This window comes from Amblyomma mixtum, chromosome 1, assembly GCF_055824585.1.
Source record: "Amblyomma mixtum isolate Tamu chromosome 1, ASM5582458v1, whole genome shotgun sequence".
In the NCBI taxonomy this organism is placed as follows: domain Eukaryota; kingdom Metazoa; phylum Arthropoda; class Arachnida; order Ixodida; family Ixodidae; genus Amblyomma; species Amblyomma mixtum.
Window position 1 is genome coordinate 254,827,224 of NC_143012.1, and position 71,400 is coordinate 254,898,623.

Sequence of the window (71,400 nt, forward strand, 5' to 3'; positions counted from 1 at the left end):
CGATTTGACACGCACCGCAGGCTTCACGCTAAACTTGCAGGACACTCCAGATGTACTGTATAAACTGTATAAGAGTATATGGTCGGGGTGCAGACGTTATCAATATTTACTTTTCTTTCTTTTTGTTTTTTAAACCTTGTTTAGCTAAAGTTGAATTGTATTTCTTTAATTAACATTTTTTTTTAGCTCGGATGCCTAGAGTACATTTGTGAAGCGGGCAGGGTGTAACTTGTTTCACTCTGCGAGGGTTTGAACACACTCAGCCCCAAAACAACTTTCAGTCCCTTAAGCCTGCGAACCGGCAGTAAAAACGTCTTAGCAGCGCCAAGAGATTTCAAAAGCAAAAGCTTTGTAAACCATATGGTGGCCTTTTCAAATCTGACACCTCACATGACGCCCACCCTTGAGTTGCCATTGAAGTTGTCACTGAAAAAGGAGCGTCTACTCAGAAATTTCTATTTTTGTTTTCTTGCTCATGTGGGCGTGAAAACGCAGGCGCCGAAAATAGCTCAGCGTTATTACAACATCAACAGGGCTGTTACTTAAAGGAAGGCGCATGGCAAGAAAGCCCAAGGAGCATGCCCTCGGACTTGTCATCATGTCTTGCTTACCTATGGTTGTATGCAAGGAGGCTTCATGCAACAAAGAAACAAACAACGAAAACATATTTATTGTGCATCTTAATTTGCTAGCGGTGTAAATATAATAATGATTGCGTGCATGCTTATTGCCCTCTGGTCTGACGCGCTAGCTTTAAAAAATAAATTCACAATTTAATTTACGATAAAAATAAAAATAATCTGTTTTCTGTGGGCTCACTATAAAAGCAGCCGTGCATAAAATGACTTGACTGACAAATCACGGCAAGATTTTCCTGCTTTTGGTTTGTCGCTGGTGCGCGGGGCGGCGGGCTGTTCTTGCGTGTGTTTCTGTAGCATGTCTTATTAGTTGCTGTTCCCGGATGGCTCTTCCTCCGTCAGTCTTTCTGGTTTCTGAAAAATTAAAAGTAGTACGAGTTGTCAGCCTGTATGCCAAACACCCTATGAAATCATCAAGCTCAGCACAAGGCGCAGATAAAAAAAAAGTGTTGCAAGTTGCAAACAGCTTAGAGAATTGCAACAGGTAGCCCATCAACCGCCTTTGAACTGTCAATTTTTTTTTCTCTTTCTTTGGTCTTCAGCCAATTCCGCACCTAAGCCAAACAATTCTTCAGTTGTAAAGTGCAGACGAGTTTTCTGGCTTCTTAATCCACTAGATTCCGACTGCCGCCACTTTTGTGTTAAAGATACTATGTAGTAAATATTGAAGCACCACCAGTGAAATGCTAAGTTTGAGTAATCTTTATCGAAAGATTATTGACCTCAATGTGGTCGAAGTCGGGTTTATAGCCTTGTTAAAACGCAGGGCCCTTCAATGGACTCGTGTTCGATTAAGCATTGTGTTGCTTCATCGAGCCCTTAATATAGTATGGACATTTAAAAAAAAATGACAGGCGATTACGATAGCCTGTAATGCGAAATCTGAGCGCAGCTCTTCATGGCTGGCAGGTGTCGTGTTGCGCTGCTAGCCACCTCCGAGATCTTCCCGTGACAGCCACCTTCCAGGTGGCGTTTCGATCTGCTACTTGGACAGCCGGTCACACCGACGACTACGCCGACAAAGCCGACAACTAGATCTACAACACCGGCGACAACAGCGCAGAAGCCAGGAACGGGCGCATAAGAGCCGCGCTCTAAAAATTACGCCACGTTTACGACATGTCGTGTAATGCGCTAAACTCAGGAAGGGGCTGTGCTCTTTGCGGGTGCTGTATATCTTTTCTCAGCTTCGCATGGCATTTGATAGCGCCATCTATGTTAGAATCAAGACAACACAGCTGAGCCCTCCGCTGTCACCTTCCACCGTGCTTTCCCTCACCAGCCCTCTGCTCAACGTTATGTTACCGTTACCCGCACTCGTTTTTCCTCGCCCACGGATAGCCGCTGGGCGCGTATACCAGGTGTCCCAGCTAAATGAAACCAAGCTTTTAAAAAACGCGGGGTGTCCTAGCCGTATGAAACGAAATGAGGGTTGATTAGAGTCGCGTGACCTAGTCTGCAGTATTTTTTTCGTTTCTCAAGGTTGACTAATTAGTTAAGCTTAATTAACTAACTTTTTAATTATTGACTTGAGGAACAAAGTGTCAATGGACAAAGTGTCAAGTTGTAGATCGCTTTGAGAAACAGCTTACTGAGACATTTGCAGCAAAGTAATATTTACGTAAAGTAGTTTTTTTTACCGGCCTTTAACCACAACCCGCACAATAAGAAAAAGCTTCCACATGACCACCGTGCCACTTCAACGTCCCAAGAAGAATAAAATTCAATTTTTCTGAAGTCCTCTCTTCGATTAGACATTGGGGCAGAGAAGTGAGCGAGCAGCTGGTCACGTCACAACTTTCTTTTAAGGCCAATAAATAAAGATACGTAAATCGTAACTTGACGAAAACGGCACTACTAGCGGTTTTTCGAGGTGATCTAAAACTTTTGCATTGACACTTTCTTCCTGAAGTCAATAATTAAAAAGTTAGCGAATTAAACTTAGCTAATTAATTAACTTTGAAGAGCGAAAAAATACTCAAGACTAGGCCACGCGACTATGAACCACCCTCAGTTGGTTTCACTGGACTAGGACACTTCGCCTTTTTTAAAAGTTTGGTTACATTTAGCTGGGACACCCGGTATATAACACATACAACATATAGAACATGCGTCGCAGGAAAGAGACTTAAGCCAAACTCACCCGAACAACGGCTATTTCGCACAAGCAGGGATGACAGCCTGAGGAAGCACCTCTGTTCAGGATGGCGTGTGCGCAGCCTGGATTGCATGGCTTGCAGTTCTCAAGCCGAGGGGAACCTGGAGTGTCGAAAATTGTTCAAATGTATAACTGTTACTTTCAATGTAACTACAACAGAACGTAACAACACATTCCGTTATATTTGTTAGGAGTCTTTGGTTCCATGCGTGCCTTCAAGGACTGACCTACGCTAAAAGAAAAAAATTAAAAACTGAAACCTGGAACATCGCTGGCTTTTCGTGAAGATCTTCCGGCGGTGGTAGGATTTATCCAGTTCAAATTGCTAAATGTCGCATATTTTATTGGGTTCTTGCTGATGGGAGTAGTGGGCGCGTGTAGTGGTAGTTCCTGACTAAACAATGTAGTAGCTGTTTTCATGGGGACGACGTCTATCGCCTTCAGGTAGACCACGCAAACACCTTCGCTGCTGTTCGGTAAAAGCTATTCATAGCTTTAGGGCTTCATTTTATTTCTGTCGCAGCTCCTTAAACAACACGGTAGAAGCACTCATCAAAATAACTGGAAACACAAATTGGTGGAACAGAAAAAAAGAAAAAAGAGCTTACATGACGGCTTGAGGGAGCAGTCTTCTGATGTGCACTGGGGCTGCTCCAGAGTGCATTCTTTGCCTTCGGGACATTCCAGACCCTACGAGTATAGTTTGTACAGGTGAGAATTTGCCACTTGCCGAGTCACCGCAAGTGATTAGATCCGCCGAATGCTGCGGACGCTCTTATACAAGGTAAAGAATACGTGAGAATCACTCGGTTTTGCTGTAGTTTGTTAGCTCGTAAACTTGAAAACGGGGACAAAACAAAATGGCTATTACAGATGGAGCACGGGAGGGAAAAGAAGAGTGACGCGTGCAGATTAAAAATGAAAGGAACGCTGAAGAGATCTGTGAAAGAAAAGCTAGGAAAGTAACAACTAAAGCGAGAGGAAATAAGAGCTCTGGCCTTCTTGCATGAGGTGAGCACAGAGAATGATCTGGACTAGCACTAGTCGCATCACGCGACTAGTGCTAACACTCTAGCAATGTATAGACAGTATGGGGCATACATTGATGGCCGAGAATCATAAGTATTTTACGCGCTAATTGAGACTACGTGGGTTCATTTCTGGTAGCTGGAGGGATAAGGGTGACAGCGTCGCCTCCTCAGCAAGGTAGTGCTCGCCTCCATTCAAAAACACAAGAAGCCTATGGGGCCAAGGTACTTAAACAGGCTCTGATTCAACTCTACGTCTATCCATACTAGCGCCTTAGAGGTAGCAGGGCTCCTTGCGAGCGATGCCTTCCCAGAAGACTTCTTCTCAAACGCGCCAGAGAAGTGCAGAAAATTACTGCCCGATATTTAGCTTTTCCCGCTTCCCTAACCTCGGATTCTCCCTCCTTCGTTTCCCGTCGACTTATACACCGCCGGGAGCGTCGCCCTGCTTAACAAGGCAGCAGCGGGAGCCGTTGCCCTTGGCAACTACTCTGAGCCCTCAAATAGCCCATCTTGCTCCGCTAGCCGGGTTGTCGCGGGCGCTGACCGCTCCAGAGGTGGCTTATGGCTTAGTCGAGCACTGAGTAAACAGTCATCCATCAAGAATCGCTACTTATAAACCACCAGAGCGCAATAATTTATTCATGCCAAGATTCTAATGGAATATCGCTTAAGCTTCTGAGGCCGTACAACCCACTGCGGTCGATAGCCGCAGAACCTTACAAGACAAGAGCAGAAATCGTACGACGACCGCAACGTATATATTATTGTGGCTGGCACCAGACGCGAAAATGCGCCGAATGTGTCCGCTCAGTGAACACTGGGAACGAAGCGGTGAGATGTATCTATGCTTTAATACAGCGTAATCAACGCCGAATGGAGCTACAGCTAGCTTGTGACGTCGCGTTAGGCGCCTGTCTTGAGGTAAACCCAATATTGAAAGCGCCTCAACAGAAAAAGATAAAAAAATCCATTGCGTTCTGCTCCTAGCAAAGGCGCGCCTATTATTACAAGCAGAAAAACGAAAGCTGAAGGGTCGGTGTGTCAATGTCCGTTGAAATTTAATCTCGCCACGTTTTGTGGTAGATGGGGAAAGCAGGTCTCGTAACCGCGAGTGAAATAATTATGTGCCAATTGCGCCCAAGCGCGAATTGGACATCGAAATTGTTCCTGGGAAACAGAGGTGGGTCGAACTAGGTCGATGTCCCACGCCCGCTTAAAGACAACCAAAAATATAGCACAACCACTTTAATATGAAAAAAAATGGATAGCAGATCATGAAATGACAACGAAAAAGCGATGTTGTTAATAGAGTTGAAATAAAATGAAAAGCATCTTCAAAAGCCAGTATTCGAAGAACTTTTCAACCGCAATAACCTCAGAGAACCAATCCCAGAAACTTGGAGCAGGCCGCAGACACTCATCTCATAGAGAAGACCTGCAGCGATGTGAGGTTCTCTCTCTCTCGTTTTTATTTGCTGGGCACAACCCAACCCCTGAGAAATCAGGATGCCGCCTGAAGTGGATTACAACATACGTAAGGGACCAGTCACCTTCTACGGTTACTTTCAGCGTACGTCTATTGGGAGCGCACGCAAGAATAAAAAATTGGAGTTGTAAAAAGGCGGATTCGGTCTGCTAAAAAGGGAAGACAGCCCGTATTATTCCATTCTTAATTAAGCCTGCTGTAATCACATATGTTAGCCGCAAATTCATAACTAGCTTGTGTTAGGATAAACGAACAATTCAAAAGACGTTTATTCGTCTTTTCGTTACAAAGGAGCTCTGGGTTAACAAGAGGCCGTGTTGCTTCTTTCGTGTCCAACACCTGAGTCTGTTGTTCTTCAAGCGCCGCGCGAGCGCTCGTCCTCCTCATCCTCTCCTCACATCACTCTCTCCTCCCACGGCTGCTCGGGTTGCTCGGACTCAAAGTTCGGGTTGCTCGCCCTCCGGCGAAGGATCTCCGTCGGCGGGGATGAGCTGGCGCTTACACTTGTGTGTAAAGTTAATGTCGTGTGTGCTGCTATAGATTTTCATTATACCCACAGCATACTGCGGAGAGCTTCGTAGAAGCTTCGCTCGCGAGCCTGTCCGTACTACGCGAGCCTACGGCTCATTTATGAGCTGCGGGCGTGCACTGCACCAAAGGAGACGGATTATGCGCCGGTTGTCACTAGCCGAAGCAAACATTAAATGTTACGCAAATTAAATCCACATCCTTTACAGCTTTCATTTGCAGTCACTTAAAATCTAGAGAATAAGAATTTGCTTCCGATGCATAAAAATAGATGAGATTAATTGTGGACTGTCATTTTCAGAGGATACTGTAAGGGGAAAATAATAGACATCTTTAGTATAATGTGTACCGTACAGTTATCGAAGCACCGGGAGCCCGCCCACCGCCGCTGAGCATGCGCTGATTGGTCCCGATGCTGCAGGAGCGCGCGCAGCATCCGGGTACCTGGCGCCATCTGGCGCCGTCAAAATGATTTGCGCATGGGCATTGGCTGCGCGTTCTTCTGTTACGCTCTGTTACGCTCGACGCCGGCCGCAAGGTCACCTGAGGAGCGAAAATGAGCGGTTCCTCGAGGCGGCGTTGGTACATGGAAGAACGTTCACCCTTTGTTCAGCAAGGGACGTTGCGGCGACGCGCGCTCACGTGAACGAACTGCAGCGGCGACGTTCAGAGAGGGGCCACTGCCCGGACGGCACTGCACAAGAAGAGCCATCTGCACCTGGTGGCGGCAAGTGGACAGTGGCGGGTCGTCGCTGGGGACAAAAGGGATAGTGTTGGTGTCGCGCAGTTCGGTAAACCCCCCTCCCTCCGCGTGCCGGAAGGGGACGCGGATCGGAGCTTCTTCACGCGCGGAGGCCGCTGGCTTGGCGGATGTCTCTCTCCCGGATGGCAGCGAGTTCAGCGAAGCCAACAACACCGATGTCCTTCGAAGGTGCGGTACACAAAGGTGCGCAGAAAACCTTAGTGGAGGCGTCAACGGGGCCCACGGCGCTGATGAGAGCAGCCACGACACGAGGAATGCTTCCAAGAATTGAAGAATTGGAGGACGCGCAGTTCAGGCCCACATGCCACGGTGGGCGGTTTTCTCACTTGATGCCGCAAGGTCAAGTGATCTAGGTTGCCCACCTGCCTCGTAGGTTGATCTCAAGGGACCATCTGCCGGAGCCACACTGGTGATTTTTCGCTCACAACTCCGACAACACCGGCTCCGGATTTTCTGCGGAAATGTGCCTTTAACGCTGTCGCGTTAATAACGATGAGTTATACTGCATCCAACAGGGTACTGTTTCACAAAACAGACTTTTGGGCGGTGATCGTGCGCTGTATCTAAAGGAGCACCTTCTTTGGCTTGCTTAATTTAGCACATGGCCACTCAGCGACGCTGACCGCTTCATTATTCCTCTCTTGTTGTCTTCGATGAAGAAAAAGTAAGAAATATCTCTTTTCAAAGTTCAACAACCGCATGGTTCATAGGCGTCATGGGATCCCTGCCCACAAACGTAACAAAATAAGGAGAACAAATCGTTCCGCTGAGCCCGTGCCTGACGAGAAAAGTTTTAAAAATACTCTCAGGCTGTTAGCCAGATCGCTCGTGATTAGCGTGCTTACCTCAGGACTGAACAGCGCACACAGGACGAGGACACAGAGAAGAAGCGACAAGACACAGGCGCTGAAGTGTCTTGAGTTTTGAGTTGAGTTGAGTTTGCAAGCGCTCGTGTCTTGTCGCTTCTTCTCTGTGTCCTCGTCCTTTGTGCGCTGTTCAGTCCTGCTATGCACCAACTAGCTCAACTCTCCGTACTTCTAAAGTGCTTACCTCACACAGCCACGCCGCTGATACCAAGATCTTGTTGTCATCGGCAGTCTGTGCGCTCGTGATGGTCACTGCGGGTAAGAAATATGGTCATGCTGTCAGAATATTATCATCGTTTGCACCATTACGCAGTTTAAGTATAGCACCCGAAAACATGCGCAAAATGAAAGCGTGCTCTAAAAAATAGCTTGTTTCGTAGTGTGCATCCGCCAAACGCTATTTAAAGTCTAGCGTTGTCATACGCTCTCGTTAAGCGCGCTACTTTGCGAGTTTAACGTGCGTGGTTGTCGCGTACGCTAAAACATCGTCTGGTCTCATCATGGTTACTTTTAGTAGCGCAAGGAAAAAAGAGTGCCGTGGCTCAAGGCATTTTTCATGTGCACAAGGTGCGGTCGAAGAGTCATTTTCTAAGCTTTTCACCCCAGGCAAGCCGAGCATCAAGTCGGAGGAAAGGTTTGGTTTGGTTTGGTTTAATGGGGTTTAACGTCCCGAAGCAACTTAGGCTATGAGGGACGCCGTAGTGAAGGGCTCCGGAAATTTCTACCACCGGGGGTTCTTTAACGTGCACTGACATCGCACAGCACACGGGCCTCTAGAATTTCGCCTCCATCGAAATTGAGCCGCCGCGGCCGGGATCGAGCGTGCCAGCAGCCGAGCGCCGTAACCACTGAGCCACCGCGACGGGGCAGGTCGGAGGAAAGCTTGTACCCATTGGAAAACATGATTGTGCCCTGCGGCACTGGAAATCGAACCCCGCACCGCCTGCATACAAGGCGAATGCTCGAAGCTCTACGTCACCGCTACGGTGAAATAGTAAAAGGAGAGCAGATCACCGCTGTAAGGAGAGTGAGCACGACCGTTGCCACTTGACAGTGGGGCTCACAATTTCTTGTCATTTAATTCAAAATCAGGTTAGATCAAACTGTCGATTGAGTTTAAATATGGTGGTGAAGATCCACGTGCCCTAACTGAGAGTTCAAATTGCCTTCAACGAAGCGTCACGTCCAGAAATAGTACTCAAAAGAGAGGTTTCCGGCCATCTTTCACAGCTTCCTCCGACCAATGTGGCCAAGCGTAAAACGACCACAAGCCTTCCACGCCTGCTTCCAGAGCGCACGCCACAGTGAAAGCTCACACGCTTAGAAGGCTTGCGAGGAGAGATAGGACATTTAAACCCCGCTCCATATATCGACCATGGCGTGCTCAAGGCCCAAGTCGTAAAATGAGATCAGCGCTTTCAAAGTTGTATATAGCGTTATAACAATTAAGGTAGCAGAACTGTGTGAACGCGCCTCTGCAATGTGCATCGTACATGGAAAGCGAACAGTGTATGATAATATAAGCGATATGAGTGTCTGTAAGCTAGTGCTGACCACAGCGTCAGGAAAGCGATGCCTGGCAATTATAGATATAGTAAAGCTTCCTCCAAGGTCTAACTCCAGCACGATCCGTGCCAAGAGCGTAGTTTCCGCAAATAAAGAGAATAATAATAACCATAATAACCAAAGAAAAGACTGGATCAAGGCCTAATATGACGGTGAGCGCTCTCAGTCTGGTCTTCTAACTCAGTTAGCAGAGAACTGCTGCCTGCACCAAGTGCTGCAAGACGATTGCGACATCCTTTACGCCGGGTGGAATTCGTTGTTTACGTTGAGTTTGTACCGAGACGGCACTGCGTTTTCGGCGTTTCTTTTATTTTATTATTTTGTTATCTGTGCATTACAGCTGCGAAGTGTACCAGCCAGAAAGGAAAGAAACTAACAATAGTAAGCTGTGAGAATTCCTCACCCTGCACTGGCACATAAAAGCACTGGCGACAGCCGAGCAAACGTATTTCAACATCGTGTTTATCAGAATGCGTTTGCTGTGTGCGCACGTGTCAGATATAAGAAAACAGTGAGAGCACATTTTGCAAGTATAATGTGAATGAATATTCCCGGGTGCTACGAAGCGATGCAATGCGCTCCTTGTGCGGCAGCGCATTGTTCATCTATATGCTTCACACGGCTCTGCCGTTGTGGTTCGGTATGAGTTTACGCAATTCAACTTCGTCTCCAGCACAGCGAACACGCTTTGACGGACGCGTCCTGCTCACTGATTTTTTCCAACTCGAGCAGCGTTTTTTTTTTTTTTTTATTAATCAATCATGCTCCTCGGCTGCTTTTCATTGCTGTCGCGGCGCGTCGGCTTGCCACAACAACCGTCTTTTCTACTTTGACTTTAGTCCCTGTCACCAGCGAAAGCTAACTTTGGCAAAACTAAGGAGCTGTTTCGCAAGTTCTGAATGTAGAGCGTGCGTAGCTACGTCATTATTTGTAAACGTATGCGGACGCGTTAAAGCGCCTGTGTGATCACGAGGAAAAAATTCAGCGAAAAGACGGTCAAAAATATGGCGCATTTAATTAACACCCATGAGGCACTGCGTCTGCAACTATCAAATACAGCCAAGTGGCTAAACACGATGTCGGTAACCCTGCAACCCCAAACCTCACTCTGTGCAAATGTTGGCGCTAATTACATCAAAGTTCTCACAGCAGGGCAAATGGGAGCTGTTAAAACACGCTTAAAATGTCTTTTTATTGCATTTTAAATTGCCAGTCCGCCGGCTAATTCCTTCCATAGCTGCCACATCAGAGTTGTCTATTTTAATGAAAATTTGCTGCATCGGATTCTCCACTACCAGAACTTCTAAGTTATGGTCAAATGTTTAGGGGAATCCCTGAAGGTGGAGTAGATTTGTAGCAAGGGAGTAATTACTCATTGACATCCACCCAAACGCAGCCATACGGCTACAAAGGCAAGCTAAACAGCTTTCTCAGAATATTCGCCGTTAAAGAAAACATTTGACCAACACTGTTCCCACTTTGTGTTATTGATCAATTCGCTCTCGCCCTACCATAAGCTTGCCGTCCCGGTTAGGTCAATTGGTAGAGCGACTGCTCCGCTGAAGCGGTGGTCCCGGGTTCGCACCCCGGATCAGGACGAATTTTTCTTTAACTGCGAAGTTTCTCATACAGCTGTATAGCTTTCCTTTGTAGCCGTATGGCTGCGCTTGGGTGGATCTCAATGAGTAATTACTCCCTTATTATAACTTCTAAGTTATGCGTGATTAAACACAAAAAGAAGGCTTTTTGTTACCGCTTTGGTCACTGCGACCTTCCAGCGCGTCCAGCTGATCTCGTAACACACCGAAACAGCGCCACAAGTCACAGCTCCAGCCACACTGCCCCCGGCGGCACAAGTGACAGGACCTCGACGGACACTCAGGGTGCGGCGCATCACTCAGAGAGCGGTAACTGAGACACTTCACCTGATTTGCATTTTCCATTAGCCCCACGGTACGCGAAGGTCGAGGGAGCGGCTCCCAGGTGTGCGCAGCTTGGGCAACCCTTTCGTCGTAACACTCGAACTCACACCCGCGCGAAGTGTCTTTCATATTTTCCCTCCCTTCATCTGTCGTGGCCTTCGGGCACCCGGGCAGCGAGAGTCTACAGCGCGTGCAGACCGGCACTGGATGGCTGTTTGGCTAAGTAAGTCGTACCTCGGTGGTAAACCCCGCACCAGCGCCCAGTTCAGTTTCAACAGTAGGCGTTATTCACGTCGCATATGACGACACTCAGGCAAGCGTATGCTTTCAAAACCCATACAGGTGCCGTTGCGCATACAAGTTCTCCGGCAAAGTACATCCCACTCATTGCCGTCGTCATACTCAGGTTGGGTCTTCTTGGTTGGTTCAAGAAAAAATTGAGAAGTGTTGTTTGCATGAACGGTCTTACGTGTCAAAATGCAAACTGCGTCGTTGGCACCTTTCGTTTGCCAGCCTAGACAGGCCCTGAGGGCTAGCAGTATAGCGCACGGAAGGCGTGGCGGCACTCGACTCGGTGGACGTTGCCTGCCGCCTGCCACTCCCTAGGCTTTCAGAGCGAAGGTCGACTCATTAGCGGCGCCCGTCCATGCCAAATATCCCCAGCCGGACTGCGAGCGGAGATACGCGATACGGTTTGCGCCTGAGGGCACCGTGCCAGGCCTCAGTTAGCTCATCTCGCTTCATGAACTTTTCTGTGCGTGCATTACGCTGTGTAAGCTGGAATTCCGAGCTTTTATTACAAATATGAGCAAAAATGTACCCCATACAGAACTGAGCTATGCCTTTAATAAGCGTTACAGGTCACATGACCACTCTGTCCAGCCATAGATTACAAAGTCGCGTAATACATTTGAATGAATTTAACACTCATGTAAACCAAAGGAAGCACAAGATATTTACACAAAAACGGCCTTCAGCAAGCACTCAATACCGATGAATTGCTTTGGTCTAAAGCAGCAGCCGTCATTAGTTATCATTCCGTGCAGTTTACAGCGCATTTTGTGCGTCGAAAATTAATGGAGGGGGGATCTACGCAATGTGCATGTATATGTCCCTTGGCCAGGGATATTCTAAGCCATGCTGTACGGCGCACTATAGTCTTTAATAAAGTTATTTAGTACTACATCGCAATGCTTCAAATCTGTTGAAGGTAAGAAGGACTCTTTTCCTGGCCTTTCCGAAACTAAGGCTTACGCAAACCTTTTGAGCTCTTTCCTTCTAACAAGCACTTTACCTTTTAAGTTGTCTAGACTGCTTTGAATGCCCGAACGTCATATTTCTCTTTTTGCTGTAGTTCGAGCTGAAATAGGCCAAAAATGTCTATTTGGAGCTTTGACATGAAATATTTCTCCAACTTTCTCGCTACGCGAAAGAGCTACAACAAAACACCACTTGAGTACTCTTTGTATTTCTATGATTCCGTGTTGCAACGCACCTCTGGTGCTTGAGATCGCTGAAGGGTATGCAGAGCCTATCTGCCTTATCTTTGCATTCTTAGTGGCGGCTATCTTGAGCAAATGCATCGTTATTCTTGTGGTTCCCTGGGTATGCACTTGGATGTCCACAATTCTAGAACAGCAGAATATACAAAGAGTACATTCATCAAATAATGGACGAACACTTGCCCTTTTGTTTTCTTCGCCTCCGCTCGCTATTTGCCGAACCCCGCTCTAGTGGTGAGCCCCTATTTGAGAGATCCACCCACTGGCTTGTATGTTTTCACTTATCGTGGCTTTCCTGCAGAGCACGCCGTGAGTTCCGAGCAAGAGCGAGGGAGATAAAGGAGCTGGATTTAGGGCTTCCCGGTGCGTGGCTCAAGTTCACTTTCTCAAGCAAACACGGCAATGCTATTTTAAAGGAAGCGAGGAAGTGCTCGTCTAGACGGGCGCGCATTGCGTTGCTTTTAGCCATTGTTTCTTTCGGCTCTGATCATTTGAAAAGGAGGCGTCACCGCCACGCGCCTCAGGGACCATATAGAAACGACACGACGGCCGGCAGGCGTCTCGGCGCATTCCATTTCACTGCCAACTTTCCGTGATGCTCCCCTTGAGTGACTTTATGGTTCTTGGCCATTTTTCCTCGCAGACCTTCTTTTATAGCTGCACCAGACTAGGCCGGCAGTTCCGTGAAGGACAAAGGTGATGACCACGCGCGCGCCCCAGTATTTCTCTTTTTTTCTGCCACTGCCGCAAGACGATGGCTTAGCGACGCCGGGGAAACACCGCGAGCGTATTTGCCGCAAACGACGCTCGGGACGGAGGACAATGCGGCGCTAGGTCAACTCCGAGTCCTTGGCACTGGGACGTTGTTTTTTCGTGCGTGACAAACAAAGGCAGCGCCTTACATTCCAACTATTCGCTGCACTGTCACTCTGAGCTATAAACCCGGTTTCTGAAAAATCTTTGGTTATTCAGTGCACCTCAAGAACCGTTCGCATTTTGACCGACTACGCGTGCTCTGAATATAGTGATCTAGTTGACACTACTAAGCAATGCAAGGCAGCTAATAAGGCAGATAAGAAGGTTTTTGGTGTCTGGATAAGAAATAAGAGATCTGTTTATTGGCATAATGATCAGGTTAAGATGATTCTTGCTTTGGGCGAGGATAAAGACTACATTAAAACCTCCTATTATGTTTTAGTATATATTGCACACGTGCATTTCTGGACAGTGGCTGCAATAGTATCTGAAAGTCATTATCTGAAAGTCGTTATCCGAAAGCATCATCTCAAAGTCAGAGCCCATCCGTGCGTTTGCGTAAATCTAAATTTTCTTTTTATTTCATTTTCCCACGAATATGGTCATGTCACATCCTATAGTGCGCACTCTCTTTGCTTGCGTAATTTCTGTAATATTTAAGCGCAAAGGGCTCACCGCCCGCCTTCGTGGAATTTGTCGGCTGATAGCAACGCAGAAATGTCGCAGAAGGCCAGCACATAGCCTCTGCCGATCAAATTTCAGCGGTGTTTGCACTGAGCACCTCTTGACATTTAACGCGACGCGAATTGCGGCGGTACAGCACAGCACAGGGCGCGTAGACTGCCGTCCATGCTGACATTAGCAAAGACCGTACACGCACAAAAAGAGCCGACGACTCGGGGCACATGTGCAGGGCGTGGAGGAATGGAAAAAGTTTCAGTGGTTACGACAGAGAATTGGCAAAGTGCATGCCAGAGATTTCGAATGAGTTTTTTCTCGGAGGAATCAAATGCTCCAGAGGTTGTCTCTGCACGGACTGAGTATTGTATTAGTAGATAAAGGCACGTCATGCTAACGCCTATTCCCAGTGTCGGAGTAAGCCAACATGATTCTGAGCACAACACGCTGAGAGCTGTAGCCAACCATGTTTGATGCAAACTGTCTCCGGCTCTGACAGATTTTCACAATTCGCACAAGGTCACTGGCTTCTAACTGGACATAACATGTAATAAATATCAGAAAACCATGCACCGTTGCTCGAGCTGGCAGGCGAGTCGTCAATTCCTGAATTCCCTGACCGCGGAGCACCTGAGACCACCAGCGGAAACATGCATTCGGGTGGGAAAAGGTTAGCCCGATAGCGGAGAGAGAGCTTAGTGGCACTTCTGAGGATGGTAACAATGCTCAAAATTTGGAGTGAAACCGACGGCGACAAAAGAAGTCAGCCTGCATGGCAACAACACATTCGTTTCAGATCTCCGCTGAAACCTCCAGCCGCTTCACGTTCGGTTCTCGCGCGGATTATCGATGGGAATAAAGGCGTACCATGGAAGAAGGAGGAGTGGCCGTAGATAGGGTTTCAACGTTCAGCAGACTTGATTCCAGCCTTCGAACGGAGCGTTTCGGTGTCGGAAACATTTTCTACTGCCTTCAGGGCCCGACAGAGCACGTTGAAGGATAACAAATAAATCATATTGAATATTTAAAAGCGCATGCATGATAGGATGTTGTTAAGGGCCTTATAAATGGCCTGAATCTATGCAGAAGCTTTCTGTTCGCACAATCTTGACTACTTGACTATCGTGTGCAACTATGAAGAGCTACGAAACGCACAAATCTTTTCGTCTTTCACTGTTGCAGCAAAAAAATAAATAAAAAGCAGCCCGTCTCTTTTCAACTTACTGGCGCATAACCCCAGGGCCTACCAGCCCGACAGCAGTCCTTTTAAACGAGGGTACATTTCACGAGATTGTTTCGTATTCTTCCCCGTGAAACCGGATTTTAAGAAAGCAGGCGTTTTGCACCCGAAGTGTTCGAACTTGCAGCCACTAAGGTTGACGCAGTTTCGCCTAATCATTTGAACTATGACCTCTTCTCAACGCTCAGGTGCTTTGTGGAACAAGCGCTGCAAACAAAGTATGTGCACAAGTCGGGAAATAGATACGACGTCGGCAAGTAGTTCAAGACAATGTCACAAACGTGTAGCAAATAAGTGCGTCATAAGGAATGCACTAAAGTGGTAGCTGACGGCTGACAGGTTTTACATAAGTACCATGAATCCATCAGCTATAAAAAGAGAGACGGTGGGGTATAGCCAGCCATAGAGGACAAAGAGGAAGACGGGTCAACTGCCATGCTTACTGAGGTGAAGAAGAAGAAGAGTAAGAAGAACGAGGAGGAGAAGAAGACGAATACGAAGAAGAAAAAGAAGAAGGAGGACGAAATGGGTGAGGCAATTAATAAAGTTCACTTTGACGAACAGCGTTTTATGGAAGAAGACAGAACATCCGGAGGTGATGGTGGCAGTTAAAGAGGCATCGGAGCAGTGAGGATGGCAATCGCATAGGTGAAGTTGCTGAACGTTTAAGAGTGGGAAATAACAATGCAAGCAAGAAAAAATTAATTTTCGGGTGATGAACTTGAAGGGACAAGAATCAGTTATAAGCGAAATGCTTTAGAATACATACAGTCCGATTTTCTCCCGGCTGCGTAAACCAACGAGCGTATAGCTTTCTGCTATTGGGGCATTCGCGTGGAATACTTATCCCTCATAGCCTGAGCCTCTTTGGGACATTAAACCCCCATAAGCCATAAGCAATTTATATCGAACCACGTATTTTCTGTTTGCATAGATGCATCAGAATGCATTCTATGACATTAGTGCACGGGGGTGTTTCTTTACGTCTCTGCTAAACTCCTCCGAGCCATTCTCGCATTACGCCGCGCCTGAATGTTTCGATGGAGAATTTCTGTTTTTCTCTCTGTCCCTTTTACTTTAGTAGCCATGATTTTTACTTCGGGAGGTTGCCGCGGCCTTGACATTAGCTCTGCGAGTTCTTTGCGTATTAGTTTTAGCTTAGCATTAAATGGTTGTAACATTAATTTCCCGAGCTTTTACTACAGGTATTATATACTGTTTTGTTGCAAGTTTCACTCATTTGTTTCCTGCGATTAAAAAATGAAGCAATACTTCCGTTTCCTCACTCCTATCTTTGCCTATAAAGATAAAGGCAGCTGGGAAATGGGTTAACGTTTACGGCCTGACTGGGGCCGTATCACAAAAGCTACAACACAGCCTTCAGAAAAAAAAAAAGAATGACAAGTAGAAAGCTGCACGACTTCCGGCCAAAGCGAAAAACCCATAAATACTTGCGTATCGGTCGACCCGTCTTGGCTGCGGTAACGATTTGAAAACGAGCAGCCCATTTTCGTTCAAATCACCGAAGTAAATAAAGACCTTGAAGTTCTTTACGGCGAGAAATCTGAGGCATTATGAATGTTGAGTAGGGTTGGAGTCACCTTTCTGGAATTAACACTGCAAAGGCGCGCCCACAACGAAAGACCAGCAAGCGTCTACGACGCTTGTCGAGAGAATCATTACCTTAAAACTTCTATTGCAGCCATGTGTCACGCTTACTAACACGTTTCTAAACTTAAAAGGAAGAAAAGAAGAGTTTGCGCATCGAGAGCGTAAATTCCAAGCGCGCATAGGCTCTGTGAGAGATAAACCCTGTGATAAAAAAAAAATGAATTTAGCAGGCATTCAAAAGTCGCTGGCATGCTACTGTGCGTGAGGAAGGAAATTTTCGAGATAAAGGTGGAAGGAGAGAGGTGCAGAAAAGGTAAAATAAAAGAAATAGAGAGGGGAGAAGATAAAATGCAACCATTAAATTCCTACTAAAGTGAAGCTACCAATAGCTACAGCAGTCAGCGAAGCTACTGTCACTGATTTATTGTATAGCCTGCTGCCCTTTGTAAAAAGTAAGTAGGTTATGTTAATATAGTTTCTGCCTCTAGCTTTCCGTACACCAAAAGCGTTGAACTTATTCAAGCATGCATTGCCTGTTACGAACAAGCGTCGTAACAGCCGCCTTCTATAACGTTCCTTTACGATCCAGCCACCACCCACGACATCAGTTGCCTCGGTAGCTCCAAAAAGCTATATTGAAAGCCACACCCTTTTCCTATCGACAACGGTGTACTTTTCTTTGCACTCAACTCTATGCTGCCCGAACAGTTAACCTGCGTCATAACCTTTACCAACGAAGATGTCCGCAATAATCATTCAACTCGGAGCACGGTAAAGGCGGCCAAATCTCGCTTCACGACCATAAGTCCTACAAAGGCGTAATTACATATGCGGCATTGCTCAAGGAGATACTGCAGGAGGTAACTTTGACCACGCACTAGCACATTTCTAATGCGTGCTGTCACTTAAAGATGTTCGGCTGTAGTGCAGAAGCTGGCATGGCAAGAGGGCAAAGTAAAAGCAAAGACAGATCGATGCTTTTGCGCAAAAGCAGAGTTGTTTGGTAATCGCGTCTGAATCTAGTTTATCCTCCTCCGAACTCTGCGCTAAGAAAAGAGAATGTTACGCAATGTCCCGCAATCCGATCCAGATACGCAAGCAGCTCTACTCCGACAGAAGGCTGCCTAGAGAACACGCGTCTACGTAAGCCGTTGCAGAACGCAGTGCAGGCGGCCTTTCAAAAGGAAAACCGCCAGCAATAGTCCGCGGACATCAGCCCTCTTCTCCATTCGGCCCGCCTGATCTCACGCGCGTTCGCAGTTCGGAGCCTGAAGTAGCACCACACGCGAGACCTCTGTGGTGGTCGTTGAGATTAGAGGCAATGCTATGCCTTCCATTGGAGGAAGGGCGCTAAGATAAGAGCAGCTTCATGGCATACTGTGTTGCGTAATGCCCTTTCGTTCATTTCAAAGTTTTTCTTCAACTTGTCCCTTGGTGAGATTGAGCTGGCGCGGATCGTAAGATAATTGGACAGTACGAGGAGCAATAAGAAAGGTTACGTGTGCGAATAAAACGTTTGCATCATAAAAAGTACGACAAAAACGCACCGTTACAGTAGCCCGAACGAAGTTATTATCGGAAAACGGTTTTACTCCCAAGACCAATATACTAGAACTTTTCGATACTGCTTGAACGGTGGCATTGACCCTCACTCAAATGTGTGGAAGCGCTGAGAGGTAAGCGCAGCGCGCCAGAAAAATAAAAAGGAAAGTCAAAAGAATGCAGTTAGAACACGCTCAGGTAACGCACCAACTTCGTTCAGAAACGTGCTCGTTGGCTTGGACTCGGTCAATAGAACAAAAACAAATTTTGACCTAGAAAAAATGTAGTGACTGCATAGGCGAGTTCTGTATGAGGAACCCAGGGGACGGTCACGTTTTCCTTTGTGTCTTCGCCCTTCCTTCTCAGCTGAAGTAACTACGTCTATCCACGTGATCTGTGTTGGTGTAAAAAATTTCTGCCCGAGTCAGTATTACGCGTCGTCAGTCTGCAACATCCTGTGGATAGTTAATGAAAATCACTCAACACGTGTGATAACTTTTCTTTGTGTACCATCTTTACCAACACACTTGCCTTTCCAACAGACCGCGAAAAACAAATTTTCGTGCAATAACACAACAACAATGCTAGTGAAAGACCTTTTGTTTTTCATTCAGTATCGCGAGTTTTCTTCCAAGGAAGAAGACCGCACCAACTCACCTGTAATTTTTTTGCCTGTTGAAGCTTTACAAGAAAACTTTCAGTTAGTCAGTAATCATTCGGAATGTAATTCAGTTTCACTGTTACGTCCAACGTCCTAATGCCACTTCAGCGCCAATAATTTCTGGCTAGCTAATATCTTGCTTCGCAAGCACTTGTCACGACACCCAGAGCATCCTTCTCGCCTCTATGGTTAGAAAGACCACTGACTTTAGTATACAGTCATTGACTGAAGCTTGTTGTCACGTCGGGCTAAGGGCGCACAACTGACTTTGATATCCAGTTCTGTAGTCTAGGCATATGCACTTGACAACGTCCGAGACCAATCGAGACGACACCTCCAGAGTCTGAAGTAACGAAACAGCCTAGCTTTCTTGTCCGGCGGTCAATTTCGCTTCGCCACGCTCCGCGCGGAACAGCGTGGGTTGAAGGTGCGAACGTGCGACCACTTCTCGGTGTACGCGTACTCACCGATCGCTGCGGCCGTGGCTGCGAGCAACAGAAAGCAGAGCGGGGTCGGGCGCTGCGTCATGGTCGCTGGTGTACGCTCGTCTGCTGGCGGTCCCGCTAGAGCGTCGTCGTCGTACCGGCGGCAACCTTGCGTCGGGAGTCTAGGCTAACTGGGTTGGGCCTCCCCTATATAGCACTGGCCGCCCATTCTCTGCAAACTGCCAAACAGGTCGCCCGCCGCCTTTTTTGTTTGTTTTTTTGTCTTTCCCCACTCTTGAGAGAACTCTCTTTCTCTGAACTCTTTCCACGACGTCACACCACTCACCCCTTTCGGCAGCGGCCACGTCGTTGCAGGCGGGCGCCTGGACAGGGAGCGCAGATGTGCGCGCGAAGAGCGACTGATCGCCGGAGAAAGAGAAATCACCGTAGCGCACCCTTTCTCTTGGTTTTCTCTTTCGTCTTCCACTTCATCCATTTCTGTTCTTCACTCGCTCTCCTCTTTCTTCGTCGTGGAGAGCGGTGATGATGACGCCTGGCCACTACGCATCACCGGGGCGTGGGCTCCTCCCGGCGCCAGGTCTTGATGACCGGCCGTTTCAACGCGATTAATTGTAGGTGTATAGTGCCCGCTAACGGATGGGGCCATAGGTGCTGTCAGGCAGAAGACTCCCTCCCTTCCGCCCCCCTTCCTGCCCCCCTCTCATCTTCCTGCCTGCCCCCTCCACGACCCTTCCACGTGGTGGTAGTTCACTTCTTCCTTTCCCTTTCTCTGCCGGAAGTCTTCATCGTAAGCTTTGGAGCCAGTGGGCCGCCTTTCGAGAAGTCGGCTTTCGCGTGGCGTATGCAATTGTTCGAGCGGCGTCTCCCTGTTTTGGGCGAAGTCGGCATTCGCGGAAAGCGCGTTTGGAGACAACGCATCTACAGCCAACCTACAGCTAGGGTGAGGTTGCTGCGTCGTCTAGTAGTGGGAGCCCAGAACGAATGTCGTTGGAAGAAGATTATATGCATTTCTGAACTCGCAATCCTTGGACTGATTCTTTTTCGTTATGTGTGCAGTTTCGAGAGCAGAGAAGAGACGCCTCTTGACTGCTGAGCTTGCGATGTGCTACTTTCAAGAAGCACAACTGGTTCAAATCAGTGAGGAGCCTTTCACTACGTGGGTAGGCCAGACTTAACGATGAAACACAGTACTGTCCTGCCTGCTTCTCTACGTCCGAGTGTCATCGTTCAGTCTGGCTATACCAGACGGAATCGAGCAAACTAGCCCGGAAATGTGCCATTCTGCTCTACTTTTCTAGTTCCGTGGGCGCTTCTACATTCATATTTCTTCTAGCAATGTGCCCCGTCGTTCAAGCTGGCGTACGTCCCCAAATAAAATCGCATGAACTAGGATGGAAGCATGCCATTCTGTCATTCACTGCGGCCTGTTTCAAGCCTGCATCTCTACTCTGGCACGCAAAAAAACCGATTAGCCACATTAAAACTTGCGCCGGCACCTCGGATAAAAAGGCTAGCTATCAAAACTCGGAACAAGCATTAACTTCAGCATGCTGAGCTTGAGCCTGCAAGTCTCTTTGCGGAACACCAGCCCATCTTAGAAGCAAAGCTTTTACGTAGTTTTGTAAATGACTCATGAACTACATTAGTACATCCAGGCTCTCGTTACCCCAGCTGTCCTTCAACTTTGCTAAACAACGACGGTAGATTGCTTTGATGCCTACAAATGAAGACAGTGGTTGCGAGACTCCTCTTTGATGGGCCTGGTTAATGAGGCAACTTCATCACCAATTCTGACAAATAACCTTGGCAGCCATTTCTTAACGAGACCTAATGGAGCACCATAAAACGCGTGAATATCGCAGAGTAACGACCACACTATATTCTAAGGCGCATTGCGAAATATCAGGATGCTGTATGATCGTGACTAGCTGCGTAGAAATATCAACGTGCAAGGTGTGGTTTCGTACTTCACCCTTTCCCCTCCCCGTATCGTTTGCGTGAATAAAAAAGAAAGACCAGAATAATGGAGACTTGCTGTAAATTTTGGACCTGGGGGAAAAAAAAGCAGTGCTTCAGGTACATTTCCAATGGGAGGTCTCACTGGGAAACACCGGTAGCTTTCAACTATATAACACAGCTTTGCGATGGGGTAAAAGTAAAAAAATGCCTGCATATTTCACCAAAAAATTTAGGTGCTACTTTACTTTTCTTCTTTCTTTTCACGAGTGAAAAAGCAATATTTCTTTGCTTACACGGGTGCCTTGACAATTCACGAACTTCCTTAAATTTAAAAAGAACGCAAGCCTTTTCTGCGAGAGCCTCCTCGAGGTGGAGTACATTACGCAGGCCCGTATGCAGGTCCATGCCGTCACTCCAGCGGGCCTCCAGTGAACGGTGACAAACGAGCAAGACAACAGTAAACAACGACGTCGTCGCTCGCCCGAGTGCGAAAGGATTTGTCAGGCAGCAAATGGTTCTGTCATGATCCGAGCCCGCATCCCGGTTCTGTATAAGCCCCCTACTCTAACATCTTTTCGCGACTCCGTGCAAAGCCTTTCGATACAAACTCGGGAATAAAGGGGGCAACAACCTCTCAGCGCGCCATTAGCATTTTTTTTTTTTTTTAGCGTATTGTGAGCGCAGTATTTGCGCGCGCGCGCGCACTCACCAGCGTGCACGTAAGAGCGCTTGCCGTATAGCCGGCATCAGCTTGCCTTCTCTGGCAGTAAGGATGTTTCTCATTCGTCTCACTTTTCCAGATGGCGCTCCTTCTTCTGTGAACGAAGAAATTCGGTCCGTGCGCTGTTTCTGGGATTTCCAGAGAACAATGCTGTACCTCTGCGCAAAAACTCTGTAGCGACCCTGAAAAGAAATGCAAGTTGACTTAGATTGATGGATCACCACTCTCGAATGAAAAATAGGCTACATTCACACGAAGCAGAGCTGTTATCAGCCAGAATAGTGAAAAAAAAAAAATTAAACGAAGGTATCGGCACCAGCGGCAATTTCCTCGATTACACTACAGGGAATTTGAGAATGTTTTTGCGGCAATTTCCTCGGTTACACTACAGGGAGTTTAGATGAGAATGTTTTTAGACCGAAGGCTCTACTTCACGACCAGAGCTTCAAACGCCCGGCCATTGCTGAAGCCATGACCTTGACCTTGAATAAATAAATATTGCCGCGACAGGCATTCCAACCCGCCGCGGCCACTGCCCGAGAACACTATGCTGTCGCCGCAACCGATCACGCCTCGTGTTTAACTGCAACATATTCTCGTGCTGTGCATCGCCCATCGTCGTCTTCATCGACTTCCAAATGCGACACAAACAAATCAGATCAGCTTAACCTCGATCAGAGCTTGACCAGAGTCTAATATCGTCGCCGTACGTGCCGACGACCCAGCAAAGCAAAACCATGAACCAATCAAGCTAAACACATCCTTTCGCACGTGCACTCGGTGTAACTACTTTAAAACCCTACCATTATTTTCACATGGGAGATAAAGCGGAATGCTACGCACCAGAACACTGAGGAGGTTGTAGTGACGCTATAGATAACGCGGTTTTATTGCATAAAGACGAAATTAAAAAGACGGGAAATTAAGCGAAGCAAGCCTGCGTCACTCGACGTCATCTCCAGCGTCGCGACGTCATCTCACGACGTCATCCCCAGCGTCACTACGGGGTTGCTTCATAGCCATTAGGCGATGACAATGGTCAGGATGAGTTCCTCGCCTTGCTATTAATTGCTTCTTAGTCCTAGTAGTAGTCATGCATTTTCTGGAGGGTTCTCCTCGTGGCAGCGAACTCCCGGCCTTTCTCTCCTCTCTCCTAGAAGTTTAGAGAACGGATTCTCTCTGTCAACTTTGCGCCTATCAACCGTGGGAGGTGGTAAGTGGCTCAGGACAGCTGTGAAAGGCGGAAAGTTGAAGGTGGAACGTGTACAGACCAGTACGTCGGACACCTTTTTTTTTTTTTTTCACAATGGGACTTGGTCAAATGTGTAGGGGAACGTATGGCGGAGCTTGTGTGGATGCCAGGGAGTAATTACTCCCTCTAAGATATGTCCTACCTCTCCACTGAGTAAGTTTGGGTTTACAAATAATTCCATTTGCTCCGTAACGGTCAACTACATCCGAAAAGTGTTCCTTTAGCGTGTTGTTGCGTGTCTATGCAGTGTATACTGTGCGGAATGTGTTGCTGTTTATCTGTTATCAGATGTTGATTTCTTACAGTTACTTTTAATTAGTTGTTCATTTGTGAATGGCCCTCGAGTGTGCGTATTGTAAGGGGCCAGGAGTGCGGATCATTGTGTTTTTTTTTTTACGCAACGTCTGCTTTATTTCTTTTTTCTGAAAGGGGGGGGGGGGGGGGGGTTGCCAATTTTTCTTTCCGCCCAACTGCTACAGAAGCAACATAAGGGTCGGGACCTTTGTCAAGCCGCAGTTGTGCCTTTTTCTTTCCTCCTCTTCAGCCACATACTTGACTCAAAAATTAACCTTGAACCTTATTACAATATAACTTCTATTGCTAACGCATTAAAACGTGGTAGTAATTGTTTGCCAGAAGCCAGCTAGGTATTGTAGTCGGCGCAGGTGGCTGGCAGGTGCTCCTCTTCATAATCCAACTGGCTATGTGTCGCCTGTTTAAATTCATGAGTACAGTGAGCACAAATTTCCCAACGAATCTGCGCCCCATATGCGCAATATGCGGCTGGCAAAAAGCACTAGGTACATCTGGAAACTTCGACTCGCTGAAGTGCACCTTTACTGCACGAAGATAAAGGAAAAAAAAGTTTAGCGTGGTCCTTCAAGTCTATTCTTTAAGTAGACGTCTTGTCTGGGCCGTATAGAAATGCTTTGATGCTTCGAGTGAATGTTCCATGGATTCTGCTTAAACACTGTCCGTTCCATATTATAAAAACAGCTTGTTTTAAGAGTTCCATGAAAATTTAGCTGTTAACAAACTATTGTTGAGTTAAATTCAACTTAGATTAAGTTGCCTTCTATTCAGTAGGCTTCCTGTTAACTGAAAGCACTAAAGGAAGTTTCGAATCTAAAAAGAAATACAAAAAGAACGCAATAAAATGTGCGTTCATTTGTGGTGTCCGAAAAACACTTAAATAAAAGCCATATCAAGTATGAATAGTAAAACGGAAAAACTGAATCGAATACCAACTGAATATTTTTACGAATATTCCATACTTTTGCGAATACTCGTTTAAAACGAATAATCGTGATAAACATCGAATCACTCGCGCCTGCACAGTGGTGCTGCGCTATAGCCTGTAGCTTCATCATAGGAGGATGATCTTAATTCGAGGACTCAACACGAAGTCAGTATATTAACTTTATAACCTTCATTTTGTACACACAGGAAAAATATTTTCTGCTACTGGTAACAGTAGCGAATAAGCCAGCTTATTATCAGCAGATCAGAGGGGCGAGTGCTAAGTGCGAGCCATTGCCTCTGAGATCAGGATCGGGAATCGAGGACGTAGTTACTTGAGCCATTATAATCATCATCGTCATCATTATCATCAGCCTGACTACGCCCACCGCAGGGCAAAGACCTCTCCCATGTCTCTCCAATTAGCCCTGTCCTTTGCCAGCTGCGGCCACCGCAGCTCGGCAAACTTCTGAATCTAATCCGCCCAACTAACTTTCTGCCGCCCCCTGCTACGATCTTCTCTTGGAATCCACTCCGTTACCTCTAAGGAGCAGCGCTCGTAAGGACTGCTCTTATAACAATTAATTTTTTCATTTACAGGCTGATTGTGAGAAAAATTGCACTATTTATGCACTTTTTGTGCTGATATAAAATACGCCCATGTATTTTCTAAAAGTTATTTAGTTTTTAGGCATTAAGCATTTTATGTTCTTTGTTTAGAGCTGACCTGCCTCTAAATATACCAATTTTACAGTGAAAACTGAGCTATACATATAAAATATTCTTGAAACAGAGAATGCAGCAACACAGAGCTAAATGTCATGATCCGATTTTAATCTAAGTTAAACGGCCGTGCCCCTGGTTTCGGTACCTTAAATTCGTCTGGGGCAAAAAATATGGCGTATTTCTGCATCTAAATTCGCAGATGGCTATGCGAACGTGTCAGAATCGGGAAAAAAGGGGTTGAAAATTCGATATTTAGGTCGATTTTCGATCTCAAAGACCCGTGTCACCCCTTTAGCGGGGTAACGAAAGTTAGAATAAATAACGCTTTCTTCTTGTTTTCTTTGCACATACCAGCAGCTATGTGTATATCAAGAATCCCAGTGCTTTTATACTTGCTTCATAATAAGCCACAAATACTTGCACTTATACGCTTCGTCCAGAACGGGAAAATGCTTATAACGCTCCCAATAAAGCAACACCAGCACCTATGAATAGCGCGGGCACTATAAAACTTGAACTTTTGTTCCGTCTTGCGTCATAAGGACTTAACACTTCCCACGCTTTCTCCGAGAATGATGAAATTCCTCTGAACTTCGCAAAAATGTAGCAGGAGCGGTGAACGCTGACTGGCGGCGCCCTCAATGAAAGAATTGAGCACCAGATACTTTCGCTTACAGCTCTTTGTCCGGCTTACTAGACAAGAAGAACTCCTTGGCTTTAGGCCACCAACTCAAAGTCTCTTTCACGCTCCCCGTAAGGATCTATCATGGTTTAAGTGCTAGCCCATGTACCTTGTTTTAGCCGCAGTTTTGCATCATCTTTGAGTCTTTCTCCGAAGGGCGACTGGAACAGTAGCGTTCATAAAATACTCATGATAAGCGCTATTTTTGCTTGGTTTTACTTCCATCAAAAGCAGAAGCTCTTGAGATGACATTTTTGGCAGCCATTCACCCCCAAACGATCGGAAAGCCGTGTGCTTTCGTTTTGTCTTTTTCTTTGTCACAAATGAAAGGCGCGAGGAAAGAGAGAAAACACATTAAAGGGGATAACAAGCTGTAAACTCATTCTTTGTTATCTGCAGCTACGTGTGGCTTCAAGGTGAAAGACCGAAAAGAATGACAACAGTACTAGCGAAGAAGATAACTTTCACATTAATGAATACAATGTCGCTTTTGTATGCCTTTTTTGTGTCCGGAGAGGGAACTTTTTAAACTAATTAAAACCAGAAAAAAATGAAGTCCTATAGGATGCTTCTGTCACCGGCAGCCCACGATAGAGTTAAGGTGGTCATTAACGTGCAAGAACAGTTATCTTCAAGCGAAGAGTTAATGCTGCTCATACAAGCATGAGCTAATTTTCTTCGGTTTATCGCGAGGTAAGAGGAATTCCCAAACAAATAGTGCGCACTTGCAATCAAAACAGAAAAAAAAAATCCTTTTGTGGTACTGTCTGCGTCAAATGAAATGCGTGTGTCTCACGAGCAGTTAACGCCGAGTCAACGATCACCAACCTTAACTTGGAGTCGGCCGGTAGAAGGCGGTGGTTTTCAATGAGCGCTAAAGCCGATGGTAATCGACTCACTGGATGTTCATTTCATTTAATTTTCATTTCATTTCATTTTATTCCTACTCTTGCCATACAAATTATCAAAACACTGACTGAACCCATTGTCAGAGGCTAGCGTGGGGTTCAGAAACAAAATACATGATGACAGTGACATAGCACTTGTGTAAAATGAAAAGCACAAAATCACGGCGAAAGACCGAAATACAGCATACAATGAGGAGAAATTAAAATATTGTGCATTTTACAGCAGAGTGAATAAAAATCTGTCATGAACAACACGATATAACAAAGACGAACCGAAAACGACTGTCACTTAGGCAAATAAGGCTCATAAAGTATGTTCTTAATGTTTTATTTGTTTCTTGGGACTGTTTTGTTTCTGTGGGTAAAGCATTCCATACCTTGGCTCCAGAAATCTGCACCAATCTTTCGAGAATCGTGATTGGAGCTTTCTGTCCCTCTCGCTAGTTGCGCACAAGAAAAAAAACAAGAACAAACAAGATGTAGATTCTGAAATCAAAGAGAAATGAATATTTTTGTATGATCAATATAAAGTAAAGCCTAGCTAATTCGATCCCCGTTAATTCGGAAACGTTGATCATTCGGACACACCGTAGAGTTTCGTCAAACGTATGCATTATTGTATGGCGTGAAAGCCTCTTTGATTAACAGGCATTCGGCCACCCGTCGGTCAATTCGGAGAGGTTGCTGAGCTTGCGTGTCCACTGGCCACCGGGGATAGTGTGATGATGGTAGTGAGTGAGCGAATCAGGAGTCAGGCCACTTTAGAAGGAATAGCACTGGTGTCCAACGGCAACGTTAAATAATGGCCCGTATTTAGGTATCGCTGTAATCATCAACTGAGAACGTTTGACGAGATATGTGTTTTTTTATGTGTTTTTGTTGAGATCCACCACTTATTTCTTTGTTTTCGTTGAGTGAGCATCGCAGGCCGTTCTATTAGCGTTCTTTGTATTACCGTCAGGCCTATAATCGTCTAACATGACGTCATGCGCGCATGCCTAACAATTCTGAACAAAAGTACTTTTGAACGGGAAAGAGTTTATGAACGCAATTTTTTCATGTATTGTATGATTTCACTACAACAATCAATATATCCGCAGATCACCCTCCGACAGGAGTGTATTTTTTTGCCATTAACATTTTTGCTGTCGTCAAAAGCGCTTCCCATTGATTTTCAAGCTGTACTTCTTTCTCGGGAGCTTTTCAGTACCCCATATGACATTTGGGTTAGTTCTTCCGACGGCCGGCGCGCACTATACTATTCGGCGGCACTGTTTAGATAAATAGTTATTCCCGCGGACATTTCTTGCGCGAAGCAATCAATGATTGGTAATTTTTTTCAAGAAATGAAGATACGTTCATGGCAGACATATTGTCGTCGTTTTTTTTTTTCTATCCCACAATAATTCGACATTTGGTCAATTCGTACAATTTCTCAGCCCCGGAAATCCGAATTATCGGGGTTTTCCTGTACTGGAAAACACGTTACTCATTAAAAAAATAATGTTTGGTCCGTGGTCAGAATGACAGGCTCGCGATACTCAGGAGGAAACCATACCGAAGCCATTTTTGTTCTGCGCCGTGTACCTGCCTTGCAATCGTTTTCACATGAGCGCACCTTGCAATGACAGTTAAGCAGAACTGCCACACCAGCGCCGAGGACAGGACAGAAACGGTAACTTACCTGTAGCACTTTCGCCGGCGTAAAATGAATGCTCCTGAAAAGAAGCGCGCAGTACGCAGAAATTCTCCCGCTAGATGGTCCAGCGCCATCTGTCGGCTCACATACACACTGAAATTTGCCTCATGCTAGCGGCGGGTGTGTTTGGCTTTCGAATAATTCATGACTATTACCTCAATTGTCATTCAGATCACGAGTGATACATTGGTAATATGCACAATATATAGAAAAATGCGGCGCAAAGCTGCCGATGCACCTGCCGAGTTGGCAGGCCTTGCAGACACCGATGGAGAGGCAGCAACTATAGAGCACCCCCTTGTAAATGCATGGCCTATTTTGTGAGAAATGTGTGTCGTATCAGCAATGTAGCGGCGCAAGCGTGATCCTGCCTGTCTGAGCAGGAGTCCATCCGCATAATTACGCACTCGAACGACTGACTACTTATTTACTTTAAGCATGCCAGCGACCAAACCTATTGTTAGTCCCAGCGGCACACGTCGAGCCTATTTTATGCGTATAACATTATTACTCAATCAGTATTAGTTGCGGCGTCCAAGAAAGTAACATAGAGCAAGTAATAAAGCAGCGCAGAACTTTTCAACGATCCTCCAAAGCAAAAGCAGTACAGCATTCCTTTTAGTCCGCTCCGGACGCTTCTCCAAAGGAGCGTGTCTTTATCTGGACAGCAGCTGTCGTCTTTGGTGGGTTAACGCACTTCGATCGGGTGTGGAAATCCGAGACTGCTTTTAATCGCAGCGTGGTATTGATGGAAAAGAAGGAAGGCTTTGGTAAATCTGTCTCCGGTGAAAAGCTGATTCTCTCTCTCTCTCTCTTTTGATAGAGGGTCATTCTTATTATTTTTGTTGCGGCTATGAGCCCCCGATTGAACTTCAGCCTTCTGTGCGATAAGTGCGGTACTTAAATTATATTCGCAGACTTCGTTTGGGCAGAAAGACTTTATAGACCCGAACTTGTTCTTTTTAGAGCAGTGGTACGTCTCCTTTCACTATATTAAATTTTCAGTCCTCATTCATTACACCCAGAGAGAATGAGTAGCTGCGTCCGGAGGAGGATGCATTCATCTCCTTAAATCACATAAGAAAAAAAACTTTGTGCCTGAAATACTGCACCAAATGAAAACTGATTTGCATTCTTTGACAATTGCAACGGACGGACGGACGGACGGACTTCAACGGCACCATATGTATCTTGCATAAAAAGTGCTTATAACTTTATCGACATGCTATAATACTGTTTTTAGAAAAAAGTTTGTTCGTCGTAGTTACAAGCGAAACAACAAAACAAAGGTATAAGATCAGATGCAACGACGCTGTCCCCCGCCATCTTGTTTGTTGCCGAAATTCTGAATGGTCGTGGCTGGTCTTGGCTTTTCTTCTATTTCAATTTTATTTTTCATCGTTAAACACTGTTGAACCTCGTGATTAACGCGAGTGACATTCTCATTCAGCTGGTACATGCTGCTTGCACATAACCGTCTGATGAAAATCCCCTTTCTCTGTCGACCTTTGGGCAACCCGGCGCATTTATATATTAATTGTATTGCGGTTGATCCTGTAGACTAGCGCTGCTGGGTCAGGTGAGAGAATTAACCAAAATGGAGGCCGTGCTTGAAGTGTAGGTTCCTGCACATGTTTAAGGACACGGAAGTGATGAAAAAAAAAACTGAATTTTTTTTCTGCTGGAGATGCGAACTGCATCCAGAATTGCAGTGCATAGGTTCGACGTACCGGACAGTGCAGAACATGCCATTCACCCAATAGCTACATGTTTACACCAGCAAGGGATAAGTTTTTCACGTGTTCCGTGTTTAGAAAAATTCACCGCGCGCCTGTGTATGAAGATTCCTTCTTTTCTACTTAATCGTAAATTGCAACGCGCCGTACCCCGCACCGACGGTCGATGATGAAATGCATCCTTGGACACGCTTCACCTGAAACAAGGTTGGCTGACGTGTTCAATCCCGCGTACCCGCGCCATGCCTAGAATACGCTTGACCATACGCTTTACTGCCAAACACGGCAAGGTGCATGTAACCGATCTAGCGAAGTGAAAGCTTCCACGGCGAAGCAAATGGCGTGACGTGCGCTAGATTCGTACCTCTCAGCCTTCAATTAAACACAAAATCCAGGTCTGCCCTGCTGCAATCTGGCACATTATATGAATTGAGGCTCGCTATTTCTATATATTTATTAATTCTACCTCATTATGTTTACATGTTTTCAAGAATAAGCTGAAGGTGTTTCTGTTTCAAAAAGGACGTTTTTCGTTTGTTTTGTGTAGTTTTAGTGCCAACGTAATTATGAAACTTGCATCTCTGCGTGTTGTTACTCATATCCTGCTTCTTGTTTGTTTTAACCAATCCGCTGATTTTGCTGTTATTTTTTTATTTTGTAATGGTCTGTCGAGGTTTCCTGTAGTCGTATCACTCTGAGACCACCGCCTCTATAGTTCACATGTTGGAGCAATACTGAATTCAATGAACCTTGGTTTGATTTGAGGGGGTTAGTGAATAATATGGCCATATTGTTGTCTACCAACCTCGGCGCACGTGCATCGTAATTATTATGTTGGCGCGCACGTAGGCCGAAGCAACGTTGCTAGAACTAGGGCCAAACAGCGTTATACCCTCCTCCAGGCAGCCATGTTCCTTTTTGTCGCGCCACCTATAGGCCGTAAACATTGCTAATAAAAAGCTTGAGATGGGCCGGATGTAGGTGTGACGGTGGTCCTTCATACTAATCAAGTGCGTCGGTGGGTGTCCGTCTCCTCTGGGCTTAGGACTCAGCGACCCGCTCTGTGGTGATCCGCGGGCCTCGACATTCCGGACCACATTCCCGGAATGACCCCTCAGCGCTCAAAGTAGCTCATTCGTAACAGTGGGGTCACCGTGGCCTGCGGTGTATCACGCTGGCTTCGGAGCCTCATCGCTGCTCTCGCGAAGTAAGGGACGTTTTGTACGATCGCTTTTTTAGCGTTCCGCAAGGCGTGCGGACAACGCCCGGCCGAGCCGGCGTCCGTTGAAAAGTTGAACCAACTTCGACTTTTGTGCGGATTAGTGCGGATCACCGGACCCGCATGACAGACAGGTTTAAGCTATTGGCTGATTTTTTTTTATGTGACGTCTCAGGCCCCTCCTCCTTGCTTTGGCGGGGCAGAGATGGACGTCCGTGGATCAAACTGGTTTAGATTGGTTTCGTGTGGTTTAACGTTCCAAAGCGACCCCGGCTATGAGGGACGCCGTAGTGGAGGGCTACGGAAATTTCGACCACCTGGGGTTCTATAACGAGCACTGACATCGCTCAGTACACGGGCCTCTAACATTTCTCCTCCGTCAAAATGCGACTGCCGCGGCCGGGTTCAAACCCCCGACTTTCGGGTCAGCAGCCGAGCACCATAACCACTGAGCCACCGCGGCGACGGATCGAACTGAGGAGCGTGGCCCAGGTGACGGTGTCTATGCCGCGAAATGTATTACATGTATTGCTCCACAGAAGCATGCGGATTAGGAAAACAGGCAAGTTTAATCCTAACTTAAACTTGGCCCACCTTAAACTTAGTATTTTAGAAGTTTGTGATACCTTCTAATGTATCAGTTAATTCATTTCCTTGAAAACCAGACTGACGGTGAAATAAGGTATATTTTGCTGAAGATGTTGGTAACCAGCAACTTAAAACATACTCCTAAGTTTATAAACACATCAAGTGGCACCAGCGTGAGTTGACAGTTAACAATGCTCACTTTTGCTTGCTGCGTTGAGAACTTGTCGCCGTTAAAATCACTCATGCTATATAGTACTGATCAGAGAAAATAGTTCTTTATAAAAGTTGCCGTAAGGCTAGGCTCTAGGCTGCTAGGTTGCTAGGTTCTGAAGGTCACAGCGTCAAACTGACGCTAAATCAGAAGTTCTACTTCATGTAGTAGAGCTTTCGCTCTGAAATAAATCGGTATTCTTGCGTTGCCACTGTTCAGTGAAATTCTGAACTGCTGCAGCTACAACTTATTTTGGACTTTCGAAATGGTTGGAAAAGTCATAATTTTTGCATGCGTATTTGGATTAGTATTTGACTGCAATGTGCTAAAATGTGACTGCTTCATGCATGCATAATTCAGGCACACACACCTTATATACCGGGTGTCCCAGCTTAATGTAACCAAGCTTGTAAAAAAGAGGATGTTGCCTAGCCCCAATGAGACTAACTGAGGGTTGTTGAAAGTCGCCTGTCCTAGCCTGCGGTAGTTTTTCATTATACAAAAGTAATTAATTAGCAGTGACTAATTAGCTAACTTTTTAATTTTTGTCTTCAGGAAGAAAGTGTCAGTGCAGGAATTGTAGATCCCATAAAAAATAACCTTTTGCCATGTTTGCAATCAAGTACCACTGATCAAGTACTGTTCTATTTGCCTGAAAAGAAAGCCCGCGAAATACAGAAAGAACCACGTGATAGGGAAGCAGTTTCAGCGCTCCCAAACGACCGGTCAAGCACCGACATCCGCTTATGTTTGCAACGCTGTCCCGAACAGGGTTCAGCGTTTTGAGGTGGTGGCGAGATATGCGCCAGGCGTCATGGAAAGTAAGCGGACGCTGCTTTTCAAGGAAGTGAAGAGCGGCTTGCATGGAGCGCTTTTTCACGCGAAACGTCGCCTCGAGTGATGGGCACGTGGCCGTGCCGCCGAACTTGCACCGTCACGCGCTGAAGAAGCGGTCGCCCTGGCGCCCATGCGAGAGTTGCTGGCGTATGTCTCGCAACCATGGCAATACGCCGAACCCCGTTCGGGACAACTTTGCAAAGATAAGCGAATGTCGTTGCTTGACCGGCGTGGAACTGCTTCCTTATCACATGGTTCTTTTTGTATTTCACGGGCTTTCTTTTAAGGCAAATAAAAGAAGCTGTATCAGTGGTACTTGGTTGCAAACACGGCAACCGGCTATTTTTCTATGGGATCTACAATTCCTGCATTGTCACTTTCTTCCTAAAGGCAATAATTAAAAAGTTATCTAATTAGACTCTGATAATTTATTACGTTTGCATAATAAAAAAATACTGCAGACTATAGGACGCGCGACTGGCAACAACCCTCATTTGGTCTCACTGGGCTGGGGCACTTCATCTTTTCTAAAACCTTGGTTACATTTAGCTGGGACACCCTGTATATCACTGAATATATAAGCCTTTGTCTATAGCAATAACGGCCAGTAGGGAGCCACAAAAGAGGCCTGTTTACATTGCAGTGACAACTACTGAGCATGGCTTGGGAAAGGCTGCCTGGGCAATAACTTCTTTCTCGGTAATCAATGTGAACACACTACTTAATCTCGGCTTTTTTGAAAGTATGATTATCCCGGTTGTAATCGCTGGTGGTGCAAGCAGCCTGTACTTTTAACCTGGCCGATGTGCTCTGGTCAATGTGGCCTGGTAATGTTCTTGACCACGAGAGTGCGCAATAAGAATAGCACCGTCATTATGATATCTTTATTGCACGTTTGTGGACAACGTAGTTTTCAGTGGAGTCGTCCGTATGGTATTTCGGGGCAGAAATCGGGAGGTCATTTTGAGAACGGCTGTAGCGATTGAACGATAAGATGTACGCGATCTCCATGTGAAGCGTTTTTCAGTTTCTGGAATAGAAATTCTTTAATGTTCCCCGTTTCCCACGGCATACCTTGAATGTTAAGGCTCACCTCGCCTAGACGCTGCAAAGTTTGTTGCATTGGTTCGCGGCTGTGAGGGCCAGCCGCTCCGAGATTCATGGCCATCACAAGCGACCACGATTTCACATTAGACGAAAAATACCGCAGCGAAAAAACGTTGACGCATTGGATGTTTCGAGTCAACCACAATTATTTCGGGTGATTTTTACCGCTAGGTATCTGCGTGTCTTACTACAAATACATGCCTGTGCAGCCGCACGCTATTAGGCGGAAGGCACTGTCTAGGGCGAGCCAATCAGAACGCTGGAACCGTCCGTTACACCCGCAAGCAGCAAAATGATCGTGTACAAAGCTCTACCCTGTCCTTTCTCGCTGTCGCTCCCCTCTATACTTCTCCTCACTATCCTCTCCCTTTCCCTTTCGTTTCCGCCAGCTGCAGCTCGGGTGCTTAAGATATTAGATAGCAATTGCCGCGGCCGGCAACACTCTTTTGCTTCACTTTTTATTTTTTTTAAATAAACCACTACCACCACCACACCTCTCCTGCTGCATGCCAGCGTGCGGTCCGCACGCTTGCGGACTAGGTCGAAAAACGATTTCACAACGGTCTTAAATACCTCGACCTTGAAGACCCTATCATAGAAAAGCCCGCTTAAAGGGCCACTGACCAGGGTCCGGACATTTTTGAAAAACAAGCCCACTGCATAGATGAGGCATCGAAGATAACCTCTGCAAAATACTAGAGCCATGCGCGCCCCGAAAAGCTGCGAAAATTCAAATCAAAGCCCGTTCGTTCTTTCCTTCCTTCAAAAACGGGCCCGGCCCACTACTCTGCACCCCGCTGACGTCAGGGGGGGCTACTTTCGCTAAAGGCACTCCATTGGTGCATCGTTCTGACTGACGGGAGAAGGTTGGGCGTAGCCTTGGCGTCGCGTCGTCTGCACAACGCTTTCCGCAGCGCCTTCTGTTCTGGCTCATGCCTACAAACCCGCATGAAGGAACAAAAAAAAAAACTGCGGAGGGAGCGTGCGGCGACAGCCTTGAACCCTAGCCATAAAAAGTAAAAAAACAGTAAAACTGAGGGAGTTGGCTCGCCTCCCCCCCCCCCCCCCCTCGCCGTGATCCCGTCACGAGACGCTCTGCGTGCGCGCTCCCTTCTCAGTTTCTTTTCTTCTATGCGAGCCCCCCAAAACAAGGTTTTAATTAGTAGTGCAGCAGAGCCTTTCCCTCGCTCGCCCACTTTACCGCTCCGCACACATACCGCTTATCTTTCGTGCATCTTGCGTACGCCTTGACTCCAATGAATGACATATGCTTTGGAGCGGAGAAAAGACACAAACACACAGAACACAAACACGCATGGAGAAAAGCAAACGGGCGGTTGTCGGGTCCGCGCTTCGCCGTGTGTTTCGAACACAACCGACTTCCGCCCCTCCGCTCGTGAAACGGTGGGGAGGCCTAAAAGAAAATGAAAAGGTGGCTCGTTAACTGGGAATGACAAACAGATGTATGAAAGGATGCGCTCGCTAACAAGTCTAGGTGGTCGAGCCGATCGCGCCTCTCGATCGTTCAGTGTGCGGAGAAAATGCAAAAACCAAGAAAAGAATTCTATTGAAGGCGGGGCCATGACGTCGCCCTGTGACGCACTCCACAGACACCACGCCTCCGGCTTACACCGGAGAAGGAAGGGGTGATTTTGCCTTGCCGAGCCTACTCGACGAGGAGCGGGAGAGAAAAATTTCGAGGAGGGAGTGGAAGGAGAGGAGGCTCGCTGAAAGAGAGGTAGAGAGTGTCTGCTGAGCTGGGGTGGTCCGTGGCCCTTTAACAAAAAAAAAAAAAAAGAAAGGCAAGTGGCACTAATTATACTAGGTGGAGTACAGCGCCTGTCTTCTCTACGGACAGTACGGACAGATTGTGAAATTTCTTAACCTAGCTTCTGCGCAAGGATGGTTCCCAACCAAAAGTTTTCGTTCACAACGACACTTTCGCATTCTATGATTTTTTTTTACTTGGAAAAGGAAGAAGGGAGATGCCCCTTTATCTACGTTAAAGGGAAGTTGCCGAAAGGGCACATTAGAGACGCCAGATCTGCTTTCCGGTGAATTCGAAATATCCTCGGTCTGGCCATCCTCTCACCTGCAAGAAGTAAAAGAAATGTAGGGGACATCAGCCTCGCACTTTATGTTCCCCCTTTTTATTTATGTTCAGAGGACCGTCGCGAGCGTAGTGCATTACTCGTAGCAACTCGAGACAGGTACTGGTGAGAGGAAAGCGCCGTTGTTCCCTTCTGACAAGTGCCCTTTACACCTGACCTCGAAAGCAGGTGTCAGCTGTCCGCCCTCCCTCCATTTCAAAAAAGATTTTGAATGATGGGTGACTGACCATGGGTGACTGACCCATGGGTGACTGACGAATGGTGGTGACTGACCGCGCTTACACCTGTAGTGCGCAGGGCAGGAAGTTAAAACGCAATTTGCGAACGAGGGTTTTCAATTGGAAAATATCCTCCCGTAAATCACCTCTCCTGCAATTTTGCAAGTTTTTCAAATTTGATCGCCCTACATTAGGTTTGTAAACTATTGTGTTTATATGGCACATGTACTCAAGACGGCCTTGCAACATTCACATAACGAATGTGTCTTGTGATTAATCCGCAATATTCCGGATTTTCAGTTAATCATAACACCAGGGCAGTGTTGGTGAACCAGAAACGCAGCCAGCACATGCGCACTCATACAGGGTGTTTCACCTAAGACTTTCTGCAATTTTTAAAAATAAGCTATTTGAATTAGATGCCCGCTTTTTCTGGCATTGCATTGTCAGTGGTGTAGTACATCATAATTCAACTAAGACGTGCTAACTAGCAGGCTTGTTAACCAATATTTAATAGTTAACTTTTAAACTATTACCCTTGGGCTCCTTCCAAAAGAACTGTGGAAATTTCTTAAAGTTAATGGCCGTGAATCAGTTGGTATTCCGGCACTGAATAACGGCGCTGAACCTATAACTGATGATTTTGATAAGGCATGCTGTTTCAATGATTATTTTAAGTCTGTTTTCGCAGCAAACTCGCATCATGAAATGCCAGTCATGGATGCCCATGTGCAAGAGACAATGCCTGAGCTAACAGTTACATACAACGGTGTGTTAAACCTGCTGAATAACATAAAGGTGTCTTCGGCAAGCGGGCCCGAAGATGTTCCCGGTCATGTCTTGAAGGTCTGTGCTGAAAGCATGGCTCATTACTTAGTTATTCTATACTCGAAATCGTTAGATACAGGAATAATACCCCAGCAGTGGAAAAACGCTAACGTGGTGCCCATTCATAAGGGTGGTCCTAAAAACATAGTTGCTAACTACAGGCCGATTTCGCTTACAAGTATTAGTTGCAAAACGCTTGAACACATAATATATAGCGCATTGATGAAGCATTTGGAACAAAATGAATTTTTCACTCAAGCTCAGCATGGTTTCAGATCAGGTTACTCGTGTTCGACGCAGCTCTTAGAATTTAGCCATGATATTTTTTCATCATTTGACAAGGGTCTACAAACGGATTGCATTTTTTTAGATTTCAAGAAAGCGTTTGATTTGGTACCTCATGATTTACTACTGTATAAATTATCTTTGATCAAGATTCCAACTTCCCTTCTAAACTGGCTTCAATGTTACCTGCAGGGACGCAAACAACGTGTATTGATTAATGGGTCCCAGTCTGATTATGTTCCTGTATCTTCGGGGGTACCGCAGGGGTCTGTTTTAGGACCTCTGCTGTTTCTAGTTTATATTAATGACATTTCTAAATATATGACCTGTAAAATACGTTTATATGCTGACGATTGTGTTGTCTACCATGTTATTAACAGTTCTTCAGATTCTTGTCATTTGCAGTGCAACTTGGACCGCATACAACAATGGTGTTTGAAGTGGCAGATGTTTCTGAACCCAATAAAATGTCAGTTCATTTCTTTCACGCGCAAGCATCACCCTTTCTTGGCTGAATACAAACTAGATTCTACCCGACTTTCCAGAGTTACTAACTATAAATACCTCGGCGTTTACTTTTCGTCTAATCTCACCTGGAATGAGCACGTCGAGCACGTTTCTGCTAAAGCTTATGGCATGCTAAATTTTCTAAGAAGAAATTTTAAAATGGCACCACTAAAAGTTAAAGAGCTTCTTTATTTTACCTATATTCGGCCAATATTGGAGTATGCTTGTGTTGTTTGGCACCCCCCTACTTTAAATTTAACAGACATGCTTGAGCGTGTTCAGAACTTTGCCGCTCGGTTTGTTTCAAGTAATTATGATTTTAACAGCAGTGTTACTAACATTAAACTAACGCTGGGATGGGAGCTGTTACGGAAACGCCGTACCAACTCCCGGTTAGAAATGCTGTATAAAATCTTTCACCGAAAAATAAAAATAGATAAAGAAAATTATTTACTTCCACCGCATTTCAGGTCAAACAGACTTGACCATGGGTGGAAGATTAGAGAAATTAAATGCAAAACTAACACTTATCAAAACGCATTTTTCCCATCTACCATTCATGACTGGAATCGCCTGCCCCATGAAATTGTTGAGTGCCGTTCAGAGTCTATGTTCCGCGCGTTGCTGTCGGATGTATGAGTGCGCAGTTGGCTTTCTTTCTTTTTTTTTTTTTCGTCATGTCTTTTTGTTGTTTCATATTTCATTCATTTTGTACTTGCTGTGTCATGCCTTGTTGTATTGCTTTTTTTTTCTTCCTCTTTTTTTTCCGGCCTAATCTCCTGTTATGTATCCTCATCCCCCCTGCAATAATGCCTTCGGGCGCTGCAGGTATTTCCAATAAATAAATAAATAATTATTGAGAGGAATGTAGCCCACCGTAAGTAATGTCCATATCCGTTTTTAGAATTTCGAGAACGCGATTATCCTCGGCGCTGTGGCCCAACAAATTTTGGCTATTTCGACGAGTTAGGTTCACTGGAGAGGTTGCTTTGCCTGCAAGCTTCTCAAACCGCATGTATTTTGGCGCGATGTAGGCGAAATTTGTTTGGCCACATCGACGAGGATAATCGCGTTCTCGAAATTCTAAAAACGGATATGGACATTACTTACGGTGGGCTACATGCCTCTCAATAATTAAGGAGCCCAAGGGTAATAGTTTAAAAGTTAACTATTAAATATTGGTTAACAAGCCTGCTAGTTAGCACGTCTTAGTTGAATTATGATGTACTACACCACTGACAATGCAATGCCAGAAAAAGCGCGCATCTAATTCAAATAGCTTATTTTTAAAAATTGCAGAAAGTCTTAGGTGAAACACCCTGTATATTCTGGCCTGCGACCTTCTTCATGCTACATGTTTCGTAGAAACTATGTGTGGTTCACCATCATGAAGTCTGTGACGTCATGTGACAAAAACAAGCTTTCACGTCACCAAATTTTTTCCGTAGAAGCCATGTGCGCAAGATAGAAAGCCACAGGTCTTTACAGAAAATGTCAGATGCATGACCAAATCTGATTGTACTGGAGCGTAATGAGCGCTTTTTTAGAAAATTTCATGAGGAATTCAGAGTCTCGCCGAACTCTTGCACCTTTGTATTTGAAATTGCGACGGGATCCCGCCCTTCCATCCAGGGCATTTTATCATGCCCCGTGCTTGCAGTCCCTGTGTAGTTTTCCGGGAAATCTTACCTCTTCTTCTTCGGACACGTGCGGCTCACTAATTTTAACTGACCGTTTAGCTTTTCTCAAGCATATAACGCCACGTATTGCAACTCAACCAAGACTAAACCGTACGGGCAATGACCTTGAAAAAAAAAATCACGGTCGATTTGCGTAGTTAGGCCAAATGCGAATTAGGTGTACCAGCACTGTTTGGGCATTGGTTTGCATTGTTTATCTTGGTTTAGCATTGTTTATTGTGGTTGTGCTTTGTTATTCATGGTATTGCTACATGGTTAAAGTGGTACATAAAGTGTCCTCTGTGTGTTGTGCCTGCTTTCATGGCATGAATGAAACCCAGTAGATACATGACGCATCGTTTATTACAGTCGTTCTATCCATGTACATCAGTCACGGCTCTCTGGCGGTGTCGGCAGTGTCATCGTCATCGTCGGCGACGCTGTGAACGGAAGAGCAAGTGGTCCACCTGCCACCTGGGTCACGTTACCTTGTGACGTCATCAAAACCTGTCCGCCGTGGCAGGTGCCAGATGCCAGTTAACCAGGAGACCAGAACGTCAAACGGCTTTTTCTGTGAATGTCGGCTTTAGTGCCAGCACATTAATAAGATCTCTCACAATGTCTCTTCTTGTTGTTGGTGTGTCCATGAAAAAAAAAAATGCTCCTGCTTTTCAATATCACTTCCTTTTTCTCCTTCCGTGACTGTGTGAGAACAGCGCAGGAATCTTGCGAAGCATCAGGTACTAATTTACTTACGCACGATAAATTTTTGTTTGTAAAAGCGCCGCCTTCGTACTAGCACTACATTTAGTCCGTCTTGTGATATATGTTGAGTCTTTCACATGCAATGCAATGAAGAGAAGCTGGAAACAATTATTCGAGCACCGATATATCTCATCCCGCCTTTAGTGAAATAAACACTACCATATAAGGTAGTTTGATTGCCTCTATGTCCTTGAAAATTTTTCTGACCCTGAACCTTGCCAATTTTAAGAGTATTTCTTGACATCGTACGTCGTTCATCTAACTCGTCCAAGTTAACTCCTGTGTAAACGATGAAATGAAGCAGTTTATTTTCGACTATACTATTTACTATCTGAAAAATTCTACGGAAAATATCTAAAATTAAATTATTCATGCATGTTTTTCAGAAGCTTGTGCCTGGCAACGACGAAACAGTACACACGCCATGTAGTTGGTTGGTTGGTTGGTCTCAAATAAAATGGCACATACCCACTACAGGGGAGTGGCCAAGACACAGGCGGTGAACTGCTGAAAAGAAGAGCGTTTATAGAGGAGGAAAAGGAGTAGTAATAGGGTATAGGCTGGCTGATTGGACGACGCAACAACGGGGCCGGGACCTATTAACTGGGAGATCGAAGACGGGACGATGACTTTCTGTGCAAATTCGAATGCATCGAATGTAATGTTTCAATTCCGCACTCACCGAAAGAGAAAAAAAAAATGACGAAATAAATTTTGAAAACTAAAGACAAAAATAAACTGCAAAAAAAAATAATAAAAGCGTCTTCATATTCGTTTTCGTTTTTCATTAGGCTTTTTCTTTCTCACCAATCATTTTAAATTAGAGAGGAGAATTTTCTCCCCTCCAGACAAAAGACTTACTAAAGAACAAGAGGTTACGTGGCGTCGTCTACAGACGAGATCGATACGCACCCCATCACTCCTCGCGCACATTTATCCAGATCTTTACAACCCAAACTGCAAACACTGTGGCCAACGTGCTACCTACGATCACATCCTGTGGGACTGCAAAATAGAGCCACCTCCGGGTGATCTAGTTACAGCTCCTTCTCTCGAGCGGTGGGAGACCGTGCTGGCTAGCTCTGACCCCAGAACGCAAGTTTTGGCGGTGGAGTGGGCTGACAAAGTCGTCGAGGGCTATGTACTCTCGACCACTTAACGTGACCTCTTGCCAAGCTCTTCCCGGCGAATAAAATGTTTTACAATCAATCAAATCTCCGTCAGTGTGACCTCCATGACAAAAGAAAAGATATGGGCTTGCTTTCAGCTGTTGAAAGTGGTACTGGAAGATAACATTAACAATACGCCAATTTGTTTTCGAATTTTCGTGACGGGCAGGATAGGAGAAATAGCTGCCTTTTTACACGACGCCTTAACTGTGCAGTTTTCTTTTTCTCTGCAGCCTGACCAAGGTTCAGGCACACATAGAAGCAAAAGGATAGTAAACTTAATTCAGGCAGAACAAATGGTATAGAGAACGTCAAACGCAAAGAGCGTCGGTATCAGTGAGATTATGCAGTACGTACAAACTTACTAAATTCAACAATCTGCATACCGTCGAACAATAATACTGGAAAATACAAAACATGCTTGGCTTTGCAATAATTGCTAAAGGCATGCTTGCCTGACAAGCTAGAGCTCCACATTTCCTTGCACAAAGATGATCCATGATCTGCAGAGCCAAATGTGTGGGTCACGTCAGGTCATATACGTAGCTCCTAACGCGGAACAGCAGCCTCGTCATGGTCATCAAACCGCCGCGCGTATGACGTCATATCTCTAGCCTCTTACAACGTCAAACCACCGCAGTTTCGAACAATAAGATAGAAAAAAAAGCAAGAAAAAAGGCGTTAAAAAGTACGCCCAGAATTTGCATGCGCGAACACGTCTGTCGTCACGATCGCGTGCATCTGTGGCGGCGAGGCCTTCGCCGTATCCGCATGGTGTAATATTATTCGCGCACGCTTGCGTTTCCCTTCCAACCGCCGCCAGACCAGCGCGGTCGGCGTGTTGAGAGGACGGATAGAGCGCCCCCACGGCCACGCCGCGGCCGGGAATGCGCGGGTGATCCCACACGGGACCTTGGCGGGATCCATTTCGGCGGTCTCCTCTCGTCACGGCGAGCACTGGACAACCGTTCGCGGGCTGCGGCGTCGTGGCATTGCAGTACTGTCCATGGCTGCTAGAGGCGACCGAATAACGGGAATTCGCCAATGTTTGCGTCCTGGAACTCCAGCTGAGTTGCGATGAACGCCGTAATGAAGTGCTCCGAAATGACCTCGGCCACGCGGCTTTCTTGAACGTGCACCCAGTTATGTGTATGCGAGCGTTTGTGGAAGGCATGTAATAGTGTCGGTGAAAATTTTTGAGCACGGAAATGCAACCGATCGATTTGAAATTCAGCGCAGTGACGGCATAGTCAAGCGCTATATCACTCGCGCAGCTAGAGAAAGCAGTACTTAATTTCTGAAGATACCTTCCCCAGAAGTTACCTGCGCAACTTCAGGTGACTCATCTATCGTGCCTCTTTATGCCATATGCGTTAACAATTAGTGCCATCACTGCTGTCACCATAAAAAAAGGAAAAAGAGAACGCAAATTTTAATTCCAGGAAGGCTACCATGAACAATTAAGTGCGTTGTCCGGATTATTTCGGAGCAGCTCTGAGCTTGATACAGTAAGATGGTAGGAAACAGAGTTGCATGAGAACGCCAGGATACACACTCTTCACCCGAGCAGCGGCAGATGAAACGCCAACCGGCGCATGACTGGTATACGGATATCTGCAAACACCTTCATACTCTCCGAGTGTTCTGAATTCCATTCCCTTCGAGCACCAACACCATACCGATGAATAAATAACACTTTTGCGCAGATGAGCTCCGTGGCAACTTTTAGACACGTCGGTGTGTTCTTGGTCACCGTAATGTCTTTCGTGGTTTCATGACATACTGAATGGCGCTCTTCCACAAAAACTTACACCATACACTTTATAACCACTAGCGCAATTTTATGTGACGTCATCTCTCGTGGTGTGCAGACACTTGCGCTGTTTTCGTGGCATTTCAATTTCAACTCCAAAGCGGCCGTGCACTGATATTACACAGCACGCCTGGCGAGCCTCTCTCACTTCCCTCAGAATTACATCAGACCTTGACCTCGCTACCACCGGAGCTCCGCCAGAAACAACGGGAAAGAAAACATCCTCGACCGCGCGGTGCATATACGCGAAAGGCCGAAAACGGGCTTCTCGGGCGTCTCCCAGATCCACGCATGGACGGACGACAGAAAACAGCGGCAGACAGCAGCACGAGTGGCCGCTGCCGCCGTCTGAAAGACGACGCCTGTGCCGCCGCCCCAGGGGCCAGCACAGATGGCGTGCGTAAACCCGACCCCGACCCCTCCACCGCCAGCCCCCGGCTCCGCCATCGAAGCAACCAGCAAAAGTAGGGGCGAAACAGAGGGCGAGAGAGAAAGAAGGGGCGCTGGGTTAGCGTGTCTGCACGAGTTCTCCCATCTGCCCCCGTGCAAACCCCAGGGCGCCCAGAAATCTCTCCCCCACCCCTGGGCCCGGAATGGGGCAGCCCCTTGCTCTGTCTGCTGCTGCTGCTGCTGGCGGGCACGTTCCCACGACGAGTCCCCCTCCCCGACGACGAGCAACGAACACGCGGCGGGGTCGGACAGCGAGCCCGCGCTCCGTGCGAACCTCCCCCCCCAGGCCTGCACCCCCCTCCCCCGCCCCTTCAACCCGCCTCGCTCTCCCCGGGCTTCCCCGACCCACTATGTTTTACAATTTTCGTTTTTTTTTCTTTCTTTCTACTAGTAGAGCTTTTTCATCCCAGCCGCGTGTTCGCTCCTGGTTGTCTCCCCGCGGCCCGTGTTTTGACCCCTGCTCGACCAACCAAACCCTCCTCCCCCTCCGCACGCACACAAACCAGTCGTCTCTGAAAGGCCCCGGGTTTGACGCCCGCAGCGCCCGGCTTGCAAGCCGGGGACATCTCCCCCACCCATTTTGGCCAAAGGGGGCGCTGCAGACCCCCTCTCGCCCCGGCAGCGTGACTCATGTCTGGCGGGACCGGGGCTAAGCAAGGCCGGCCACGTCGCCGCAGCATGCCGCCGAATTGTTACGCCTGATGGGGGAGGCTAACCGCGCTGTGTTCGCGAAGACCTTGCGCAGTCACCGTTGCGTCACGTTGGTACGTACGCTGGACACTCGTCTTGCGGTGGAGGCGGCTGGCTTCTCTCGCGAACTTTGCCGCCTGGACGGCTACTTGGAGCAAAATTAGTAGGTTTTTTTTTTTTTTTTTTTACCGCGTTTAGTTGACTCGCTCTTGAGAAATGTTAAGCTGGAGGAGTTGGTCTTCTGAGATTATATCCGTGTATGACTTGTAGTTTGGATTGGGTTGTTTGGCGAAAGCATCAGGCGAGCAAAACAATTCGTTTGGATTGAGAAGCCATGGTCTATACTCGTTTCTTGAAATGCCAACGGGGGCAGCATGGACGAAAAGAAAAACAAGGACAGGACCGGTCAACTCATCAAATCGACGTGAAATATGGGCTCTTTCTTCACTAAGATGTACTGTTCGGAGAAACATATGCTTCATATACAGGGTGTTTCACCTAAGACTTTCTGCAATTTTTAAAATTAAGCTATTTGAATTAGATGCGCGATTTTTCTGGCATAGCATTGTCAGTGGTGTAGTACATCATAATGCATCTAAGACGTGCTAACTAGCAGGCTTGTTAACCAATATTTAATAGTTAACTTTTAAACTATTACCGTTGGGCTCCTTAATTATTGAGAGGCATGTAGCCCACTGTGTCCATATCCGTTTTTAGAATTTCGAGAACTCGATTATCCTCGGCGCTGTGGCCCAACAAATTTTGACTATTTCGACGAGTTACGTGCATTGGAGAGGTTGCTTTGCCTGCAAGCTTCTCAAACCGCATGTATTTTGGCGCGATGTAGGCGCAAATTTGTTGGGCCACAGCGTCGAGGATAATCGCGTTCTCGAAATTCTAAAAACGGATATGGACATCACTTACGGTGGGCTGCACGCCTCTCAATAATTAAGGAGCCCAATGGTAATAGTTTAAAAGTTAACTATTAAATATTGGTTAACAAGCCTGCTAGTTAGCACGTCTTAGGTACATTATGATGTACTACACCACTGACAATGCTATGCCAGAAAAAGCGCGCATCTGATTCAAATAGCTTATTTTTGAAAATTGCAGAAAGTCTTAGGTGAAACACCCTGTATATGTCCAAACATATGTTCTGAAGGGCCGCTTCCGGTTGCTGTTGTCTTCCAGAAAAAAAAAACGATAAAAATATCTGTGCACCGTTGCAGAGAGTACACGGGCAAGAAGCAAAACCTGCGGCCAGTTTCAGCGCGAGATGACAGATTTTATTGAACTCCTCGATATACTTATACCCGAACTTAACAACACATTTCCACGGTTTTCCCTTTTTCTATTCGCGTGTTGTGTTCGGCTAAAGTTTCTTTCCGATTCCGTTTATCATGAGAATGCAGTCTTTGCATGCGTTATTAAGGAGTTCTTCCAATTCATCTACTTGTTCATTCTAGTCTTGTCAATGTTTCTAATTAAGTGCTTTAAATAAGAAAGATTTTCACAGCCAGCCATTAGCGCTCTCCTTGCGTCCAATGCAACGTCGATAGACTGCAATGTTATCAAGGCGGGCCTCATAAAATAAGGAAAAGGGGAGGGGCAGGAGAAATAGTAGCTCAACTATCGCGGCTTCTGAAGGCGCTCCAGTTCCAATATACACGTGTGTCCTTTTCTCCTTCGTACTTTGTAACCCAGTTCTTGCTGGAGTCCCTTTAACGTGCACTGACATCGCACAGTACACGGGCCTCTAGAAGGTGAAATTCTAGAGGCCCGTGTACTGTGCGCTGTCAGTGCACGTTAAAGAACTCCGGGTGGTCGAAATTTCTGGCAGCCCTTAACTACGGCGGCCCTCATAGCCTGAATCACTTTGGGATGTTAAACCCCAACATACCAACACACTAATTATGCTAAGCGTTTAGAAGGAGTATTAGCAATGCTTAGTCGGCTTAACTGCGGCGTCATGAAAATAAGACTCTGCCATTGGCTATAAAGCTTCTTGTGAGAAAAACCTGCCGTTCCGTTCGTGAGTTGTGACCGGCTGTAGAGTGTGACAATACGAAAATGGCAGCGTTTTACTGTCTGAAGCCTTGGTGAGTGAAGCATCACCCACCAATCATCTCCCTACCACGCCCCAGCCCACCTTAACCCTTCACAAACACACCCAACTGTACCTCCACAAGCGCTACCCATCACCGACCGACCTACGTCCACCCTGCACAAGCCCTCCACCCACAAGAAGTCCGCGCAGCAGCAGAATGAAAAAGAGATGACGAAATTGAAATCTATACGACGCAGTGGCACAACGAGCTTCCCTTAAGAAATACCACCCACCGTCGCCCCCGACCCGCCTCCCCACTACCACCATCATCTTCACCTTCCAGAAGAATCATTTCGTGTCTTTGAAGCATCGTCTTGGAGTAAGAGCATTAATCAGATAGGGTAAATCGAACTTGTTGCGCTGAATTTTGCATTAGATGTCTAATCGTCCCGTAACTTTTTCGTGTCTTAGCCGAGAACGTCAACCATGACCAGCGACTGCGCCTTCGAGAAACTGCCGGTTTTTGCAGCTCGCGCTTTATATAAATAGGACACAAACGATATCAATGCACGGGGTGGGGGGGTATCTGTTGTTTCAGCCAGCGTCTTCGCTTAGGCGGACGCGGTTGTTGCGACGCGCGTCTCTTCTTTCACTCTTATCTTTTAACTCCCCTCTATCTGCACGGGGCAGCGGTGGTGGCTCGGCTCGAGCCAGTCGGCATGCAGGCCCGTGCACTTTCCGTTTCATCCTTATCTCCGTCGCAACAACAACAACAACAACAACCAATGCACGTACACAGAATCGCACTCTTCGGTGCATCGATGTTCCTGTCGTCGTCGAATTGGCGGAAGGAAAACTGTGGGCAGGAACTCAGAAAAGTGTGTCATTTTCAAAACGAGGCTCTAACATGGAGTAAAGTGGTGGGCTGGGCCGGCTTTATGGACTCGTTTTTGAAACAGTGCTTTCGTATATTGAGAATTCAGTCGTTTATGACGGTGAGAGAAGGGCAGTTTATACGGAAGCGCACCTGAAGTTTGCTCCCACTGCACCAGCGCCACTTCTCCCCTGCCGGTCATTTTGGCGTTTCTGTCCGGGCACGTCGCCGGCGGAGTGCATTGAGCCAGCAGCCTGTCGACTGGTACGCGCGTGCTGCTCGCGCCGCTGGCACTCTCTCTTTCATTGTGAGCACGAGCCGTCCTGCTCGCGGGCGCACAAAAGTGGTGTTGCCGCTCGCTGTGAGTCATGGCTGGAATTCCGCGACGTTCTAAGAGTGGAGAAACTTCTTGTGTCAGCGGCTGTCACAATAGTTCTCTGAACATCAACGGCCAAGGACTTCCCGCGGAATTCCACAGATTTCCTGGACATGTTCTACATTGTTGGGGAAAAAAAATTTAACATTGGAAAATTGTAACGTACAGTAATGGAAATATTGAAGGTAATGGTCCACCCTTTCATTATGTAGCAAAATCTTAAAAATTTTTCATCGCTCGTGTCGAGCAGTTGACGATAGGAAAAACGTTAACACGAAAAAAAAAATGCAAGCCTATCGATGGGAGATTGCTATAGTGAAATCTACCAGTATATGAAAAAAAATGCGTTCACGCACTCTTTCGTATTCAAAAATGTTTTTGTACGCAATTGTTGGGTATGAAATGGATGAGAACGAGAAACGGGAGGCCTCGACAACTACTGTGGGCAGTGTGAAGTCAGCTTTTTTCTGTTGCTAAACACGTTTGGTATGTTGAACGCGTAATATTATTTCTGAGCAGTTTTTGCTGTACTTCACTAAGCATGCAGTGTTTAGTAAAGCTCGCGCTAACGAAACTCATTTTTTAGCCATTTTTTATTTTGGAGACTGACAACAACAGCTAGCGGCGTTATGCAGACGCGTGCGAGAAAAGGTCACTGATCACCTCAATTTTCCGACTTGTGACACCTGACTCAATTTTCGAAGTTGCTTTGCATGTAAAAAATTTCTAAAAATAAAAATTATCAAAATGCTTGCTTGCACATGAATGAACGTTTGCATATGAGCAATGGCTCTGCAAATAAATGGTTTTGGGGATGCGCGTGCGCTGTAATCGGGTTTAAAATAAATATACTAACCGCTTACTCCATTGTAGCGATTGACCAAACTAGAGCATTTTTTTTCTCTTAGCCGTATATAGCAAGCAGCTGGTAGGCGGATTTCGTGCGTGTTTTCGTTTTTCTCTTCAGCCTCGCGTGTTGCCATGAGGCCACTTTATATTAAGTTAAAATAAAAATTATTTCCATTATTATTCAGCAAAACACGTAACAAAATCCTCATTATTTGGCCAATAAACCTGCATGCTCCGAACTGCTCAGCCACCCAACGAAATTAAGTATCTTGCGAAGATGGCCGCGCCAAAAAAAAAAAAGGTATTTACCTCGAATTGCACGTCTTAAATGGTCTCGTCATTTACTTACGGCACACATTTCGCCGTTACGGTACCGGCTTTTTCGTCAACCATCTGCTTCACGGAGTGGGCCTGATCCACTAGCAGTTCTTTTTTCAAGTTTGCGCAGCGAAAAAAAAAATTCACTGTCCACTATTTCTTTTAACCTACATCTCAGAGCGTACTGCCGCGACAGAAAGAAATGCGCTAGGCGCTCCGCTGTTGGAATTTATTTTCGTCAAGCTTACACTTGGCTCGCAACACAAATACGCTAGAGACATCCGTGATACACCACTCCAGCGTCTTTTTGTTACTACCAAAATAAAAACGCATTGATGATAAATTCCGACTGCGCAGCGCGTGGGCGCCGTGCTGTTCGAATTTCTTTGTAGCGCCCCTGTACATTTTGCTAATCCTCTGAAGCTCGTCAGCGTTCAAGCACGAGGGAAAAAGCTCGCGATTGCACAGAGATTTGCAGGCTGGCCAACACGTGCAAAGTACGTGCAGAACTGGCTTTTTTTCAGGAGAAAGCGCGCTGCTCGCGCAGCTACTAAATGGGAGGAGTGACCGGTTTGCCCGGTCAAAAGTGCGGAGTCGGCCGGCGAGGGCGCTTTTCACAGGCGTCCGCAGCGCCCCCCTGCGAAGCTGCGGTCCCCAATTCAGACTGATGCATATTTTTAACTGCGTACTCCATAGGCAAGATAAGTGACAGGCCGCAGTGGAACGCTTTAATTAATCTAAACCAACTCGTGCTCCTTACAATATCATGCAGGAGTGGCAGTTTGGGCTTGTTTTTCGGCAACATTCAGAAAGATACAACGGAAAAGTAAAAAATGGCATACAACACAACACCTCAAATTTGTGTTGTATGCTTTTTTCTTCTCGTCGTTGTCTGTTTTTCAGGTATTTTATCTTGAAGAATTTATTAAAGTGAGACGAATCTCAGCCCGTGAAGAATTTTGCGTTTCCTCGCCACGAGAATTCGGCCTCTGCCGGGCGCGGCGTCAAAGCCTAGAATGTGCATCCAGAGGCAGACTATGTGCTTTTACCTGAACAAGGGAAATACACAAAAAAAAGACATGAGAAGAGCACAAGGACGGGCGCATAATCGCGACTGATTTTATTCAGAAAAACAAAACATATTTATACCATTGTGCATGCCAATTCATTGCCTAAAGCGCACATGCCAGCAGCCTCTTTTATTGCGAAAGCAATACTACGCCAGGTGTCGCCTCTTCGCGGTACCTCAGCCTACCCTTCGCGGTCGGTGGTCGGTCATGTGACTACTGACGTCGTACCAGAGCGAGAGATATGGGGCACCAAGTCGGCTCTTCAGCGCGCCGCAGCTAGACTTCGCGGCCGAACGACAGTTGGCGGTCGGTCATGTGACTACTGACGTCATACCAGAGTGAGAGATGGGGCACCAAGTCGGCTCTTCAGCGCGCCGCAGCTAGACTTCGCGGCCGAACGACAGTTGGCGGTCGGTCATGTGACTACTGACGTCATACCAGAGTGAGAGATGGGGCACCAAGTCGGCTCTTCAGCGCGCCGCAGCTAGACTTCGCGGCCGAACGACAGTTGGCGGTCGTGTGACTACTTACGTCATACCACAGTGAGAGATGGGGCACCAAGTCGGCTCTTCAGCGTGCCGCAGCTAGACTTCGCGGCTTCTGGCTCGGAGACTAACCAGCCGCTGCTGCGATTCAGGGAAATTATAACGCATTATAGCGACATCCACCGTCTTTTCCCGGCCCCTGCAAAGGGGCTGAGTAAGACGGAGGAGCGAACGTTAAGGCGCCTGCAGACAGGTACTCTACTCTGTCCTGCAATCTTAAAGCATTGATCCAAACACGGATGGGCGATGCCCGCACTGTGGGGAGACCTGTGATATCTTCCACATGGTGTGGGCATGTACTCAAAATCCCCACCTCCCCCCTTCCCCTACCCCTTCCAGAGAGGCATGGGAGACTGCCCTCCTCAACTGCTCCTCGCTTGAGTCCCAAAGGGCTCTGGTGAAACGGGCGAGAGACGGGGCATTGTCATGCGGTGTCCCGGACTAGGGATGCCGACCATGTAGCGGGGCCACTCTGTGGCTCCCAAACTCTATTTCAACAATTAAAAGTTTTCACCACCACCACCACGACAGTTGGCGGTTGGTCATGTGACTACTGACGTCATACCAGAGTGAGAGATGGGGCACCAAGTCGGCTCTTCAGCGCGCCGCAGCTAGACTTCGCGGCCGAACGACAGTTGGCGGTCGGTCATGTGACTACTTACGTCCTACCAGAGTGAGAGATGGGGCACCAAGTCGGCTCTTCAGCGCGCCGCAGCTAGACTTCGCGGCCGAATGGCAGTTGGCGGTCAGCAGCCGGCAGCGTTCGTCGCCGCCGCAGCGTCTACGGCTAGCAGACTCCACGCTCTAAAGGACGCCAACACCTTTGGGCCCATAGACGCATCGCAGTCGGCTGCGTTCGTCGCCGCCGCCAGTGCCGCCGCGCCTACTCCGAAATGTGCACCACCCATAAGCGAAACACATAGCGTAGCCAAGGGGATATTGGTTTGGTTTGGTTTATGGAGTTCAACGTCCCAAAGCGACTCAGGCTATGAGAGACGTCATAGTGAAGGGCTCCGAAAATTTCGACCACCTGGGGTTCTTTATCGTGCACTGACATCGCACAGTACACGGGCCTCTAGAATTTCTCCTCCAAAGAAATTCAACCGATATTGCTTTCGCAATTACCTATAGGCTTAACCAAAGCCTAGCCGCAGCAATTTTCTTAAACAATTTGATTAATACATCAGAGTACATGCTCTAGCGTTCAGGGAACGGGACGAGCGGTCTAAAATCATTATTGCTATCGTCAGCCCGGCTACCTAATCTGAAGGAGGTAGCCTCTCTGCCTTTCATGTTGGCTAGACTGCGCCACCTGCGACCACCGTACCGTATCCCGACCAGATACGCGCTGCAGAGTTGGCATTGGCAGCATTGTGGTAGGAAGGGAAAACTTCCTAGAAATTCGGCACTGAAGCCATAGGCCGTAGGCCGTCGGCGTCCGTTGTGTTCATTGGCGTTGGCGTTGTCAACGTTTCACACCGCTCATTTTAAGGAAAGGAAGAGCGTATAACGGGCTCCCTGGGTCAGTGGACGCCTGAATCGCGCTTTGAGGTACGTGGAGTGGTGAGAGAGAGAGATGTGCGCTGCATCAATGCCACCTAGAACTAGTTTCGTTAGACAACGTTATGGCAGACACGTGGCACTGGTGCAGTAGGCCACAGCGTTCATTGCGTGTGCAAACTCTCGCGATCAGCCGTTAACTGTCACCTGCCAGGGTGGCAGGGCGGGCGCGCTGCCTATCCAGCGTCCGGAATGCACTCAACGTTACAGACGCCAAGCCGCGTATAACTAGTTGCCCGATACGCCATAGCTTCCGCTCTCTAACCTGGTTCAAAAGTAGCTGAACCGCGCCTAATATTCTCGTCCGTCTTGATTTCAGTCAAGATATCACTAATTCGAATTTGTTTCCCCTAAACCCCGCCTATCTGCTAATTGAACGAGTATACAGAAATAAACTGCCAGTGTTTTAGTCGCGAAAACGCGGGTTACTTCAAGGCGCTCTTCGGCTGTGTCAGTGCCTTTTCGAGAAAATGGTTCCTGCGCGGACCATATTATTTTCCATATATATCTGTGTATGCTCTGCAAGTTCATTATATTCTCTCTCGATTCCTCGATGTCTGCCTGGAAATCACTGAGATGTGCAGGTACGTTCCAGGTTTGGACATGCCGTTAAAGAAACTGCAGTTTTGTCTCCGTCGTTGCCATTGTCACCTGTATCAGCGCATGATTCCGAGAAGCTGAGTTCGCCAGTCACTCGGAATCCAACGATTGGATTTGCGAAAGCTGCACGGTCCAAATGTATTTTTGTAGGTTCCTTTAAATGGCTAACGAAAATGTCGACAAGTCAGTGTAGCAAACCACCACGCTTGTTAAGTATTTCCTCACATTCAAGACCAGTTGGACGGAGGATTAAAAAAAATGATTGCTTCATACGTAGCTTTACTATTTGTTTCGCATTCGAGGCCGGCATAGAATCCCAGCTAAATTTCTGCCGCGGAAAACGTACGATAGATCTCGTTCTTTTTTACATAGTGCTCAGGGAACCTAGATTTAAATTAGGATGGCAAGTGAACGCTTCAATTTACCTAAGCATTCATACACGCGAACATGGGAAGACATAACCGCAGAATAAAGCGAAAATCTGAAGCTTCCCCGATTAATGCCATTTAAATCTCTCTTCATGCCCCTTTTCCGATATTCAGGAGCCCATCATCCACGTTGTTCGGTCTCCGGTTTCCTTCTGCAGTTTGCTTCACGCGCGTCATTTTGTGACCGCGACAAGCTGACAAGCGGCGATTACAAAAACGCGGGCCCCATTAGCGCTCCCTGCTCGATTCCCCCAGCCACAACTAAGCACATAAACTGAAATATGGAAATTATACACCCTCGGCCGCGTCGGGGTCGCTCCCGGTCTCCGTCACCACCGTGTCATTCGGGGAAAGGCCGCCGCGAAAGCGACCATCGCTATTAACGCGAAGAGCCAGGGAAAGTTGAGGTGGGGGGTCCCCCCGACCCGAAGCGTGCAAGGACGAATCAGGGGGCAACCTCGCGGGCTTTGCCTTGCGTCCCTGGGCTTCGTCCGGCGCGAAGCCCTTTCGGCGCATCTGCCGGTCCGTCTTGGTTGTACACATAGCGGGCGCGTATCGCTCTCGTGGTGGCAGATACGACAAGCGACCGACTGGGCGCTGCCGGCTTCTCGCATGCGCCCGCACCGCCGGTCCTGAATCACCGTCCGCCGCCGTTAGGAAGGAAAAGCGGGGGCGCGGCGGCCAAGTCGGGGCTCAGTGGGGGAAGAAAGAATGGGAGGGGGCCACCCCTGCACCCCCCCCCCCCCCCCCCCTTTCACTCCACCCCAACATCGCGGCGCCGGCCCCGCGCGCGCAGGAAGAGGGGCGATATCTAAACCCCCCCCCCCCCCCCCCCTCCCCTTTAGGCTGGAGGGGACCCCCCCTCCTGTCAGCCTCGGCCCGGCTCCCCCCGGGCGTCGGCCGTTGGAGGGTGCCCGTCCGCCAATGAACGCCCGCCCGGACGCGGGGCGACGCTGTTTCCGAAAAGCCGGGGCCTGCCGCAGGCCCCAGACAACGCGTACCCGCCGCCGCGTCTGCAGCCAGCTGCCGGCAGTGGCATTCAGCGTTCCCGACGCCGGCGAAACGGAGCCGCTGCTCTCCACCGCGCCCGAACGACCAACAGTGCTCACTGACCGATCTCCGACCGCCACCGCCGGTGAATGTGAATTTGAAGCAGTCAACGAACGTGGTTGAATCGTTTGGTAAGTTGTTTTGCTCTGCTGCAAGTAATTGTACGAGTTGCTGCATTCGAAGCAGAAGTGACAGTGCAGCCGCTGCACGCTGGAAGAAAAAGAGAAATTTGACGTTGCTGCTAACAGAGTACAACTTGCTCACTTGATCGTTGCGGCCTTGTTTCATCACTGCACTAACGGACAGGCGATAAAGAATTACGTGCGCATACTGCAGCCTAACCACTAATCGACGATGACGGCCGCAGATGTGACTGTTAAATCGTAAAGCACTGTTTCACCTCCGTCAGGTCTCTTCCCGAGAGCAATCCGAATTTCAAGTGCTTACGTCAAAACGCTTACTTAGTAGTTTCCTAACATGCATATTCCTAAGTCATGTCGACGTGCGACATAGCATGAACAGGGAGTAGAAGTTCAAGGCCAACCAACGCTTGGCGGCATCAACCACGTGCGCACTCGACACGGAACTTCCATGTCGGCCGTCATCATCCCCCCTCTGGTCATACTATCGCTTAACCCATAAGTGCGTTCTCTGTAAAACGTAGCAAACTTGACATGGCGCACCTACCCGGGTTCCGTTCCTGGAATGACAGATGGTGTTTTCGCACCCATCCAGTAACGCCACAGTGGCACGCATTTGCGCGCGCGTAGCTCACCGCGTCGGGGTACCCACACTTTCGACCACAGTCACGCGAGTTTCTTTGAATTGTGCAAACCTTGTTCGCGCCGTCAGACACGCATCTCAAGTGTCCACCCCCGCACGCGTTCTTTCGCTCGCAGCAGGCTTGACGAGACAGGCTGGAAGGCGGTTGACTCGCCCGCGAGCCAATTATCTCCGGGCCCGCTGCCAAGCACGGGCTGCCCAGGGAACCGTTACGTCTAGCAGCTGCGGCCACCATGGACTGTTCCATCAGGGCGAGCATCTGGACGCGTCAGGAGACGACGACGCTGCTTGACCTGTGGGAGCACGAGACGCGACGGCAGAACCTTGACGGCACGGCGCGCAACTACAAGGTCCACCAGCGCATCTCGCAGGTGCTGATGGCCAAGGGCTACTGCCGCTCGCCCATGCAGGTGCGCGAGCGGCTCAAGCGGCTGCGGCGCGAGTTCCGCGAATCGCGCCGTTGCGAGTATTACGACAGGGTTGCCGCCATCATGGCCGCCAAGGCCGAGACGAACGGGGATGCGCTGGTCGTGGCCCACGACGGTGGCGCCGACCTGGTGGGCGCCAACGGAGGAACGCCGTCGCCCAACGACCACAGCCACCACCACCACAACCATCTGGGTGCCTGCGATGACGACATGGGTGAGCGTTCGCAGTGTCTGAGTGTGCGTTCGTCACGTGGATGAAAAGAGCCCTTGTGGAGGCCTCTTTCCACTGCCACTAAAGGATCTACCATCAACTATACACCAGCAGGACCGAAGCGTTTACTGCCTATGTACGAATCTGTTTGCATCCTACCCGGGTTTGAACCTGCCCGCGGCGGCCGCGTTTTTCGGGGGCGAAAGCAAAAGGCGCCTGTGTGCTGTGCGATGTCAGGTGGTCTAAATTATTAAGGATCCCTCCATTACGGCATCCATTTCTTCTTTCACTCCCACCTTCCTCCCTTCCCTTACGGCGCGGTTCGGGTGTTCACCGAGGTGTGACAATAACAGCGTCATTTCCATTCCTGAAAAAAAAAGAAGAAAAAATGCTAGCACACCGCGCTCGACGGCAGCACGGTGTGGGGCTCTGAGAATGCAGTTCCGCTACCCACCTGTCACAGTACGAATCATGCTCCGATAGCACAGCCTGACACCGCTTGATTTGTGCGTCAGCATGAAACGGAATTTCCACATATCCGGAAAAGACATGCATTTTTGAGTTAAATGTGACAGCACTGTAGAAGATGAGCGTAAAGCCAGCAAATGGGGGTCACAGATTCTGAGAATTGTTTGCGCGCTGGAATGGCGTTTGATTGACAGGTGTTTTTGCTGTCGTATATGTCGGGACTGCGGCGTTCCCGACCGTGAGCCAGTTAGGAAACGTCCTTTACGCGACTGTGACTTGGATAATCCTTTTGGTTAATCATTTACCTCCCGTAATTATGTTATTCATTTAATGGATGCCCGTACTGACTAAACTGTTGTTGCGACTGAGAGAACGATGAAAAGGAAAGTGCATGGGCCTGCCGATTGGCTCCAGCCGAGCCACCACCGCTGCCACGTGCAGATAGAGGAGAGTTAAAAGATAAGAGGAAAGAGTGAAAGAAAAGACGCGCGTCGCCACAACTGCGTCCACCGAAGCGAAGACGCTGGCTACTGACTAGGCTGTGATGGTTGTTGTTGCGATTGAGAAAAGGATGAAAAGGAAATTGCACTGGCCTGCCGACTGGCTCGAGCCGAGCCGCCACCGCTGCCACGTGCGGGTATGCGAGGAAAGAGTGAAAGAATAGATGCGCGTCGCACCGATGGTGGCTCTGAAGTTTACGTTCTGGACGCACGTTCCCGCTCTGATTTAATATATCGTGCCAAAATTTATGCATGCATGCTCCTTGGCTTAATGTGTATCCGCAGTATCCCCCCCCCCCCCCCGCTCCACACACACCACACACATACACTTTTTCTTTTGACACGTTTAGTGGAAGTTGTCGGAAAAGGTAATCAGGGGTACTTCAGCACAGTGCTGCGTCCATAAGTCTAAGCAGGCTTCTTCTGTTAGCCTGGTGGTGGTGGTGAAAAACTTTAATATTCAAAGAGAGTTTGAGGGTCAAAAAACCCTGCTGCATGGTCTGTATCCTTAGTCCGGGACACCGCACGACGAGGCCCCGTCTCGCGCCCGCTTTACTAGAGCCCTTTGGGACTCCAGTGTGGAGCAGTTGAGGAGGGCAGTCTCCCATGCCTCTTGGGTGGGGGAAGGTGAGGATTCTGAGTACATGCCCCCACCATGTGAAAGATATCGCAGATCTCTCCACAGTGCGGCGGACGCGCACTGATGGCATCATTTAGGCTGGTATTGTGTAGAGATACCTCAAGAAAGCACCGCTGCAGATATTTTTTTTCCTTCGATTTTTTATTGCCTGTGGGCTTTTCTCCAGTAATGCCTTGCGCACGCGCTTGCCGCTTTTGCAGGGCATGCCCTGATAAGAGGTCGAAGGGTTCCCTGTGTGCGTATTCCACGAATGACGCTTGCTCCACCAACTACGTGACCGAGTGCCGGAAAATAATTTGGTGGAGTGTTAGCACCTCCTAAGCGCACGCAGATGCGCGCGCGTCAATGGACAACTTGCAGAATAACGAGTGCCCTCTTCTAAAATTTTCCGGCCAAAAACCCTCTTCTTCGAAAAGGCAGGGGAGAGATGTCCCTTCATCTGTATGGGAGGGAAATTGTTGAAAGGACACAATAGAGCCCGGGCGCGAACGCGAGGAGCGGGTCGAGACAGGTACTGGTCAAGGGAATGCATCATTGTGACCTTTGCACAACTTTCCTTTGCACTCCATCTCGAAGGCTGGTAATGTCCGGAAGGGCTTCATGTTCGCGCAAATTTGGGGGTAGCCCCGCACACCTTTTCGAAGAAGGATACAATGGAGGGCTGCTGACTCATCTGCCCTCGCGCTGACCCCTGCAGGCAGCAGAGAAGGAAGCGAAAACGTGTCTGTGAATGAGGGTTTTTGGTTGGAAAACCTGTAAGTTAGCTTTCCTGCAGTTTTGCGAGTTGTCAAATTTGAGTCAACCCAGGAATGATACTGAAAAGAGGCCCATTCCGTCAACGTTTTAAAGTCTGGTTCACGTGCAAGCGATTGAGCGGCACATCGCAGCGAAAAATTTCTTACTTATTCGAACCGTTCGTCGCTCTGGGCGTTCGAGCCGCCGCGACGACTCGTTTCTGCGCCGCGGCGGCAGGAACGTTTTCGCTTGCATGTGAAACAGGCTTAACGCGACAGCGTCAAAGCTACCGTTCTGCTGAAAGTCCGGCGTCTTCGTCATCAGCGTTGTGACCGAAAAATCCCCGGATAAGTAAACGAGATAGGCCACCAAGTAACGCGATATTGTGGCATCATTACAGCCTATCGACCGGATTTTGAGCAAACTGACCACAGCGGCTAGTGGCAGTTATTTCGCGAGAGCTTGCTCGGGAAGAGCAAGTTGGATCGCACAAGACTCACGGGTAACAGCACCTGCTATGGTATGGCGGGTGCGCATCACTTAACCGCTGCACTGCTGAACGAGGAGCGACATGAGAGAGAGAGAATAAACACTTATTTATAAAAGGGAGACCGGAGCGGATTGCGGGAGGGGTCCTCAGTCCAAGACTCCAGTGGCTTCCGCCAACGCTTTGGCGGCGTGAGCGGCATGAGGACTGCCAGGGATCTATGAACGTAAAGTCGTGAATGACTAATTCCGCATATGTGGGCATCAACTTAAACCCATTAACGCTATAGCTTCATAGCCTAAAGGCGGGGCTTAAGTGATCCCTCCCTTTTTGCAACGCTAAACTCTCTTAAGATTTTCAATAATGCCACGTTTTGGGAATCCAGGGGAAAAAGCAGTTTTTACCTTTTCACGAGATGAGGAAGTGAAAGCGGTAGGTATCCCCTGTCCTGCACAGAACACCCGTACGCCAGATTCTCCGCGAGCCTCGTTTTTCAACAAAAATTCGTTATCAGACGACATTCTCCATTGTTCGCGGAAACGAAAAGAAGCAGGTGCCCTCTTTATCTGCGTAACTTTGGGCACGCACAAAGCAGCGAGGCGCCAGACAATCCTCCATCTGATCCATCCCCTAGTCATTGTTTTTTTTTAATTATATGATAGAGTTTGCTGGTGACTTAGAAGGGGGCGGTTAGGACTTATCCAATGACTTCAAGGTCATTCGGAGGCTCACGGCGAAATGCATCCCAACTATAGTATAGTGTAGGTTTCGCTATAAAAAAACTGCCTGATTTACATCCAGTCACTTTCCAGAATGAAGGAATGACATCAGCGGCAGGGCACTTTGGTGAGCGTCACGTTGATTTCATTGCCCGATTTTAATCCATGCACAGGTTACAGAGCGTGCTAAAGAAACCGCTTTAGCTGATGGCCGGCTTGAGAGCTGGGTTTTGGAGCTTGCACTGATTGTAAATATCTCTTTTGCAGTCGACAGTGTGAAGGCTGACGATTACTCTCAGACGACATCGGAGAACGAAGCAGGTGAGCCCACACTTAGACGCCATGTAGAGCGTACCGTTTTTTTTATGTCAACTATGTATCGAACTTAAGCCGTTAAATTGTAGGAAATCGGGACCAGCGTTATGGTGGAGTAATGCCGGGAGATCGAAACAGTGATTTTACAGGGCTTGAGACCGAAGCGCTGTGAAGTTTAAGTCCGGTCTGCCCACTCTGTACTTTTTTTTCTGTCGATAGAATACGTAGCGTTACCTACTAATTTATATTATGCCCGAAGCCTAGTAAGTTCATATCCGATCTTCCCAATGTGTCAAATAATTCTTGCTTTTTTGTAGTGCGGAGTCTTAAAGGGATAGTCGATGTACTGACCTGTATCGACCAGGCTTTTGTTTGATGTAATCGAAAGCTCTTTTCTCAAATAAGCGTATAGCAGTCTGTTGACCTGATAAAGGGGGCAAAACAACTTAAACTTTTTTTTTTCATATGGCAATTCTGCTTCTCTGACGGAGTCGGCGTCTCCACACCCTGACAATACCGACCGACGCGACGACTACCCGCCGCCAGTTGCAATATTAAGCGCGACTATAATTGACATGTTGAGATTTTATAGCAACTGTACTTTAAAGCATTGAGATGGTTTTGAGGAAGTATGAGTAAAATAACGGTGATTATATGCGATATGCATTAAACAGATAACAGCAACGCGTCTTTCGCCGGTAGCGGCGCTGCGGAAGGCAGCGCCGCATTCAGCAAAGTGGCGGCACTCTTCTCTTCCAAAACATTCTGAGAGGTGACGAAACAGCAGGGCTAAACCGTGCAAGGAATAGAAAAATTATGGCCTCTGAAGTTTCTTCTAAAAAGAGCGCCCTACATTCCACATTAGGTGGTCTTACTGTCATCTGCTATGTATTCAGTCTTTAAGTCCTTTGCTACGCTAAGTTTTTAAAGGGGTAGCCGATACTGCCGGCGACGAGCACAAAAATATTGGCATTTTCTTGTGTCTCTTGCCCTATTATGATAATATGTCGAGGTGAGAACTCTAGGTTTTGGCCGTAATTTATGTTTTAAGTTAGCAAAGGCAGGTCAGAGTGTACGATGCTGTGTTCAAACATCGCGGATCTCCGGCTGTGTTACCTGTGATTGAAATACTACACTTATGAACAGGAATGAGCGCGAAACATAACGTTAGTTTGCAGAAGGGAAGTTTGTTGGGTTAATTTGACACTTTCCTTCCTGTCCCGTTTTTCGCTCGGTTTGATTGCTATGAGCGTCATGTTTTTTGTTGTTGTTTTTTTGCTGGAATAAACTTTCGACGCCTTAATTTTTTATCTTCCAAGTAGTCCCAGTTTCATGCATGATTTCACTGTGCTTTCTCATCAACTCTTCTAACGTTTTCATAAAGGCCGGTTGCCGCTATGCTGCCAATGGCGCTACCGGCAAAAGTGGTTGCTAGCACCGGTGGTACATATTACCAGTTTGTGTCTATTGTTACTATGTTAAAAACCCTCTCAACTGTAAATTTAACAAAAGCTGTGAATTTTGGCTAATGTCGTGCTAATTATGCGACTGCACGTCGCCTATACTAAGATACAAAATAACTCTGCAGTGAAGTTCCGCCCAAAATTTAGGGCTGTGACACTGAATTCCTCCGCGATAAAAATGTAGTCCATTATTCTTAAAGCTTCTCTTGTTATCTATACAAGATGCTAACTACACGACGACATTATAAGCTCAAGAATTTGGCGCTTATAGTTGCTTGTTTTTTGTCAAAATTAAACTGTTGATTTCGTTTACTGTTTCGATTAGTCAGCGGAGAAACACTGGACTCCACGGATCGTGGTCTATTGTTCCAACTGCTTTTTTTTTTTTAGTTTGTAGGCTACTACAGCTGGCGCGGCAGTCGTTGTGTCAGTAGGGTTGCACAGAGTTACTATACTAAATATATATCGTATTCCCGACGTCACAGTTTCCAGACGTTTTCTTCCACGAGAATTAGATTAACGTATGGAAAAACTAGGTTTCAAATTGTTCTTCTTTGTTTCTACGCGCCACAGCCAGATATTCGTTTATTTGGACCAGAAGGTTTCGGTTGACAAAGAAAAAAGTCGATAAAAGTCAGTAGATTGTCCCTTAGGGTCATCCGTCAACTTTTTTAAAGGTTTAAGTAGGCCCTAGAAAAGTGCCCATATCAATAGCTCGAAGTCCTTTCTTGACGCTATCCACTGCTCCGCAGAATACCAGGAGAGCAGGAACGGCAGTGTCGGCGGCAGTAACGGCAACGGCGGCCCCCCTTCAGAAAACGAGTCCCTGCTTCTGCAGCGGCGAACTGTTCAGCTCCTGTCGGCTCTGGTTGAGGGCCAGCGACGTGCGCAGAAGTCAACCGTGTGCTTCCAGCGGCAGATGCTGCAGCACATGCACGCCATGTCGGGTGCCATGCAGACAGTGGCCGGGGCCCTGGCGCGGGCCTGCCTGTACATGCCTCCCGGAGACCGGACCGACGGCGCCTGCAGCCCCAGCTACGCCGCCAGCCTGCTCGAGCACGACGACTTGGCCGAGTCGCGGGACGCGGACACTCCTTCGCCTAGGAACTACATGAAGCACGAACCGAGCGAATGAGCAAGTGTAGTGACCGCGACTCACGTTTCGACGCTCAAAGTGCGGAGGATGTGATCCGGAACACAGGACCGGGCCGATGCGTTCATCCTTTCGTGGATGCCTCGTGTGTTCGGCGCCCTTTTATTTTCTTACCTTTCATACAGCTGCAAGCCGTACAACAAACTGTTTTCAAGTGCGTTGCGCTGTTGACGCACAAGAGGGCATCGTGGTGGAACTGTTTTTTGCGACCAACGAAGCCTTGGGACCAATGTCCAAAACTGGGAACCAGAGGAAAGGTTGTAAGCGCTTGCGCGATGGGAACTTTGTTTGGGTCCTGCGAAGTCTTGGGTGCAGTCTTTAAAGCCTGGATTCCAACAGAAAGATTACCATGGCAAAGGTACAGACATGCTTAATAGCGCAGCCTGCGTTGTGTCTATGCTGCTTATACAGTACTCGCGTACGCTACTTTACTTGCTACCATAGTACACATCTGTCAGAAGGTGCGTTCCAACACTTCGTTAGAACACACTCCGAAACGGCGTTGTGATAGCGGTGTACCGCTAAATGCTCAGTTCTCTCAACTGCCGCTCATGTGCGTCCAAGCAGTTTCTTCCCCATCTTCAGCAGGCACGCCTTCTCGATGTCACGGCGTTCTTTCGACGATCAGGAGTCCCGAGGTTGACGGTTTTCGTACTGAAGTCTCGCCTAACTGAGACACACATAAAAAAAAAAAGAAAATGGGAGCATAGTGATGTGGCGAATTTTTGCGTTATTCAGAGACCTGTGCACTTTACTGCACATTTTGCACGTACAAAAACAAATCTTGAAGTGCCTAAAAAGTGCTGCGATCCATAGCAAATATATGCTACAGCGCGGATGGCACTACGGAGCACGGCCTAACAAGGTTCAAAGAATTTAGCCTTTTTGGCGTTGCCAACGAATAGTTCTGGAAGTAGTTGGTTCGAACTTTGGAGGCGTTAACGTTCTCGGAGGAGGGTGGAAACGAGGTCGATCCTTACGGGTAGGCAGGAGAACGGATGTGATTACTAGTCTTTATGTGATTGGAGAAAGGTTTAATGTGGAGAAGGATGGAGATGTCTGGCGCAGGAAAGTACCACTTCCCTTCTACTCTCTCGACAAAGTAAAAAGGTGTTGAGAAGAACAAAGAAAGGAAAAAAATGAAAATCAGAATGGGATGATATCATAATGCAATGTTCTGCGCATACTGCGATGATGTCCAATGCATAATACACGCGCACATACTTAATGAACGCTTCATAGATGGGCGTTCCGACTCTGTGGTATTCCACACTAGTCTTATGCTCACTTGTGTGATGTTAATTGTGCCAAAGTAAGCGGATGTACAGTGACGCAGATTGCACAATCGTTTTCTAAACGAAATCTCACAAATATTAAGGGCTGTATTTTGTTGGGAGCTGTATGTCCTTACGTAATAAGCGAACGTCACCGATCGCGAAGAGGCACGCAAATATACCTCGAAAAGAATCGTTACGAAATTTTGCTCTGGGTCTGAAGACTGCGCATGAGTGTCACAAACTCGCAGCACCCACTTCACACTCGAAGTGCAGTGTCTTTAACGTGCTGCTTTTTTTTTTGCTTGTCTACTTGGCGCAAAATTCATACGTGTGTCACTGCATATGTACAGTCTATAGTGGAGGCAATCAGAAACTAACAGGGTCGGTTACCTGCGCTCTATCGGCGCCTGTATTGTGTGCTTCGTGCCAAAAAGCTGATCTCAATCCTTTTGTGGCTATCTTCGCAACTGTTTTTTGATGGTGAAGCTTATGTGCCTCCTCAAAGCCATGCGTTTGAAAGTGATAAACCTGGAAGTCTAGCCCTACTCTCACGAAAGTCATCTAGCATCTGTACAGAAAGGAAGATAAAGTTTGTACTTCGACATTGATCCTGCATATTTTGACGATATAAAGAGATGAAATTACAAAAATGACTCGATGGATGGTTTCTTTGTTCGAATATTCACAAACCACAAAAAATTTTGGCAAACTCATTTCTCTCTTTTGTTTCAGTGAATCCGATCCTACATACCTCACTTGCACATTTTGTCACACGCATTTCATCCCGAAGTTGTGCTGTGTTCAGTTCAATTTCTCGCTCTTCACAACAACGAAATCACATAACCTTTTTTTTTTTCTTTCAGGAATATAATGCTTTAGCTACAGTCATTACAGCTTTCGCAATAGTCTTGAAAATGTAGTCATTTCACGCTAAGACTTGGAAATCCACATTAAGTCGCGTCTAAAACAGCATTCCGCCCCTCTTCGGGTAAAGTCTCCAGAATGAGCAGCCTCGAGGTTCTAGAGGAGTCTTATTCAACGCTCCCCGTGGTGGTGGTGGTGGTAGTGGTTTATTTGAAAAAAATAAAAAATAAAAATAAAAAGTGAAGCAAAAGAGTGTTGCCGGCCGCGGCAATTGCTATCTAATATCTTAAGCGCCCGACACCTCACGTTCAGGTGAAAAAGCAAGAAAACTCTTGAGCTGCTACTCGAGCCGAAAACCGATCCATCAGGGTTTCGGTCCCGAGAAGCGCAGACTATTGACATGTAGCCATAACCCCGTTTTTTTTAGTCCAATATTTATTGCAATATAAAGGATGTTGTGTTGTTGCGTTGCTCTTTTTAAGAGCTACACAAAATCTACGAAAGAAGTGGTTCGATTGTTATTTTGTGCACAGTCGCACTTTCGAGCTTGAAGGCCACACAAGCTCAACTACACTGATAAGAAGACAATGACAACCAGACAGTGAAAAGTGTATAAGGTCGAGTTGACTACCTGGCTCTTTGCATGGCCTCCAGGAGCGCAGTTATTTGGCTGAAACGGCATTCTCATTCCAATTTGTAAAGGAGACTTCCAGTGGATTGCCATCACTATTGCTCAATGATGGCGTTGAGTCTGGAAAGACAAGTTTGAGTCACAGCACGCTATATGTACGCTGCTACAATCCAACCAACAAGAAGTCAGCAGGTACAAGCAGTCTCAATGGCTTCGTAAGTTACGGCCAACGCGTCGAACGCTGGTATACATATAAGCTTCCTGAACGCTGCGACCAAAAGAAAGCTGCAATGTATCTATATAGTTGTCGAGAGAAGATGTAAATGTAAGAGTGAAATGCATTACAAAGAATGCTTAGAGCTTTGTAGTATGGCCCATGGGATGGGAACGCCGCATGCAAAAAAAATTACTAGATGGAAGCTTAGCGGCTTAGAGCATTAATCAGCAAAATCTGGCTGGAATTAACGGCCGAGAGGTTTGGAGTGGTAGGCCCATTCTGACGCTCCACAGGCGACTGCCCGGTTGGCCGCCTCACAGGCCTGTCTGGCGTCTGTACGCTAACTTACATATTCGGCCTTCTTCCGCTTGCGGTCTGCGGTTCGATCGCGTTCACGGTACGCTTCACGGACTTCAGCGCCCTCTTGCACAAAGCAAATAGTCTAAACCGCAGTCTAAACCATCCATTAATGCCTTCGCGGCGGCTCATGCGCTTATAGCGCTCGGCTGCTGACCTGAAACATGCGGGTTCGATATCAGTCGCGGCGGTCGTACTTCGATGGAGGCGAAATTGTAGAGGTCTGTCGACCTCTGAGTCGCTTTAATTGGGACGTTAAACTAAACTAAAATACCTGACCTAGACCCTCCGATGGTTTTCAGGAAAGGAGAGGCGCATAACTGGGTCAGTCGACAACTCAGTCGCGATGTGGCCTGACGGTGGGGTGCACCTAACCCTAACCCGTTATATGGCTGCCATTGTGCCTCTTAAATCCCTTCCATTAAAGGCTTGTACAAAGCTGTTGTAGCTTTCGCTGTAAAAAATATAAAAAGTGGTATAAAACCAGCTTTCAGGCAACAGCAAACTAAATATTAACCTACAAGGGGAGGGTACTAAAGCCTTAGCGTGTCGCAGGAGAAATGCGCGCTTACCAGTTGCGTGCACTCTTCTAGTTCGTACTTATGGTTTATGGTTTATAGGGTTTAACGTCCCAAAGCGACTAAGGCTATGAGAGATGCCGTAGTGGAGGGCTCCGGAAATTTCGACCACCTGGGGTTCTTTAACGTGCACTGACTTCGTACTTAAAGAGGCGCCTATATGTACAGTCGGGGACGAAAGTCTCCGGACCACGTGTTCTATAAACGAAGCTTGTAGCTCTACTATCAGACAGCGGCTGGAGACCGCACTTCTGGAGATTAGAGAACAAAAATTTAACTTTTACCTCCACAAGTGTGGTCTCCAGCCGCCGACTAATAGCAGAGCTATCGGCTTCGTTAGAGGAACACGTAGTCCGGAGACTTTTGTCCCTGACTGTACAGTCATGAGCAATAATATACGGAACCAACTTTTTGCCCTAATTCCAAATTTTGCTGCTATTTCCCTCACTAAATTTGAGAATGATTTTTGGATATTATACGCGAGGAGGAAAATAAGTTAGAAAACAGAAAGAAGCTGCGTTTTTCTCACATGTCTACCACACATAATTGTGGAGTAATCATTGAGCGAATGCTCAAACTTCGTTCCCTTCCATATTTCTCAAGAGTGGACTTGCATATACTTACTTGAGAAGCTCGGCAAGTTGGCAGGTGTTCATGATCAAAGAGCGTAAGCAATATGATGAGGGGCAAAAAACAACAACACAAATGCTCGTTCGCAACATAAAGCTTCCGCTGCAAAGAAGCAACAATAATGAGCACGAAGGCAAAAGGATACAAAGAAAACAACAACAGCGCAGCCGAGCTAAAAGTCCGCTTATCAGGATGGATAAGAAAAAAAAAAAGGAGAAAAGCAAGAACAAAGGCAATCGAAAACAAGAGGCAGCGCGTTGATAAGTATAGTGGCTGGACTTTTTTGTGTAAGCAGGAGTACACCCACAATGGTACGCCTAAATGATTTTTTCAAGTGAGGTTTTTGCCGTAAAAGGTGCGGATTCCTAAGGGCCGTTTCACATGCATGCGATTCTCGCCTGCGACGCTGCGAATTCTGTCGGACTGCGACTGGGGAGGGCCGTCGGTCTAGCCGCAGACGGCCTGCGACCAAGTTCCGTCCGGTTGGAATTCAGTCGCAGCGTCGGTGTCTTCGCTCTGCGACTGACCAATGGGCAGCGCCGAGACGGCGCGTGACGTGACGTCACGTGGGAGCTGTTGCCGCGGCCGGTCTCGACGCGCGCGCTCTCTCGCTCGCGCGCCTCGAGAGCTCGAGACCGGCCGTGGCCGCGGCAACAGCTCCCACGTGACGTCACGTCACGCGCCGTCTCGGCGTGGGGTCACGTGGGAGCTGTACCCGCGGCGTAAGCAAAACTGTTTATTCTAATCAAAACATACGAAATATTGCCTTGCATCTAAAAACACGCTGGTCATAGCATCATCAACACATTCCGTGCAACGTTTCTGTCGCGTTTAATCGTGGGTTGCCTATGCGAACATCGAGCAACCTTGCATGTCCCTCCGACCGAATTCGCTGGGTACGCGTTGCATGTGAAAGCACTGTGCGAAAATCGCACCGCGGCGTCACCGACTAGGCCGACTATTTTCGTTCTAGTCGCAGCATGTGAAACCGCCCTAACGCGTATCTCAACAAGCTCTCTATTCAGTACCAGTTACAGTGGGTCACAGGAGAAATTAAGATAGCGCTGGAACGAGGAACAAGGCATGACAACGCTATCTTTGATATTGAGTTCCAGTTGAGTTCTCAGGAGTTTATCCTCAGACACGCCTCCCCATCCTAAACAAACGCTGTTAGCTTAGCGCCGTCTGCTTAGGCATCACCTGCTTAGAACTCCCGCCTGGTTAAACAACAACAGTTTGCACCGACGTCAAGGCCGGAATATACGGAGCGATTTTACGGCGGCAGGCCGGTGATTTTCGCCCAACGGCGCGCACCCAACGTCCGGGTAGGGTTTTAACTTAGTTAAACCGAGTAGACGTGTGAACGCATGTGTTTGGCCTGGTTGGCTCACGGTTTTGCTTTACTGGGTCGTCGGCTCGTCTGGCGACGATATTAGGCTCAGGTTAAGCTCTGATCGAGGTTAAGCCGATCTCATCTATTCACGCTGCAGATGGAAGTTTTAGACGACGACGATGTGCAATGCACAGCGCGATAGTGTGTTGCGGTTTAACATGAGACGTTATCGACTGTGGCGAGAGCATAGTGATTCTGCTTTCGGCCACGGTCGTGACAGGACACAGGATGGCTGGCTCTTCGTGAGCTCTGATAACGGCCGATGCTGGCCGCGGAACATCGTTTTTGGATGGTTTGAAAGATTACAGGATTGCACTTCCCGCTCTGCCTACCGGAGAAGGACTGAAAATAGCGGTCGTTCTTCACGGCGACACCACTGGAAAGCCTTGCAGGATTGAAGATTTGCGCCAGCCGATGAAAGAAGCCGGCGTCATCAAACAGGTGGGCGGTATGGGAGCGCACCAGATGTCGCACGCCTGGTTAGTAAACTTCCGTAGCGAAGAGGCCAAGAAAGAGCTGCTCGACGTCGGGCATATCACTGTTAAAAGGAAGATTTGCGTAGTGTTTGACCATGAAAGGCACGAAGTGCGGCTGAAGGTGCACTGGTGCGCCTTCAACGCGAGCAACGAAACTCTGTGGCGGGCGTTCGCTGAGTACGGCGAAGTGAAAGGAGTCTCGAGCGATAGATGGAAGACGGGCGGGTTTGAAAACGCTGACTGGACTACTCGAGTGGTGCGGCTGGTTCTACGAGAAGATGTAAGCCTCGAGCGCCTACCCCATCAGATACGTATCGGGAACGGGACAGCGTTAGTCGTCGTGCTTGGGCGTGCGCCGATATGTCTCCGCTGCCGCAACACAGGCCACATTAGGCGTGTCTGAATGGTGCCGAAGTGTCGCCAGTGCCACGCATACAGCCACGAAGAGGCTGACGCACGAAGTCGTACGCCTGCGCTGCTGAGCGAGGAACACTCGGCGAAAACAGTGAGCTACATATGGACGAGGATGAAGCGGAGCAGGCCGCCTCAAACCTAGTGGTCGAGACCGAAACGGCTGCATTGAAGCGCGACGACAAGGAAGGCGATATGCCACGGACTGCTGAACCAACGCTCAGCCCACCCGAGTCGGCAGTCATGAACACGCGGTTACCGAGTCACCGAAGGTTATCCCACGCCCCCCTGAAAAAGGCAAAGGGGAATCCATGGAGTTTGACACTGCTGCTGCTAAACGGCGCCGTGAAGACGTCGCTGCAACGGGACCGGATCAAAGGCAACGCCCGCTACAAAGCCAACGAGACGCCGGCGAGGTGAAAAGACAGCGTGTCACCAGCGGGCAACGATCGTCTTCGCTTCCTCGCGACTACTCAAAGTGTTAAAAATGGCGGGACAGCACTACACGGCGCAACGTTGCTCGTAAAAAGGTAAGCGCCGTACTGGTGGCCTGGTCTTGCTAAGCGATGGCGGCTTTTGAAAGACACCTCGTCGTAGCCACGCTTATTGGCAGAGGCCTTTCATCTAGGAGGAGGCAAAATCAGCTGTTACGACTCGGTACTGTGCAGGAATTGGATATCGTAGCGATACAAGAGACCAAAATCGAGAGTCAAGACCAGACCGACAGTATGGTGCGTCCGTTCAGCAGCCAATACTGTGTTTGCGTGTCTCATGCGGTGGGTACTGCTGCAGGGTGCATGCTTTTGATCCGCCAGTCACTGGGAGCGATTGTGGAAGGAGTTCAGACTTGCGTTTTCAGTCGTTGGATTCTCCGTGACATCACATTTGCTGGTCTGTAAATGTCGCGTCATCTGTATTTACGCGCGCACTAACGTGGAAGAGAGGCGAAAACTTTTTTAGACAGTGGAAACTTTTGTGATACAGACCATCTGGTCGTCTTACTTGGCGATTTCAACTGCGTAAGCATGGCACGCGACAAGATCAGTTCGACTCGATCCCTATAGAGATGCGAGTACTGCCTGTTTGAGTGACGTAACTGATCGCTATCATCTCGAAGATGTGGACGATTGTATCGGGTGTGGTTCTGGCGTTCGTTTTACCCATTTCCAGGGAACGAGTCACGGGCGTTTGGGTCGGGCGTACGTATCTGTCGAACTGATACCATTCTGCGGCGAATACCTCCTACAACCAGTGCCGTTTAGTGACCATTGTCTTGTTGTCTTTCATGTAGGGAAAAGAAAAGGAACGAAAAGAAAATTCGCGTAGGAAAACTGAAAACTTAATGAAAAGCTTCTGAAAGATGATATCTTTACGAAACGTGTAGTGTCGGCGATAGGTGAACTGCAAATAGAGGGGGCAATAAACTTCTTGGAGTGAAGTGGAAAAGATTTAAACAGGCAATGAAAATGACAGCTATTGAATGATCGAGCGATGTAAAGCAAAAACAAATATTAAAAGATAATATGCTTAGAGATGACTTGAGATTTTTGATAGCTCAAGAGGGCAAACAGCCAGGAGCATGCATCGAAGAAATTTGCTCCGTTAAGCGGAAACTAGAGGCAATAGATACGCAGCGGTATCAAGGAGCGATCGTGAGGGCGAGGGCACAGCGCCTGATAGCGCGCGAAATGCCCACAATATGTGCTCTCGGCTTGGAAAAGAGGCACGCCCACAAGAATGACATACTGAAAATAGAGTGGAACGGCGTAATTTACTCGGATAAAGCAAATATAGAGAGGGCCTTTTATGAAAACTATAGCGGGTTACACCAAAGTAAGAACCGAAATCTTGGTGTACTCATTTCCTGTCTTTCATGCCGAAGCTTAGTGGCAAAACGAAAGAACGGTTACAACTGCCTATTTCAACCGAAGGAGTGCGGAAAGCCATAGAAGGCCTCAACTTGTGGAATGTCTTCCAAGACCAGATCGGCTAGTTACATCGATCTATAAGTCATTAATGATTTTGCTTAAGTTTCGACTACGCTGTTTACTGAGGCTTATGCCAAGGGTATGCTTCCACGTCATTTCTAACGCCACAAAGCGACGATTAAACTGGACTGCGACAAGTTACCGGTTACCGACCAATATCCCTGAC

At 47.5% G+C, this 71,400-nt stretch overlaps 2 protein-coding genes and 1 pseudogene across 3 annotated transcripts; 2 read left to right on the plus strand and 1 right to left on the minus strand.

Annotated features, from left to right (window-relative positions):
• Positions 1–648: 648 nt before the first annotated feature.
• On the minus strand, positions 649–19,675 carry LOC149371489 (uncharacterized). Its single transcript, XM_089585187.1, has 5 exons — positions 19,416–19,675; positions 7,655–7,722; positions 3,405–3,486; positions 2,782–2,897; positions 649–992 (listed from the first exon to the last, which is right to left on the minus strand). Exons 1-5 carry the CDS (start codon positions 19,474–19,476, stop codon positions 945–947), a joined length of 375 nt encoding a protein of 124 aa, XP_089441313.1. The 5' UTR covers positions 19,477–19,675; the 3' UTR covers positions 649–944.
• A 34,635-nt stretch (positions 19,676–54,310) lies between these two features.
• Positions 54,311–64,342, plus strand: LOC149371490 (uncharacterized). 2 transcript variants are annotated; one of them, XM_089565722.1, is made up of 4 exons: positions 54,311–54,641; positions 55,410–55,935; positions 59,749–59,802; positions 62,012–64,342. In XM_089565722.1, exons 2-4 carry the CDS (start codon positions 55,527–55,529, stop codon positions 62,392–62,394), a joined length of 846 nt encoding a protein of 281 aa, XP_089421848.1. In that variant the 5' UTR covers positions 54,311–54,641; positions 55,410–55,526; the 3' UTR covers positions 62,395–64,342. The 2 variants fall into 2 exon arrangements, with proteins under 2 accessions (XP_089421848.1, XP_089421849.1); XM_089565723.1 differs by having other exon boundaries at positions 55,413–55,935.
• Positions 64,343–68,587: 4,245 nt separating this feature from the next.
• Positions 68,588–69,731, plus strand: LOC149371491 (uncharacterized; annotated as a pseudogene).
• The last annotated feature ends 1,669 nt before the right edge of the window (positions 69,732–71,400 follow it).

Bases quoted from the DNA above. Each gene is read 5' to 3' on its own strand.
- LOC149371489 (XM_089585187.1), bottom strand. From the start codon at position 19,476: ATGACGCAGCGCCCGACCCCGCTCTGCTTTCTGTTGCTCGCAGCCACG. The intron at 7,723-19,415 runs GTGAGTACGCGT...TCTTACCCGCAG, and splicing joins AGCCACGGCCGCAGCGATCG to TGACCATCACGAGCGCACAG. The intron at 2,898-3,404 runs GTAAGCTCTTTT...TCGACACTCCAG, and splicing joins CTGCTCCCTCAAGCCGTCAT to GTTCCCCTCGGCTTGAGAAC.
- LOC149371490 (XM_089565722.1), top strand. From the start codon at position 55,527: ATGGACTGTTCCATCAGGGCGAGCATCTGGACGCGTCAGGAGACGACG. The intron at 55,936-59,748 runs GTGAGCGTTCGC...TCTCTTTTGCAG, and splicing joins TGCCTGCGATGACGACATGG to TCGACAGTGTGAAGGCTGAC. The intron at 59,803-62,011 runs GTGAGCCCACAC...ACTGCTCCGCAG, and splicing joins GACATCGGAGAACGAAGCAG to AATACCAGGAGAGCAGGAAC.